Below are 72,089 nucleotides of genomic sequence, written 5' to 3' on the forward strand. Positions count from 1 at the left end.
TTTAGACCCATGTACTGTATAACTAATCCACTTAAAAGCGTATGTCCTAATAAAAAAATTATTTATACCCCACAAATTCAAAACCAAAGGAACAAATATAATTTGTAATATAAAAAATAAGTTAATTTAGTCTCCAGATATTAATAAATCTAATTAATTTTTATTAATTTTTATTAATTAAATATTAATATATTTTTTCCTTTTTCTTTTTTATTAATTAATCAACTTTTTATTTTTATTTATTTTTATAATTTTTTTATTCTTATATAAGTATTTATTATTAATTATTTTAATTTTAAAATATATATATATATATTCATCATTAATTATTTTATTTTATATTTATGTTTTTATGTTTTTTTTCTTATATTAATATTTCTTATTAATTATTTTTAAAATTGTTTAGTCACAATAGTTAGATATAACTGTGACTTATTCTTTCAACAACAAAAATTCTTACACACAAAAAATAAAAAAATTAAATAATAATAACTCATTCATCCAACAACAAAAATACAACAATTAAATATTAAACAAAATAATTTTCATACCATAACAAATCAAAAATTAAATAAAAATTTATTAATTACATTTTTGTTCTATTAAATTAAATAAGAAAAAAATTATTCACAAAAATATTAAAATATTATAGTAGAACAAAATTAATAAATACGTTCATAAAATCTCTTAAAAATAAGAATTTAAGAATTAAAATAAATAGAAACGAATAAAAAAAGAAAATAGAATAAAAGAAAAAAAAACTAATATAAAATTAATAAAAATTTAATAATACGTTAAATTTAAATGATTTAATTAATGAAAATAAAGAAGAAAAAATATATATTAATATTTAATTAATAAATATATAAATTAAAAAATAAAAATTAACTTAACAAAAAGATATGAGTTTTCTTTTCATTCTCCCATGTAGGCACATTTTAAGGGAAATTTGATTAAATAACCTCAAAGATGAGGTTATTTGATCGGGTGATGATTTACTAATTAAATTGCGTTCGTGGTATTTTTATTTTTTTTTGACGAAATTACCCTTGTAGCGAAACGCTAAGGGATTTAGCGTTTCGCTAAGTGAATTAAGTTTAGTATAATTACTCTAATTTTTTATATTTTTTTCATTTTCTTTCTCTCTCTTCCCTTGTTCTCTCTTTCACGGCGACGGAGGCGACGAAGGCAGAGGCGGCGGGGCGGCGGTCTAACCTAAATCGATTTGCACGATCTTCATTTCTTTCAAACCCTAAACCTAAATCGATTTACACTATCTTCATTTCTTTCAAACCCTAACCCTAAACCTATTTTGCATGCAGGTCAGGTGAATGATGATTCTAAGGTGTCGAAGAAGTTGTTCATTTCAAACCTAATTCGATTTATGTTCATGTTTCCATGGTATTCTCAAACCCTTCTGTTCTTATTTGGTTCATATTGTTTCATATTTGTTATTTGGTTCGTTCATATCATATTGGTTCATATTTCTGGTTCATATTTCTGTTTCAGGGAAGTTTCGCTAAGTGCTTAGCGTTTCGCTAAGTGTTTAGCGTTTCGCTAAGTGCTTATCGTTTTGCTAAGTGCTTATTTATGAGAATGAGTCAAAATATAATGTTATAGTTGGAGAAATTTCCAACCCATTGAATGAGAATTCAAGAAAAACTCGTGCATCAAATACAACAACTTTTGACTCGAAACTAAGCAACTTTTGACTCGAAAAGAGGAAGACGACTTCTTTGATCAAATACAGGTATTCAAGTTTCAATCCTAACTGCACATTGTTCCCAATAATCAGATAATTTCTCAAGTCATGCATGTTTCATTCATAACCGCACTTGTTTCTAATAAAAATATGTATTAATGCGGTATTGTTTGTTGAATTTTGGCAGAATCTAATGAAACTAGAAGAAGTGAAAACTAGACTCCACACACAGTTCGGCCGCGAACCAACACTTGTTGAATGGGCGGAGGCTGTTGGTAATATTATCTCGTAAAAAATTACACGTAAATAATATATGAATACAATAAAAGGATAATACAACAGATACAATAGATTATGTAAAAATGTCTTCTCGTTTGCTCCGAGGCCTGTGAAACACAGTTCCCTTAAAACAGTTTCACCGTCTCCCGTTTGTGCTGGAGAGTTTCGTCGGTGGCTGCTTCCCAGGGTACAACGGAACCTGCAATGATTTAGCACAGAAAAACCACTACAACAGCGAACTAGACAAAAGTACCTGAATCACAATCACCGGGTTTCGCACAGAAATGATCGAGGCAAGAAACTCGAAGAACGCTCACAAGAACACTCACAAGAAAACTCACAAGAAAACTCACAAGAACAAGGAAAGACTTTAGAATTCTAGAGAGAGAAGTGATAAGATAATGTGTAGAGAAGAATACAATGTGAAGGGATATTTATAGTTGAAAATTAAACTCATAATCAATTCTTTAATCCAACGGTCACTAATCCATCATCCATTCATCCAACGGTTATCGTTGCTTGCCTTTTCATTATCTTTGCAAGTTACATCCTACAATAAATATTTTGTAGTTACAATGGCAATTAACATAATTTGTTAATTGCCTCATTCAAGACATTTATGTTAATTGTAACAATTAACAAATTTAATTCACAATGAATTTGATGTGAATTTCATTTGGATGAAATTTCACCTTAATTCACATTTGAATTTCATGTGAATTTCATTTGGATTAATTTCACTTTAATTCACATTTGAATTTCATGTGAATTTCATTTGGATTAATTTCACTTTAATTCACATTTGAATTTCATGTGAATTTCATTTGGATTAATTTCACTTTAATTCACATTTGAATTTCATGTGAATTTCATTTGGATTAATTTCAAACTTAATTCACATTTGAATTTGGTGTGAATTTTATTAGCCCAAATATCATTTCCATTTAATTAATGGAATTAGTTTAATTCCAACAGAGGCCACATCTAGGGAATTGAAGTCGCGGCTTAATTTCTGTAACAGAAGTAGGGAGAGCCTAATATCTGCCAATCTACGGATGATGGTTCACATCGCTAAATAGTATCAGAATCATGGTCTCAAACTTCATGATTTGTTACAGGTACAAGCAAAACTTGAATAAATTTTTTAGCCTATTTGAAAACTATTATTTTGTCAATTTAAACTGAGTCTTTTGTTGCATGAAGGGAGCATGGGTCTTCTGAAAAGTGTTGAGAAATTCAAGCCTCAAGCTGGTTGCAGGTTTGCTACTTATGCATACTGGTGGATAAGGCAATCCATTAGGAAGGCGATTTTCCAGCACTCTAGAACGATCCACCTTCCAGTAAAATATTATTCCTTTCAAGAAGCTAAAGCAAAATGGGAGCAGCCAAGGACCTGATGCCTATGCTAACTTGGTCATATAGGAAAGGATTTTAGACTAATTGGAGAGGCTATTTTTTACTTATTCTCATTTCAATTACTGGGAAAAAAATATAGTAATCTCTTCAAAAGTTTGTTTTTTAATTGGTAATAGATTTTGTATATATGAAAACATATAATATGTAGTTCACAGTTGTAATTGTAATTTTTTAGTTTATGAAATAAAAAAGAATAATATGTTTGATAAGACTATTTGTTCTTGGTACAATTTCATTTATGCAGAGCTCTTTTATTCATTGATAAAAGTGAAGTTCTAGTTCTTTATACTGTTAAGATAAAAACAAGATCTAAAGAGGCATTTCAAGATTAAAATTTATGTAAGTGAACCCCATATTTGAAATAATGTTCTTATAAAAACTATTCAAAAAAGGTGTAATTTTTTTCAGATTTCGATTATACTCCATCATGAATGTCTTAAATATGGAATCGAATCCAAGCCATCACTGACTTGAACCAAATGATCAAAAGTTCAATTCAGATTGGATAGTTAGATAGCTCGGATCGGTTTGTATTCTTACCCAACCAAGGTCCATTCATCATAATTCATAAGACGTGTTACCAATATTTTGTTATAAAAATTGATTGAAAGTTTAAAATTTGGTTCTCTACAATAGTTGAAAGATTAAACAACACAAATAAGAAGAACCTCTCTATTCTATTCAACTAACAAACTAATAATGAACAACATCATTAGCATGAAGATTCAACCATTCAAATAAAAATCTAATCACCCCATGAAGACTTCCCACAAGTGAAGAATACACAGTATCATCAGGAACATAACCAACTTATTTCATCTCATCAAACAATTCAAATGCCTCATCCGATCTTCCCACCTTCAACAAACCCGAAATCATCGCAGTATAACTCACCAAACTCATATCAACACCTTTGCACAATCAGAGACAGTTTGCTTTGAAGATAATTGAAAAAGGTTAAGTAGGAACGAGTTGGGACATTAGGGTTTGAAAGAACAAGGTGGGTTACTTGGGGATTGAGACTTGAAACAAGATATTGTCTAATCTGGAGAGGTGTTGAAGGAATGGAATTTACAAGGATCTTGGAGATGAGATTCACAATCTCTTCTGGGTTGTAAGTAGGGTTTGTGGGAAAGAGATTCTTTACAGTTGGGAAGAATTTTTGAGTCACCATTTTTGACAAATGAAGAATTCGTTCCAGTTACAGGATTAAAGATACATGATTCAAAAGAACATGAATCCAGGTGGAGTAAATTGGATTGATTCACTTCTCTAATGGCGATTACTTTCACTGTCATAGAGTTTCAGATTCATAGAAAGTACCTTTTAGCCTCTCTACTTTCTTGACGAAACGCTAAGCACTTAGCGAAACACTAAGCACTTAGCGAAACGATAAGCACTTAGCGAAACGCTAAGCACTTAGCGAAACTTCCCTGAAACAGAAATATGAACCAGAAATATGAACCAATATGATATGAACGAACCAAATAATAAATATGAAACAATATAAACCAAATAAGAACAGAAGGGTTTGAGAATATCATGGAAACATCCTTAGAATCGACACCTTAGAATCATCCTTCACCTGACCTGCATGCAAAATAGGTTTAGGGTTTGAGTTTGAAAGAAATGAAGATAGTGTAAATCGATTTAGGTTTAGGGTTTGAAAGAAATGAAGATCGTGCAAATCGATTTAGGTTAGACCGCCGCCCCGCCGCCTCTGCCTCTGTCGCCGCCGCCGTGAAAGAGAGAACAAGGGAAGAGAGAGAAAGAAAATGAAAAAAATGAAAAAATTAGAGTATTTATACTAAACCTAATTCACTTAGCGAAACGCTAAGTCCCTTAGCGTTTCGCTACAAGGGTAATTTCGTAAAATAAAAATAAAAATATCACGAACGCAATTTAATTAGTAAATCACCACCAAATCAAATAACCTCGTCTTTGAGGTTATTTAATCAAATTTCCCTCAAACCCCCGTTTTAACGTATGTATGTAATCTATAAGAAATTTATATTAGTTACTAAATACTCAATTAAATTTGTTGATATGTAATTAATTCATATATATATATATATTTATCATTTATCCACTGAATTATTTTAATAAAGATTATCTTTTCATTAATTAGGCACTAAATCAAATTTGTTAATATATCATGTATAATTATTTTTATTTTAAAATAATAAATATAAAATGAACCATAAATAAGATCAAATCAAATCACACTATCTTATTTTATTCTTCTATATAAGATAATAATGAAAATATATAAATGGTTCAAACCTCACGCCTTCTTTTCAGTAAAGATAATATATATATATATATAAATTGTAGTAATCTTATATTTATTTATTTCTTAATTTATTATATAAATTGGAATGATGTAACACATTTATAATTCATTCATTCAAAAAATAATACATTCATCCCTTCTTCCATTATCTTGTTCTCCTTTAGAGACGAAAACCCACAACTATGCATTCACTAGTCCTTTGACGATTGGTTAACGTTCATTCTCCCAGTTTTTTTGGTACTTAATTTTTCCTTTATGAAATTTAGGCTCTAACTTATATGCGAGCAAAAATAATTAAATTACTCACATTACTCAAATAATATAAAACTCAATTTAAATTTATCCCATTCATATTATTCGTGAATATGGTTAAGTTGAGTATAAATTGAGTAATTCAAATTAAATTTTGTTTTTTAGATAAATTATAATATTTATCTAATTTATTTTGTGTCTATAAATCTTAATACATTTGTGATTCATCTAACATGATTTTTAGCACGTTTTGTTTGACTTAACCCATATTTCACTTGCTAAATTTGTTTTGTTTTTTTTTTATATATATTTAACATGTTTATAAATAGATTAACACATTTTTTTTATTACATATGAATATAAAATCTAAAAATATATATTTATATATAATCAAAATAGTAGTTTAATGGTTTTTAATTTTATATAATATAACTAATGATTACAATTTATTAATTAATATTATTTTATAAATTATAAAATAATTTAAGTTAAATATATATTTTTTGGAATTAAAGAAGAACTAACATGACACCCACCACTATACTTTTACTAGGAAATTTGATCAAATGACTCTCAAAATGACCTTAAATGCGAAAAGTGTCAGCACAATAATTTTAATGCGCTGGTGACACTCAAATATTTTTTGAACAATTTTATCCTTTCGCGAGTTGCGTCTCGCAACTAGAACCCTATAAAATCTTATTTCCACCTCTCATTTTTGGCTTCATTTTCTCTCTTTCTCTTCTCCGTTTTCTCTACTCTAAACCCTAATAACGGAGAAGACTTTCACTTCTTTTCCAAAGAAAGAGACATGCGTTTGACTCATTATTTTGTTGACACATTGTTTTTTAAACATTCATGGTGTACCTTATTTATTAATGATTCAGCATTGTAACCAAGTTGATGTATTATATATATGTATCTGTATCACCGAATTCAAAGGAATAATTTTAGAATTTATTGTACGATATTTATTTTAAAATTTGATATAAATGCATTTATTTAAATTAATAATAGAAGTCAAAAATATTTAAAAATCAATAAAGTATTTTAAATGAAAAAAGTGGTTCCTAAAAAATTAAATGTCACGAATCGATTCACATTTAGAACCTTAAATAAGATGGAAATCATGATTGCTTAGTCATTCTAACTTAGCTTACTACATTAAATAACAATTACCAATAAGGAAGAAGTAAACTTTGAATATTTAGACTATTTGTTTACTTGCAATTGAAACCTATTCTCATCTATAAATGATAATGTTCTTCAAATAGAGGCCAGAATACAAGTTTCCTCCAACATCTTGTCATATTTATTTATGGTCATTTTCACAAGAATCACCCCAAATTTGTTTACCAATACTTGAACAATTAGGATCGATCCTAATTGTATTCCTGAATTCTTTCAACTTATTTTTGGTTTGTTCTACCATATGTTTGAAAAACTAAATGTGTTCGTGAATGTACTAAAAAATCATTTTCAGAAATTTGAATATTAGAAATCTCGTATGATCATCGTAGCCTTTAAATGTTGTGTATAGACTTGAAGAAAGAAATGTGTATGGAGGAGGATGTGGATAAAAATAAGAACTATTGCTTAAATTTAATACATCATTCTTAATTCAAACTTGACTAAAAAATATAAGTATTATAATAATTTTAAAAAGAAAAACACATCTAAAAGCTTTACGAAGAAGTAAACTTTAACGGAAAGAAAAAGAAAAAAAAGTAGAAGGGCAAAATCCTCGCAAAATTTTTCCATAGATAAGGTATACATCGATTCATTGGTAAAGAAGATGTCAAATTCATAACTTGTTTTGAATCCTCCCAACAAAAATCAATTTTCTTCATTAATTTTCTTTTTTCAAAACACATTAAATAAATCCCATTTAAAAAAAAATGGAACAAACCATCAAATATAGTCCAATTAAAAAATAAAATACTTTCATCAATATCTTTTCTTAATCAATATTCTAATACATGCAAGATAATTGTTTCTCGTATATTTTATTGTTTATCTCTTTGTAAATGTTACTTTCTTCTAATTTTACTTTGTATAATAATTTCTTGATATTTTTTCAAATATTTATCACATTTCTAATTTTCTTCCCAAATAATTTGCATTTTTCTCTTTCCACACTTTGTAAACTTCACTAGCAATGACACATTTAATTAAAAAGAAAATAATTTTACCTTTGAACTTTTCATTGCATTCACAATTTGATTATACTCCATTCTTTAGGATTAAAATCTAAAAAAGAAAAGAATTAATTAACATAATCAATATTTATTGCTCTTACACTTAACCAAAGATTTTATTTTAATATAAAAAGTTAGCATAATTTCACTAAGTCATTACTTTTACTTTCATTTAAGCTCAAACTCGAACTTTATGAACTAAACAAATTTTCGCACACACCTAGGGAAGCAACCTGGCTCGAAAGTCAAATTTTGAAATTAAATGTTGCTTACAATAAATATACATGTCAAAGAAAAAGAGCCATGCAGAATTTGGGCAATTTTCTTTTGTCAAAATATTTATGAAAAAATGTCAAGAGCTTATTTGATCTTTGGTGTTTTTATTATTATTACTTTTTTTTTTAATTCTCATTTCAATATATTATTATCATTTTAACTATCAAAATCACTTAATTTATCAACTAAAATATCATTACGTTACTTCTATTAAATATATTTTATAAATAATACTAAAAAAAAGTAATTTTATTTACAAAATATTATGGTGCATAATTCAATAAGATTTTGATAATAAGAGCATCAAAATACATTAAATTATGTATATAAAAATTAATTTTGGAATGATATTATACAAATATATCTACTAATTTTAATAACATTGTGTTAATATAATAGCATTTATAATATATATTGCTATATATATTAACAATTGAAATGTCCTTAAATGAGGCAAATATTAAAATTGACAAACAAATTGCATGCATAAAAATATATAAAGTATAAGATATGGATACAAAATCCAGTATAGAATAATTTTATTTACTTTGTAAATATAAATTAATTTTATTTCTATAAAATTTGTAAAATCTTAATATATTACTATATTATGAAAGAGTAATGATATTTTAAGCATAAATTCAATATTTTAATAATTTGATTGAAAATGTCACTAATAAATAGTTTTTTTTTGGAATGTAGAACTATTTATTTAAAATAGTCAAGACTAGTTTAGTTAACTCATTTAAAATAGTCAGAGAGTTTAGTCAACTCATTTTAGAGTTTACCAATTTATCTTAATTAGCATTATGTTTAAAGAATCAATTAAAGATTTTATTGATTTGTTACTATTTAACTTATTTTCTCTACTTATTTAAGACACCTTGTAATTAGTAAAAGACACTTCATTTATAAAAGAAATAAAAGAACACCAATAATGTGCTAAAAAAGATGACAGGAGGATCAATGTTCAAGACATTGTTGCTACTAATATTTGTACAAGGTAAGCCAAATTCATATGGTTTATAATTTTTTTTTTATTTTAATTAAAAACTAACATGATTCTACAGTCATGCTTATTTCAACTTATGACGTTTTTAATGGAAATTGTTGATCTATTAGACACGACTCTTATCAGTTGAACTATCTTAATGGATTTCAAATATTTTATAATTCAAAATTCATGAACAATCTATAAAACATGTTTGTTATTTTCTTTCAGTGTTTTTTGTTACTTGTTGGGCTACAACTCATACAAGTAGAAGCAAAATCTATGTTGCAAAAGATGGGACTGGAGATTTCTACACTATTGGAGAAGCTGTTGCTGCAGCTCCAAACTATAGTAAAACACCCATTTATATTATGATAAAGAAGGGAGTTTACTTTGAATATATTATAATTGAAATCGAGAAGACAAATATAGCTTTCATCGGGGATGGTATGTACAAAACCGTTATATCTGGAAACAGAAGCAGTGCTAGTGGTCTTCAAATGGATCACACAGCAACAGTTGGTAAGCCACTAAAGAAATTTAATCAAATATTTGTAATAATTTTATTCGCAAACTAATTCATTTTTGTTTTATTGTTTCTTAAAAGCAATTTTTGGAGTTGGTTTCATTGCAAAGGGAATATCCTTCAAAAATACAGCCGGTCTAGGGTACCAAGCTGTTGCCCTTAAAAGTAAAGTTCAATCTGCCTTTTATAAGTGCAGTTTTCATGGATATCAAGACACTCTATACACTAAACATGGAAGACAATTCTATAGAGATTGTGTAATCTATGGGAAAACCGATTTCATATTTGGGAATGCTGCAGTCGTTTTTCAGAATTGTTTTATTATTGCGCTTAATAGGGGAGGGACTATAATAACGGCTCAAGGAAGGGAAGGTCCTAATGACAAAGGAGGAACAATACTACATAATTGCACAATAACATATGATCATCATCGTAGATCATCATCCTTTAATACATACTTGGGGAGACCATGGCAGTTATATTCCAGGGTTGTTGTGATGCAAAGTTTTATAGATGATTTTATTGATCCTAAGGGATGGCTTAATATCAAAGAGACAAATCTCGATAAATTATTTTACGCAGAATATAAAAACCGAGGTCCTGGTGCTAACACTACAGGTAGAGTTAAATGGCCGGGATACAAAGTGTTTACTAAGCCAAACCAAGTGTTACGATTTACCGTTAATAACTTCATTCAGGGGAATGAGTGGATACCCTCTACTGGTATTCCATTTATTCCAGGTTTATTATAATTTTGTAATCATATTAAATTATTAGTAAAAATATAATTATTATATCTCACTTGTCTTGTATTTATTTAGGAGAGAAAACAATTTCATTGGAATTAACTTTGATATATTATGAACTTATGAGACATTGAAAAGTTGTTTTGAACCAAAGGCTAACATCACATATATAAATTGAAATATATATATATATATATATATATATATATTTGATAAGAAAGTGTAGAGAAATAATGTGGCATATTTTAAATTCGTTAAAAGTCTGATAATTTTATCAAATATTAAATTAATTATCAATTAATTAAAAAATGGCACGTCATTTTCCAATACTTTCTTTTCTTGTCATATATTTTCCTCCTTCCTCAAATTATATATTAGCTTGACATAATATATCATTATTTGAAAGGTATTCATAAATTAAGCTGAAACCCATGTTTTCCTTTTATATGAGTCTAGTTCAAAACTATTATTTTGCTACAATATTTATTAACTTTGGAATCTACTTTTTTTAATATAAAAATAGCTAAAGTTAAAATTTATTTGTATTTACTTTTGTATAAGAACTTTTATTTTGAATAATGAATTGTCTTAGTTCATGAATCATGTTTTAAATTATAATATACATATATTTTTTTTGTTTTATTGATAAGAGATAATTATTATTACTTTTTAAAAATAATTTATGTATATTAAAAATGATAAAAAATCGTTTAAATATAACGATAAAATATTACATAAAAAAAGAAAGAAAAAAATTCTTAATAAGTTATCGAGCTCGTAAATTCTCGAGAAGAACGATTAACTCTCCGACAAACTCTACCGGCTTTCTGAAACGAATATTAGAAAACGTCATAATAATAACATTATGAATGATATGCATCAGACAACTACGATCATTGAAAGTTTGATAATTTTTCTTCAACCAGATAGTCTACCAAAAAATAATTTGGATAGTAACACAAATATTTAGGCATGTCATATCAGTTGCAATAATCCAAACTTTCCAGCAACTACCTAAAGACTCGAACATTACTCAATGAATCTCAATAATACTTCACAAAAATCTCTAGATACTAGTCACCCATCGACAATACAAAAGAAGTGAGTTGTTGTTTCAACTTTCTCGTGACACATGCGACCAACAATAATACAACATTTTTTTAATGCACATATCAATAATAAGGATTTTACGGTGAATAACACTTCATTCGAAGAACAATATCTTTGATGAAATCTTTAACTCCCAAAGTTTCTCCCAACAAAAATTACATGGAATCACCTTAACGAAAAAATTATAACAATGTCTCACATGAAAATTATCCCTGTCTTGTTAGTGCATAACATCATGTTTAGACGTGGACACTTGATTGCATCCTACTAAAAGTAAAAACACTATTATGGGACAAACACTCCATAATATTTAATCTACTTTTATATCTAATTCGTCTATCGAAACCACTAGACCGAGGATTAAACATGTTTTTAACTATGACATTTCTACATACAACAATGAAAACAAGCTCATGATATGCCGTAGCTAGACTTTTGACAAAACACCAAATGCCGTCCAAAAAACTTATTAAAAACAATCTCCCCCAATGAATATAGATTGCTCACGAAAATATTTCGACATAGAATAATTTTTCTTCCAATGCTACATCCGGTTTGATAATTATATATTATTATGAACCAACTATACCAATTTTGACCATACTTAAATCTGTCCGTCAATGCCTAAATATTATTCGGCTTCGTTTCAAATCTACTACACCATTTTGATAGAAGAGACTAATTAAAATAATTAAGATTTCGAATATTCTGACCTCCTTGATTTGTAAAACATTTAACCTTATCTCAACTAATTTGATGACAAAACATTGAGTTAAAAGATCCAGATAGAAATTTATACATTATTCTCTTCATTTTTCAGGCACACTCTTGGGGGAATGAATAAAGACATAAAATATGTGGGCATAAATGACATTACACTCTTAATGAGGATTAATCGACCCCCATTTGAGATTATTTTGCTTTTCCATCTAGATAATTTATATTAAATTTTAGTGATAATCGAGTCCTAAAAGACCTTGGATCGTAATAGGGTATCAATAACAGTTCTAAAAAAAGTTGTTACTAATACCCTAGTTTGTCGACCCGGCAATCCCGACACTTTCAAAATTAAGCATCATTATATATATATATGATGCTTAATTTAGTTAAAAAATGTTCCGCGTTCATCAAATTTGGTGTTGAATTTAAAATATAATGTGTTATTAGCCTAGTTGGTTAAAGAGTTACTTGTTTTGTTAGGTTGCGAGTTTGAAACATATCTATAACATTTTTTATTTTATTTTTAACCGTTTTATGTTTATGGGCGGGTCAACTCAAAATTTGACCAAAGTATCCATTTACTCTCACATATATATCCACATGAACCACAGTTCTCGACACGACAATTCAGAGACTTTCAAAATTAAGCATCATTATATATATAGATTTAATTTAATTCTCTATTATTAATTCAATATAAACTTATTATCTTCCAACTTCAAGTCGAACACGATTTTGACATGTTTAACACGTTTTTCACACACACAACACGTTTTTCACACGTTTAACATGTTTTCACGCTTTTTTGCATTGTTTAACACGTTTTTGACATGTTAACACGTTTAATACGTTTTCACACTAATAACACATTTAACATATTTTTCACTTTTAACTAGTTTTTGACAAGTTTAATACGTTTAACACGTTTAACACGTTTTTGACAAGTTTAACACTTTCTTCACGTTTTTTGCACGTTTAATACATTTTGGCATGTTTAACACGTTTTTAACAAGTTTAACACGGTTTTAATGTTTTTGGCACATTTAACATGTTTTTGACATTCTAACACGTTTAACACGTTTTTGATATATTTAACACATTTTCACACGTTTAACATGTTTTTGGTCATGTTTAACACATTTTTGACATGTTTAACACGTTTTCACAACCTTACATATTTTCACACGTTTACACGTTTTTCATATTATTGGCATGTTTAACACGTTTTTGACATGTTGAACACGTTTAACATGTTTTTGGCTCATTTAACACATTTTTAACATATTTAACACGTTTTGGTACGTTTTTTTACATTTTTGGCATGTTTTTCATGTTTTTAGCACGTTTAACATGTTTTTGACATTTTAACACGTTTAACACGTTTTGACATTTTAACACGTTTTTGCACATTCCACATATTTTTGACATGTTTAACATATTTTTACACGTTTAACATGTTCTGACAAATTTTAACACGTTTTTGGCACGTTTAATATTTTTTGGCATGTTTAATATATTTTCACGTTTTTGGCATGTTTAACACATTTTTGGCATGTTTTACAAGGTTTACATGTTTTTGGCACATTAAACATGTGAAAAACGTATTAAACGTGTTAAAAATGTCAAAACGTGTTAAACGTGTCAAAATATGCCAAAAACATGGAAACATGTTAAACATGTCAAAACGTGTTAAACGTGCCAAAAACGTGAAATACGTATGAAAAACGTGTGAAATCGTGTTAAACATGTTAAAAACGTGTTAAACATTTCAAAAACGTAAAAAACGTATTAAACGTGTCAAAACTTGTTAAATGTGTCAAAACGTGAAAAACGTGTCAAAATGTGTTAAATGTGCCATAATCGTGAAAAATGTGTCAAATGTGTCAAACGTGTCAAAAACGTATTAAATGTGTTAAAAACGTGTTAAACATGCCAAAAATATGAAAATCTTGTTCAACATGTCAAAAATGTGTTAAACGTGTCAAAAACGTGTTAAACGTGTCGAAAACGTGTTAAACGTGTCAAAATGTGTCAAAAACGTGAAAAACATGTTTTGTTAAACATGTTAAAAACGTGTTAAATGGATAAAAATGTGTTAAATGAGTCAAAAACATGTTCAATGAAAAAATAAAAAATTAATTTGGGTTACCAACCCATATTCATAAATACTATGTGTTGAGTTATGGGATGAGTAAATTTAATTTGGATTGAATATGGGTTGGGTTTACCCGTTTGCTCACCCTAGTTATTTTTAGAATGAAAAATGTTGGAATTGTACCAGATGTCTTTACCTATACCACATTGATGACTTGTGCGACCACTCAAAGCTTGTTTGAGACAACTGTTAAATTGTTCGATGAAATGGTCACGAGAAATATCAGACCAAATGTTTGGTCTTACAACAACTTGATTCATTGTTATTTCAAATCAGGAAATCCAAAGGAAGCCGTCAAAGTATTTGATGACATTTTTAATCTTTGTCCAACAACTTTTAATACAATGATTAACGGATTATTCAACAGCGGTTACCCAACCAAAGTATTCATTTTCTTTAGGAATTTACAAAGTCGTGGATTTGTCCCACAATTACCTACTTTCAACATTCTTAGTAACGGTCTTTGCAAGTCACACAGGATAGATTCCGCATCAAGAATTTTAAATGAGCTTGGAGAATCGGGTCATAAGCCAAATGAGATAACATGAAATATTGTTTTAAGTCTGGAAAGTATGAAAAAGGGCTTGAGATATTGTACGAGATGAGAGACTTAGGGTACACATTCGACCACCACAACAAAACATACTTTCAGCGACCCTTATATGCCAACCCATATTAAGCGTGAGTAAAAATTAAAAGGAAAAAACTTTTACCAATCTTTATATCTAATACCACCACCTTTATTTTTTTTATATATCAACTTTGTAACTTTGTTAAAACCTTATAATTTAAATATTCTAAATTTTAATAATTTTTATGTTTTATTTTTAAACTTTGTAAATATTTTAATTTTTTAATTTTTTTAAAATTAAATTTGACTTAAAATTTTGTTAACATTAAAATTTAATTAATATTTTTTATATAACATTATTTTAAAATTTTTATAGTATTATTAATATATGTCTTTTATTTAATTATTATTTAAATTTAATTAAATTAAAAGTATAATATGAGAGAGTTCATTAGTTTTTGAAATGTTAATATGACATTTATCCCAAATCGGAGAAAAAGAAGAAGTTTTTGGTATATAAAATATGAAAGAGTTCATTAGTTTCTGAAGTGTTTTTAAGGTTATAATGTACTGGAATATAGGTTCACCCTAAAGGTTTAGGGTTATGTTCCTCAGGTACTTGAGAGATGAAGGGCAAATGTGATAATAGTAGAGATAAAAAAATAACATCTAAAATGAAAATAGAAAAAAACAAATTTTAAAAAAATAGTTTAAATATAAAATAGACTTTTAGCGACGTTTTTTAATTTTGCCAACGCTTAAATAAGCGTTGTTAAAACTTTCGTCTTTCGGCAACGCTTGTACCGACGCTTAAATAAGCGTGGTAAAAACTTGCGCCCACCCTGCTTCTGGCGACGCAAGAATAAGTGTCGGTAATGTTTTTGGCGACGCTTTTAAAGGTTGGCAGAAGTCTTTTTAAACGTCGCCGAAAGTCATTTTTGTTGTAGTGGACTCGTTTGAATATTGCACGATTATTGGTGCTTTGGTTAGGATTGGTAGATTAAACGAGGCTAATAAATATGTTGAAGAGATGTTAAGAAATGAGGTTGATCTGGATTTAGGTGTTACAACACGTTGATTAATCTCTCATTTAAAGGAGGGAAATTTGACAAAGTTGATAAATTATAAAAATACCTTGAGAAGGCCGGTTTTGCACCTGATAAGCTGTACACCGATGCGATAATAATCGATGGATTTCTCAATTTGGGTGATTTTGATAAGGCTAAGAAGCTTTTGGATAAGGGTTAAATTGATTTAGATTTCAGCATTGTGGCTTTCAATAGTTACCTAAACGCTTTGGCTAAAAATGGAGATCTTAATGGTGCGTTGATGACTTTAATTCAAGGGGCTTTAGAGATTCATATATGTTTTCTTCTTTGGTGCATCATCTCTGTAAGTTTAGAAGATATACTAAAGCATCTACGTTACTTCAAGCTTATGTAGGATTCGGGGAAGAAATTCTTTTGTCAGCTCAAAGAGCCGTTTTTAATGGACTTCGAGATTTAGGGTTAATGAACGAAGCGAATGAAGTTTATAAGATAATTCAATCGACGAAATCGGATGGCATGGACGTATATGAGTGTGAAGGTGTCAACCCATTCAATCAAGTTAATAGGTAACTTTTGATCAATTATACACATGTTTAATTTAATTGAATTAGTGAAAGTTCTAGTAATGACTTTTGTAGTTTTCTTTTATCTTTCTTTACTTCAAATATTCATTAATTTAGAAGTGTTACATGGTTTATTGATCAATTTTAAATTAGTGTTACATGGTTTATTGATCAATTTTAGGTTTTGAAAATTTATTGACAATAGTCTAAACTTAGATGAAAAAAAGTTAAACTTAAATGTTTGAAAAATAATTTGTGGCATTGATTAAGTTCATGGCAGGTGCAAAGTATGGACACATCACAAAAGGGTCGACACTTTCAAAGTCTCTAATTCCATAAAAAAAAAGCATACAAGTTCTTCAATGAAATTAAATTAATTATTATGATTGTTTATTTGAATGTTGATTAATTAAATTGTTTTAATTAATTATTTTATTATTGCTCACTATTAATAGTGAAATTCATGGTTAGACTCCAATGACAATTTTTAATAAAGACTAAGGTTGTGTTTGATAACTTGACTTATCTATTAATTGAATATATTAATGACTTATTTAAAACCATTAGGTGTGATAACACATATTTATATATTTATGATCATTTATTACTATAAACTTTAAGTAAAAACACGTTAAAAATAATAAGCTCAAATATGAAGTTTATTTTAAAAGAGGAAAAAAGTTTAACACACTACTTTAAAATAAAATCATCAAAAACCAATATATTCTTTTAAATTTAATAAAATTACTGTTATTTATTATAAATTCTTATTACTTCTCTATTTTTTTCTCTCTTTTTTTTTTTTTTATCATAATTCATTTAATTATTTTTTAAGAGAGTATATTTTCAAACATTATCAAATAAAAATATAATTATATCTAAATTATTTATAAAATAAAAAAAATAAAAATATATATATATTATCTCTCATATTTATTTATATATATAACTATAAAATTGTATTAATTTTTCAATTTTTCTCATTAGTAAACAAACTTCTTACTTATTCTAGATAAATATATATTTTTTATTATCTCTTATATACATATATTACGTTAACAAATTATAATTTAATATATACTAGTTAAATAAAACATAATATATATATATATATATTTATTTAATATATTAAATTATATATTTCAATATATTATATTAAGTTTATTAACTAATATGAGTAATATAAGGGTATAATAGTTGAATTTGTTCAGATATTAGTTTTAGATATTATTAAACTAACTGAAATATTGAATAATTTAAATTTCTGATATTCTTGTTTGTTAATTTAATTTTTTATCTCTTGATATTTAAGTCATTAAGTACTTAAAATTCAGTATTCAATATTATTCGGATCGTAATTTTAAGTTTTATCAAATACAGTTTAAGTGAAATTCTAAGTGTACCTTATTTATTAACGATTCAGCATTGTAACAGCAAGTTGATGTATATGTATCTGTATCACCGAATTCAAAGGAATAATTTTAGAATTTATCGTAGATATTTATTTTAAAATTTGATATAAATGCATTTATTTAAATTAATAATAGAAGTCGAAAATATTTAAAAATCAATAAAGTATTTTAAATGACAAAAGTGGTTCTTAAAAAATTAAATGTCACAGATCGATTCACATTTAGAACGTTATAAAAAATTGTACCATTTTAATTAATAAAACATTATTCCCTCTTTAGTGACTTGTTTAACAACAATTTATTTGAAGCTTTTAATTTTTTTTTTTATCAACAATCAATTAATGTAAAAAATGTTACAATATTTCCACTATTTAGAATTTATGTTATAATTTAAGTTACATGTTCTAAAAAAATGTATTAGTTATTGGACCATTTTTTTTTGTAGTCAACGTTAAACAAGATGGAAATCATGATTGCGGAGTCATTCTAACTTAGCTTACTACATTAAATAACAATTACCAATAAGGAAGAAGTAAACTTTGAATATTTAGATTATTTGTTTACTTGCAATTGAAACCTATTCTCATCTATAAATGATAATGTTCTTCAAATAGAGGCCAGAATACATCTTCCGAATTTGCAATTTATTCATGAGAAACTTCTCATTATCTTCTTCGGCTATATTTACCAACCTTTCTAGAATAAGGAAGAAGTTTCCTCCAACATCTTGTCATATTTATTTATGGTCATTTTCACAAGAATCACCCCAAATTTGTTTACCAATACTTGAACAATTAGGATCGATCCTAATTGTATTCCTGAATTCTTTCAACTTATTTTTGGTTTGTTCTACCATATGTTTGAAAAACTAAATGTGTTCGTGAATGTACTAAAAAATCATTTTCAGAAATTTGAATATTAGAAATCTCTTATGATCATCGTAGCCTTTAAATGTTGTGTGTAGACTTGAAGAAAGAAATGTGTATGGAGGAGGATGTGGATAAAAATAAGAACTATTGTTTAATTTTAATACATCATTCTTAATTCAAACTTGACTAAAAAATATAAGTTATAATAATTTTAAAAAGAAAAACACATCTAAGAGCTTTACGAAGAAGTAAACTTTAACGAAAAAAAAAAGAAAATAAAAGTGGAAGGGCAAAATCCTCGCAAAACTTTTCCATAGATAAGGTATACATCGATTCATTGGTCAAGAAGATGTCAAATTCATAACTTGTTTTGAATCCTCCCAACAAAAATCAATTTTGTTCATTAATTTTCTTTTTTCAAAACACATTAAATAAATCCCATTTTACAAAATGGAACAAACCATCAAATATAGTCCAATTAAAAAATAAAATACTTTCATCAATATCTTTTCTTAATCAATATTCTAATACATGCAAGATAATTGTTTCTCATATATTTTATTGTTTATCTCTTTGTAAATGTTACTTTCTTCTAATTTTACTTTGTATAATAATTTCTTGATATTTTTTCAAATATTTATCACATTTCTAATTTTCTTCCCAAATAATTTGCATTTTTCTCTTTCCACACTTTGTAAACTTCACTAGCAATGACACATTTAATTAAAAAGAAAATAATTTTACCTTTGAACTTTTCATTGCATTCACAATTTGATTATACTCCATTCTTTAGGATTAAAATCTAAAAAAGAAAAGAATTAATTAACATAATCAATATTTATTGCTCTTACACTTAACCAAAGATTTTATTTTAATATAAAAAGTTAGCATAATTTCACTAAGTCATTACTTTTACTTTCATTTAAGCTCAAACTCGAACTTTATGAACTAAACAAATTTTCGCACACACCTAGGGAAGCAACCTGGCTCGAAAGTCAAATTTTGAAATTAAATGTTGCTTACAATAAATATACATGTCAAAGAAAAAGAGCCATGCAGAATTTGGGCAATTTTCTTTTGTCAAAATATTTATGAAAAAATGTCAAGAGCTTATTTGATCTTTGGTGTTTTTATTATTATTACTTTTTTTTTTTAATTCTCATTTCAATATATTATTATCATTTTAACTATCAAAATCACTTAATTTATCAACTAAAATATCATTACGTTACTTCTATTAAATATATTTTATAAATAATACTAAAAAAAATTAATTTTATTTACAAAATATTATGGTGCATAATTCAATAAGATTTTGATAATAAGAGCATCAAAATACATTAAATTATGTATATAAAAATTAATTTTGGAATGATATTATACAAATATATCTACTAATTTTAATAACATTGTGTTAATATAATAGCATTTATAATATATATTGCTATATATATTAACAATTGAAATGTCCTTAAATGAGGCAAATATTAAAATTGACAAACAAATTGCATGCATAAAAATATATAAAGTATAAGATATGGATACAAAATCCAGTATAGAATAATTTTATTTACTTTGTAAATATAAATTAATTTTATTTCTATAAAATTTGTAAAATCTTAATATATTACTATATTATGAAAGAGTAATGATATTTTAAGCATAAATTCAATATTTTAATAATTTGATTGAAAATGTCACTAATAAATAGTTTTTTTTTGGAATGTAGAACTATTTATTTAAAATAGTCAAGACTAGTTTAGTTAACTCATTTAAAATAGTCAGAGAGTTTAGTCAACTCATTTTAGAGTTTACCAATTTATCTTAATTAGCATTATGTTTAAAGAATCAATTAAAGATTTTATTGATTTGTAACTATTTAACTTATTTTCTCTACTTATTTAAGACACCTTGTAATTAGTAAAAGACACTTCATTTATAAAAGAAATAAAAGAACACCAATAATGTGCTAAAAAAGATGACAGGAGGATCAATGTTCAAGACATTGTTGCTACTAATATTTGTACAAGGTAAGCCAAATTCATATGGTTTATAATTTTTTTTTTATTTTAATTAAAAACTAACATGATTCTACAGTCATGCTTATTTCAACTTATGACGTTTTTAATGGAAATTGTTGATCTATTAGACACGACTCTTATCAGTTGAACTATCTTAATGGATTTCAAATATTTTATAATTCAAAATTCATGAACAATCTATAAAACATGTTTGTTATTTTCTTTCAGTGTTTTTTGTTACTTGTTGGGCTACAACTCATACAAGTAGAAGCAAAATCTATGTTGCAAAAGATGGGACTGGAGATTTCTACACTATTGGAGAAGCTGTTGCTGCAGCTCCAAACTATAGTAAAACACCCATTTATATTATGATAAAGAAGGGAGTTTACTTTGAATATATTATAATTGAAATCGAGAAGACAAATATAGCTTTCATCGGGGATGGTATGTACAAAACCGTTATATCTGGAAACAGAAGCAGTGCTAGTGGTCTTCAAATGGATCACACAGCAACAGTTGGTAAGCCACTAAAGAAATTTAATCAAATATTTGTAATAATTTTATTCGCAAACTAATTCATTTTTGTTTTATTGTTTCTTAAAAGCAATTTTTGGAGTTGGTTTCATTGCAAAGGGAATATCCTTCAAAAATACAGCCGGTCTAGGGTACCAAGCTGTTGCCCTTAAAAGTAAAGTTCAATCTGCCTTTTATAAGTGCAGTTTTCATGGATATCAAGACACTCTATACACTAAACATGGAAGACAATTCTATAGAGATTGTGTAATCTATGGGAAAACCGATTTCATATTTGGGAATGCTGCAGTCGTTTTTCAGAATTGTTTTATTATTGCGCTTAATAGGGGAGGGACTATAATAACGGCTCAAGGAAGGGAAGGTCCTAATGACAAAGGAGGAACAATACTACATAATTGCACAATAACATATGATCATCATCGTAGATCATCATCCTTTAATACATACTTGGGGAGACCATGGCAGTTATATTCCAGGGTTGTTGTGATGCAAAGTTTTATAGATGATTTTATTGATCCTAAGGGATGGCTTAATATCAAAGAGACAAATCTCGATAAATTATTTTACGCAGAATATAAAAACCGAGGTCCTGGTGCTAACACTACAGGTAGAGTTAAATGGCCGGGATACAAAGTGTTTACTAAGCCAAACCAAGTGTTACGATTTACCGTTAATAACTTCATTCAGGGGAATGAGTGGATACCCTCTACTGGTATTCCATTTATTCCAGGTTTATTATAATTTTGTAATCATATTAAATTATTAGTAAAAATATAATTATTATATCTCACTTGTCTTGTATTTATTTAGGAGAGAAAACAATTTCATTGGAATTAACTTTGATATATTATGAACTTATGAGACATTGAAAAGTTGTTTTGAACCAAAGGCTAACATCACATATATAAATTGAAATATATATATATATATATATATATTTGATAAGAAAGTGTAGAGAAATAATGTGGCATATTTTAAATTCGTTAAAAGTCTGATAATTTTATCAAATATTAAATTAATTATCAATTAATTAAAAAATGGCACGTCATTTTCCAATACTTTCTTTTCTTGTCATATATTTCCTCCTTCCTCAAATTATATATTAGCTTGACATAATATATCATTATTTGAAAGGTATTCATAAATTAAGCTGAAACCCATGTTTTCCTTTTATATGAGTCTAGTTCAAAACTATTATTTTGCTACAATATTTATTAACTTTGGAATCTACTTTTTTTAATATAAAAATAGCTAAAGTTAAAATTTATTTGTATTTACTTTTGTATAAGAACTTTTATTTTGAATAATGAATTGTCTTAGTTCATGAATCATGTTTTAAATTATAATATACATATATTTTTTTTGTTTTATTGATAAGAGATAATTATTATTACTTTTTAAAAATAATTTATGTATATTAAAAATGATAAAAAATCGTTTAAATATAACGATAAAATATTACATAAAAAAAGAAAGAAAAAAATTCTTAATAAGTTATCGAGCTCGTAAATTCTCGAGAAGAACGATTAACTCTCCGACAAACTCTACGGGCTTTCTGAAACGAATATTAGAAAACGTCATAATAATAACATTATGAATGATATGCATCAGACAACTACGATCATTGAAAGTTTGATAATTTTTCTTCAACCAGATAGTCTACCAAAAAATAATTTGGATAGTAACACAAATATTTAGGCATGTCATATCAGTTGCAATAATCCAAACTTTCCAGCAACTACCTAAAGACTCGAACATTACTCAATGAATCTCAATAATACTTCACAAAAATCTCTAGATACTAGTCACCCATCGACAATACAAAAGAAGTGAGTTGTCGTTTCAACTTTCTCGTGACACATGCGACCAACAATAATACAACATTTTTTTTAATGCACATATCAATAATAAGGATTATACGGTGAATAACACTTCATTCGAAGAACAATATCTTTGATGAAATCTTTAACTCCCAAAGTTTCTCCCAACAAAAATTACATGGAATCACCTTAACGAAAAAATTATAACAATGTCTCACATGAAAATTATCCCTGTCTTGTTAGTGCATAACATCATGTTTAGACGTGGACACTTGATTGCATCCTACTAAAAGTAAAAACACTATTATGGGACAAACACTCCATAATATTTAATCTACTTTTATATCTAATTCGTCTATCGAAACCACTAGACCGAGGATTAAACATGTTTTTAACTATGAAATTTCTACACACAACAATGAAAATAAGCTCATGATATGCCGTAGCTAGACTTTTGACAAAACACCAAATGCCGTCCAAAAAACTTATTAAAAACAATCTCCCCCAATGAATATAGATTGCTCACGAAAATATTTCGACATAGAATAAATTTTCTTCCAATGCTACATCCGGTTTGATAATTATATATTATTATGAACCAACTATACCAATTTTGACCATACTTAAATCTGTCCGTCAATGCCTAAATATTATTCGGCTTCGTTTCAAATCTACTACACTATTTTGATAGAAGAGACTAATTAAAATAATTAAGATCTCGAATATTCTGACCTCCTTGATTTGTAAAACATTTAACCTTATCTCAACTAATTTGATGACAAAACATTGAGTTAAAAGATCCAGATAGAAATTTATACATTATTCTCTTCATTTTTCAGGCACACTCTTGGGGAATGAATAAAGACATAAAATATGTGGGCATAAATGACATTACACTCTTAATGAGGATTAATCGACCCCCATTTGAGATTATTTTGCTTTTCCATCTAGATAATTTATATTAAATTTTAGTGATAATCGAGTCCTAAAAGACCTTGGATCGTAATAGGGTATCAATAACAGTTCTAAAAAAAGTTGTTACTAATACCCTAGTTTGTCGACCCGGCAATCCCGACACTTTCAAAATTAAGCATCATTATATATATATATGATGCTTAATTTAGTTAAAAAATGTTCCGCGTTCATCAAATTTGGTGTTGAATTTAAAATATAATGTGTTATTAGCCTAGTTGGTTAAAGAGTTAGACTTGTTTTGTTAGGTTGCGAGTTTGAAACATATCTATAACATTTTTTATTTTATTTTTAACCGTTTTATGTTTATGGGCGGGTCAACTCAAAATTTGACCAAAGTATCCATTTACTCTCACATATATATCCACATGAACCACAGTTCTCGACACGACAATTCAGAGACTTTCAAAATTAAGCATCATTATATATATAGATTTAATTTAATTCTCTATTATTAATTCAATATAAACTTATTATCTTCCAACTTCAAGTCGAACACGATTTTGACATGTTTAACACGTTTTTCACACACACAACACGCTTTTCACACGTTTAACATGTTTTCACGCTTTTTTGCATTGTTTAACACGTTTTTGACATGTTAACACGTTTAATAGGTTTTCACACTAATAACACATTTAACATATTTTTCACTTTTAACTAGTTTTTGACAAGTTTAATACGTTTAACACGTTTAACACGTTTTTGACAAGTTTAACACTTTCTTCACGTTTTTTGCACGTTTAATACATTTTGGCATGTTTAACACGTTTTTAACAAGTTTAACACGGTTTTAATGTTTTTGGCACATTTAACATGTTTTTGACATTCTAACACGTTTAACACGTTTTTGATATATTTAACACATTTTCACACGTTTAACATGTTTTTGGTCATGTTTAACACATTTTTGACATGTTTAACACGTTTTCACAACCTTACATATTTTCACACGTTTACACGTTTTTCATATTATTGGCATGTTTAACACGTTTTTGACATGTTGAACACGTTTAACATGTTTTTGGCTCATTTAACACATTTTTAACACATTTAACACGTTTTGGTACGTTTTTTTTACATTTTTGGCATGTTTTTCATGTTTTTAGCACGTTTAACATGTTTTTGACATTTTAACACGTTTAACACGTTTTGACATTTTAACACGTTTAACACGTTTTTGCACATTCCACATATTTTTGACATGTTTAACATATTTTTACACGTTTAACATGTTCTGACAAATTTTAACACGTTTTTGGCACGTTTAATATTTTTTGGCATGTTTAATATATTTTCACGTTTTTGGCATGTTTAACACATTTTTGGCATGTTTTACAAGGTTTACATGTTTTTGGCACATTAAACATGTGAAAAACGTATTAAACGTGTTAAAAATGTCAAAACGTGTTAAACGTGTCAAAATATGCCAAAAACATGGAAACATGTTAAACATGTCAAACGTGTTAAACGTGCCAAAAACGTGAAATACGTATGAAAAACGTGTGAAATCGTGTTAAACATGTTAAAAACGTGTTAAACATTTCAAAAACGTAAAAAACGTATTAAACGTGTCAAAACTTGTTAAATGTGTCAAAACGTGAAAAACGTGTCAAAATGTGTTAAATGTGCCATAATCGTGAAAAATGTGTCAAATGTGTCAAACGTGTCAAAAACGTATTAAATGTGTTAAAAACGTGTTAAACATGCCAAAAATATGAAAATCTTGTTCAACATGTCAAAAATGTGTTAAACGTGTCAAAAACGTGTTAAACGTGTCGAAAACGTGTTAAACGTGTCAAAATGTGTCAAAAACGTGAAAAACATGTTTTGTTAAACATGTTAAAAACGTGTTAAATGGATAAAAATGTGTTAAATGAGTCAAAAACATGTTCAATGAAAAAATAAAAAATTAATTTGGGTTACCAACCCATATTCATAAATACTATGTGTTGAGTTATGGGATGAGTAAATTTAATTTGGATTGAATATGGGTTGGGTTTACCCGTTTGCTCACCCTAGGTATTTTTAGAATGAAAAATGTTGGAATTGTACCAGATGTCTTTACCTATACCACATTGATGACTTGTGCGACCACTCAAAGCTTGTTTGAGACAACTGTTAAATTGTTCGATGAAATGGTCACGAGAAATATCAGACCAAATGTTTGGTCTTACAACAACTTGATTCATTGTTATTTCAAATCAGGAAATCCAAAGGAAGCCGTCAAAGTATTTGATGACATTTTTAATCTTTGTCCAACAACTTTTAATACAATGATTAACGGATTATTCAACAGCGGTTACCCAACCAAAGTATTCATTTTCTTTAGGAATTTACAAAGTCGTGGATTTGTCCCACAATTACCTACTTTCAACATTCTTAGTAACGGTCTTTGCAAGTCACACAGGATAGATTCCGCATCAAGAATTTTAAATGAGCTTGGAGAATCGGGTCATAAGCCAAATGAGATAACATGAAATATTGTTTTAAGTCTGGAAAGTATGAAAAAGGGCTTGAGATATTGTACGAGATGAGAGACTTAGGGTACACATTCGACCACCACAACAAAACATACTTTCAGCGACCCTTATATGCCAACCCATATTAAGCGTGAGTAAAAATTAAAAGGAAAAAACTTTTACCAATCTTTATATCTAATACCACCACCTTTATTTTTTTTATATATCAACTTTGTAACTTTGTTAAAACCTTATAATTTAAATATTCTAAATTTTAATAATTTTTATGTTTTATTTTTAAACTTTGTAAATATTTTAATTTTTTAATTTTTTTAAAATTAAATTTGACTTAAAATTTTGTTAACATTAAAATTTAATTAATATTTTTTATATAACATTATTTTAAAATTTTTATAGTATTATTAATATATGTCTTTTATTTAATTATTATTTAAATTTAATTAAATTAAAAGTATAATATGAGAGAGTTCATTAGTTTTTGAAGTGTTAATATGACATTTATCCCAAATCGGAGAAAAAGAAGAAGTTTTTGGTATATAAAATATGAAAGAGTTCATTAGTTTCTGAAGTGTTTTTAAGGTTATAATGTGCTGGAATATAGGTTCACCCTAAAGGTTTAGGGTTATGTTCCTCAGGTACTTGAGAGATGAAGGGCAAATGTGATAATAGTAGAGATAAAAAAATAACATCTAAAATGAAAATAGAAAAAAACAAATTTTAAAAAAATAGTTTAAATATAAAATAGACTTTTAGCGACGTTTTTTAATTTTGCCAACGCTTAAATAAGCGTTGTTAAAACTTTCGTCTTTCGGCAACGCTTGTACCGACGCTTAAATAAGCGTGGTAAAAACTTGCGCCCACCCTGCTTCTGGCGACGCAAGAATAAGTGTCGGTAATGTTTTTGGCGACGCTTTTAAAGGTTGGCAGAAGTCTTTTTAAACGTCGCCGAAAGTCATTTTTGTTGTAGTGGACTCGTTTGAATATTGCACGATTATTGGTGCTTTGGTTAGGATTGGTAGATTAAACGAGGCTAATAAATATGTTGAAGAGATGTTAAGAAATGAGGTTGATCTGGATTTAGGTGTTACAACACGTTGATTAATCTCTCATTTAAAGGAGGGAAATTTGACAAAGTTGATAAATTATAAAAATACCTTGAGAAGGCCGGTTTTGCACCTGATAAGCTGTACACCGATGCGATAATAATCGATGGATTTCTCAATTTGGGTGATTTTGATAAGGCTAAGAAGCTTTTGGATAAGGGTTAAATTGATTTAGATTTCAGCATTGTGGCTTTCAATAGTTACCTAAACGCTTTGGCTAAAAATGGAGATCTTAATGGTGCGTTGATGACTTTAATTCAAGGGGCTTTAGAGATTCATATATGTTTTCTTCTTTGGTGCATCATCTCTGTAAGTTTAGAAGATATACTAAAGCATCTACGTTACTTCAAGCTTATGTAGGATTCGGGGAAGAAATTCTTTTGTCAGCTCAAAGAGCCGTTTTTAATGGACTTCGAGATTTAGGGTTAATGAACGAAGCGAATGAAGTTTATAAGATAATTCAATCGACGAAATCGGATGGCATGGACGTATATGAGTGTGAAGGTGTCAACCCATTCAATCAAGTTAATAGGTAACTTTTGATCAATTATACACATGTTTAATTTAATTGAATTAGTGAAAGTTCTAGTAATGACTTTTGTAGTTTTCTTTTATCTTTCTTTACTTCAAATATTCATTAATTTAGAAGTGTTACATGGTTTATTGATCAATTTTAAATTAGTGTTACATGGTTTATTGATCAATTTTAGGTTTTGAAAATTTATTGACAATAGTCTAAACTTAGATGAAAAAAAGTTAAACTTAAATGTTTGAAAAATAATTTGTGGCATTGATTAAGTTCATGGCAGGTGCAAAGTATGGACACATCACAAAAGGGTCGACACTTTCAAAGTCTCTAATTCCATAAAAAAAAAGCATACAAGTTCTTCAATGAAATTAAATTAATTATTATGATTGTTTATTTGAATGTTGATTAATTAAATTGTTTTAATTAATTATTTTATTATTGCTCACTATTAATAGTGAAATTCATGGTTAGACTCCAATGACAATTTTTAATAAAGACTAAGGTTGTGTTTGATAACTTGACTTATCTATTAATTGAATATATTAATGACTTATTTAAAACCATTAGGTGTGATAACACATATTTATATATTTATGATCATTTATTACTATAAACTTTAAGTAAAAACACGTTAAAAATAATAAGCTCAAATATGAAGTTTATTTTAAAAGAGGAAAAAAGTTTAACACACTACTTTAAAATAAAATCATCAAAAACCAATATATTCTTTTAAATTTAATAAAATTACTGTTATTTATTATAAATTCTTATTACTTCTCTATTTTTTTCTCTCTTTTTTTTTTTTATCATAATTCATTTAATTATTTTTTAAGAGAGTATATTTTCAAACATTATCAAATAAAAATATAATTATATCTAAATTATTTATAAAATAAAAAAAATAAAAATATATATATATATTATCTCTCATATTTATTTATATATATAACTATAAAATTGTATTAATTTTTCAATTTTTCTCATTAGTAAACAAACTTCTTACTTATTCTAGATAAATATATATTTTTTATTATCTCTTATATACATATATTACGTTAACAAATTATAATTTAATATATACTAGTTAAATAAAACATAATATATATATATATATTTATTTAATATATTAAATTATATATTTCAATATATTATATTAAGTTTATTAACTAATATGAGTAATATAAGGGTATAATAGTTGAATTTGTTCAGATATTAGTTTTAGATATTATTAAACTAACTGAAATATTGAATAATTTAAATTTCTGATATTCTTGTTTGTTAATTTAATTTTTTATCTCTTGATATTTAAGTCATTAAGTACTTAAAATTCAGTATTCAATATTATTCGGATCGTAATTTTAAGTTTTATCAAATACAGTTTAAGTGAAATTCTAAGTGTACCTTATTTATTAACGATTCAGCATTGTAACAGCAAGTTGATGTATATGTATCTGTATCACCGAATTCAAAGGAATAATTTTAGAATTTATCGTAGATATTTATTTTAAAATTTGATATAAATGCATTTATTTAAATTAATAATAGAAGTCGAAAATATTTAAAAATCAATAAAGTATTTTAAATGACAAAAGTGGTTCTTAAAAAATTAAATGTCACAGATCGATTCACATTTAGAACGTTATAAAAAATTGTACCATTTTAATTAATAAAACATTATTCCCTCTTTAGTGACTTGTTTAACAACAATTTATTTGAAGCTTTTAATTTTTTTTTTTATCAACAATCAATTAATGTAAAAAATGTTACAATATTTCCACTATTTAGAATTTATGTTATAATTTAAGTTACATGTTCTAAAAAAATGTATTAGTTATTGGACCATTTTTTTTTTGTAGTCAACGTTAAACAAGATAGAAATCATGATTGCGGAGTCATTCTAACTTAGCTTACTACATTAAATAACAATTACCAATAAGGAAGAAGTAAACTTTGAATATTTAGATTATTTGTTTACTTGCAATTGAAACCTATTCTCATCTATAAATGATAATGTTCTTCAAATAGAGGCCAGAATACATCTTCCGAATTTGCAATTTATTCATGAGAAACTTCTCATTATCTTCTTCGGCTATATTTACCAACCTTTCTAGAATAAGGAAGAAGTTTCCTCCAACATCTTGTCATATTTATTTATGGTCATTTTCACAAGAATCACCCCAAATTTGTTTACCAATACTTGAACAATTAGGATCGATCCTAATTGTATTCCTGAATTCTTTCAACTTATTTTTGGTTTGTTCTACCATATGTTTGAAAAACTAAATGTGTTCGTGAATGTACTAAAAAATCATTTTCAGAAATTTGAATATTAGAAATCTCTTATGATCATCGTAGCCTTTAAATGTTGTGTGTAGACTTGAAGAAAGAAATGTGTATGGAGGAGGATGTGGATAAAATAAGAACTATTGTTTAATTTTAATACATCATTCTTAATTCAAACTTGACTAAAAAATATAAGTTATAATAATTTTAAAAAGAAAAACACATCTAAGAGCTTTACGAAGAAGTAAACTTTAACGAAAAAAAAAGAAAATAAAAGTGGAAGGGCAAAATCCTCGCAAAACTTTTCCATAGATAAGGTATACATCGATTCATTGGTCAAGAAGATGTCAAATTCATAACTTGTTTTGAATCCTCCCAACAAAAATCAATTTTGTTCATTAATTTTCTTTTTTCAAAACACATTAAATAAATCCCATTTTACAAAATGGAACAAACCATCAAATATAGTCCAATTAAAAAATAAAATACTTTCATCAATATCTTTTCTTAATCAATATTCTAATACATGCAAGATAATTGTTTCTCATATATTTTATTGTTTATCTCTTTGTAAATGTTACTTTCTTCTAATTTTACTTTGTATAATAATTTCTTGATATTTTTTCAAATATTTATCACATTTCTAATTTTCTTCCCAAATAATTTGCATTTTTCTCTTTCCACACTTTGTAAACTTCACTAGCAATGGACACATTTAATTAAAAAGAAATAATTTTACCTTTGAACTTTTCATTGCATTCACAATTTGATTATACTCCATTCTTTAGGATTAAAATCTAAAAAAGAAAAGAATTAATTAACATAATCAATATTTATTGCTCTTACACTTAACCAAAGATTTTATTTTAATATAAAAAGTTAGCATAATTTCACTAAGTCATTACTTTTACTTTCATTTAAGCTCAAACTCGAACTTTATGAACTAAACAAATTTTCGCACACACCTAGGGAAGCAACCTGGCTCGAAAGTCAAATTTTGAAATTAAATGTTGCTTACAATAAATATACATGTCAAAGAAAAAGAGCCATGCAGAATTTGGGCAATTTTCTTTTGTCAAAATATTTATGAAAAAATGTCAAGAGCTTATTTGATCTTTGGTGTTTTTATTATTATTACTTTTTTTTTTAATTCTCATTTCAATATATTATTATCATTTTAACTATCAAAATCACTTAATTTATCAACTAAAATATCATTACGTTACTTCTATTAAATATATTTTATAAATAATACTAAAAAAAATTAATTTTATTTACAAAATATTATGGTGCATAATTCAATAAGATTTTGATAATAAGAGCATCAAAATACATTAAATTATGTATATAAAAATTAATTTTGGAATGATATTATACAAATATATCTACTAATTTTAATAACATTGTGTTAATATAATAGCATTTATAATATATATTGCTATATATATTAACAATTGAAATGTCCTTAAATGAGGCAAATATTAAAATTGACAAACAAATTGCATGCATAAAAATATATAAAGTATAAGATATGGATACAAAATCCAGTATAGAATAATTTTATTTACTTTGTAAATATAAATTAATTTTATTTCTATAAAATTTGTAAAATCTTAATATATTACTATATTATGAAAGAGTAATGATATTTTAAGCATAAATTCAATATTTTAATAATTTGATTGAAAATGTCACTAATAAATAGTTTTTTTTTGGAATGTAGAACTATTTATTTAAAATAGTCAAGACTAGTTTAGTTAACTCATTTAAAATAGTCAGAGAGTTTAGTCAACTCATTTTAGAGTTTACCAATTTATCTTAATTAGCATTATGTTTAAAGAATCAATTAAAGATTTTATTGATTTGTTACTATTTAACTTATTTTCTCTACTTATTTAAGAAACCTTGTAATTAGTACAAGACACTTCATTTATAAAAGAAATAAAAGAACACCAATAGTGTGCTAAAAAAGATGACAGGAGGATCAATGTTCAAGACATTGTTGCTACTAATATTTGTACAAGGTAAGCCAAATTCATATGGTTTATAATTTTTTTTTTTATTTTAATTAAAAACTAACATGATTCTACAGTCATGCTTATTTCAACTTATGACGTTTTTAGTGGAAATTGTTGATCTATTAGACACACTATTATCAGTTGAACTATCTTAATGGATTTCAAATATTTTATAATTCAAAATTCATGAACAATCTATAAAACATGTTTGTTATTTTCTTTCAGTGTTTTTTGTTACTTGTTGGGCTACCACTCATACAAGTAGAAGCAAAATCTATGTTGCAAAAGATGGGACTGGAGATTTCTACACTATTGGAGAAGCTGTTGCTGCAGCTCCAAACTATAGTAAAACACCCATTTATATTATGATAAAGAAGGGAGTTTACTATGAATATATTATAATTGAAATCGAGAAGACAAATATAGCTTTCATCGGGGATGGTATGTACAAAACCGTTATATCTGGAAACAGAAGCAGTGCTAGTGGTCTTCAAATGGATCACACAGCAACAGTTGGTAAGCCACTAAAGAAATTTAATCAAATATTTGTAATAGTTTTATTCGCAAACTAATTCATTTTTGTTTTATTGTTTCTCAAAAGCAATTTTTGGAGTTGGTTTCATTGCAAAGGGAATATCCTTCAAAAATACAGCCGGTCTAGGGTACCAAGCTGTTGCCCTTAAAAGTAAAGTTCAATCTGCCTTTTATAAGTGCAGTTTTCATGGATATCAAGACACTCTATACACTAAACATGGAAGACAATTCTATAGAGATTGTGTAATCTATGGGAAAACCGATTTCATATTTGGGAATGCTGCAGTCGTTTTTCAGAATTGTTTTATTATTGCGCTTAATAGGGGAGGGACTATAATAACCGCTCAAGGAAGGGAAGGTCCTTATGACAAAGGAGGAACAATACTACATAATTGCACAATAACATATGATCATCATCATAGATCATCATCCTTTAAGACATACTTGGGGAGACCATGGCAGTTATATTCCAGGGTTGTTGTGATGCAAAGTTTTATAGATGATTTTATTGATCCTAAGGGATGGCTTAATATCAAAGATACAAATCTCGATAAATTATTTTATGCAGAATATCAAAACCGAGGTCCTGGTGCTAACACTACAGGTAGAGTTAAATGGCCGGGATATAAAGTGTTTACTAAGCCAAACGAAGTTTTACGATTTACCGTTAATAACTTCATTCAGGGGAATGAGTGGATACCCTCTACTGGTATTCCATTTATTCCAGGTTTATTATAATTTTGTAATCATATTAAATTATTAGTAAAAATATAATTATTATATCTCACTTGTCTTGTATTTATTTAGGAGAGAAAACAATTTCATTGGAATTAACTTTGATATATTATGAACTTATGAGAGTTTTGAACCAAAGGCTAACATCATATTTATATTTATATTTATATTTATATTTATATATATATATATATATATATATATATAGAAATAATGTGTTCGTTAAAAGGATAATTTTATCTCCTATTAAATTAATTATCAATTCAATTAAAAAATAACACATCATTTTCCAATACTTTTTTTTCTTGTCATATATTTTCCTCCTTCCTCAAATTATATATTAGCTTGACAAAATATATCATTATTTGAAAGGTATTCATAAATTAAGCTGAAACCCATGTTTTCCTTTTATATGAGTCCAGTTCAAAACTATTATTTTGCTACAATATTTATTAACTTTGGAATCTACTTTTTTTAATATAAAAATAGCTAAAGTTAAAATTTATTTGTATTTACTTTTGTATAAGAACTTTTATTTTGAATAGTGAATTATCTTAGTTTATGAATCATGTTTTAAATTATAATATACATATATATATATATATATATATATATATATATATATATATATATATATATATATATATATATATATTTTATTGATATGAGATAATTATTATTACTTTTTAAAAATAGTTTATGTATATTAAAAATGATAAAAAAACGTTTAAATATAACAATAAAATATTAAATAAGAAAAAGAAAGAAAAAAATTCTTAATAAGTTATCGAGCTCGTAAATTCTCGAGAAGAACGATAACTCTCCGACGTCATAATAATAACATTATGAATGATATGCATCAGACAACTACGATCATTGAAAATTTGATAATTTTTCTCCAAACAGATAGTTTACCAAAAAATAATTTGGATAGTAACACAAATATTTAGGTATGTCATATCAGTTGCAACAATCCAAACTTTCCAGCAACTACCCAAAGACTCGAACATTACTCAATGAATCTCAATAATACTTCACAAAAAACTCTAAATACTAGTCACCCCTCGACAATACAAAAGAAGTGAGTTGTCGTTTCAACTTTCTTGTGACACATGCGACCAACCATAATACGACATTTTTTTAATGCACATATCATCTATAAGGATTTTATGGTGAATAACACTTCATCCAAAGAACAATATCTTTGATGAAATCTTTAACTCCCAAAGTTTCTCCCAACAAAAATTACATGGAATCACCTTAACGAAAAAATTATAACAATGTCTCACATGAAAAATATCTCTGTCTTGTTAGTGCATAACATCATGTTTAGACGGGGACACTTGATTGCGTCCTACTAAAAGTAAAAACTCTATTATGGGACAAATGCTCCATAATATTTAATCTACTTTTATATCTAATTCGTCTATCGAAACCACTAGACCGAGGATCAAACATGTTTTTAACTATGACATTTCTATATATAACAATGAAAACAAGCTCATGATATGCCGTAGCTAGACTTTTGACAAAACACCAAATGTCGTCCAAAAAACTTATAAAAAAACAATCTCCCCCAATGAATATAGATTTCTCACGAAAATATTTCGACATAGAATAAATTTTCTTCCAATGCTATATCCGGTTGGACAATTAGATATTATTGTGAACCAACTATACCAATCTTGACCATACTTAAATCTGACCGTCAATGCCTAAAGATTATTCGGCTTCGTTTCAAATCTACTACACCATTTTGATAGAAGAGAATTATTAAAATAAATAAGATCTCGAATATTCTGACCTCCTTGATTTGTAAAACATTTAACCTTATTTCAACTAATTTGATGACAAAACATTGAGTTAAAAGATTCTCATAGAAATTTATACAATATTTTCTTCATTTTCACTGCACACTCTTGGGGGAATGAATAAAGACATAAAATATTTGGGCATAAATGACATTACACTCTTAATGAGGATTAATCGACCCCCATTTGAGATACTTTTGTTTTTCCATCTAGATAGTTTATATTAAATTTTTGTGATAATCGGGTCCTAAAAGACCTTGGATCGTAATAGGATATCAGTAACAGTTCTAAAAAAAGTTGTTACTAATACCCTAGTTTGTCGGTTCGATTTCCGCAACAGGGGTATCTGTAACGACTCTAGAGAGACATTATAGAAATAACAACAATATCAGTAACGCCATTGTCATAGAGTCGTTACTAATAGATATATCAATTATGACTGTATGACAGTCGTTACAGATGTTGTTCCCGTTTCTGTAATGGCTAAGTATATTACCGTTACTGATACTCATTAAATAAACATTTGTAACGACTCACGATAGAGCTGTTACTGATACCCTTATATGTAATTAACTATGTCTTTCTTCTTTATTTCAAGGATCTTGCAATTGTCGTTAGTTATAGTGGGTAGGAATAGTTTATCCGGGGAGCTTAAATCCAGCTTGATCTCTCGGACAATAATCTAAGCACATCAATTCCTCAAGACTTTGGTGAGCTTAGATATCTAACAAGAACTCTCAATCTGTCATTCAATCATTTCTTCGACACTCTTCTTACTTCCTTGGGTGATTTGCTGATGACTGTCAATTTCGATCTCCATGACAACAATGTCAACAGTGAATTCCTCAGTCATGTTCATTTACTAACCAATGCCCAACCGCGTTTCTTAACAATCCTTTCCTATGTGACTTTCCATTAAAGAAAACTTGTTTGAACAATTCACAGACCATCAACGACACTGAAAACCCGCCTTTGAAAAGGGGGCTTAATCCAGGCAAGTAGACTGTTTCATTTATATATATATATATATATATATAATGCATCAGTCATAATAATTCCCATCAATAGTTGTTTCCTATTCAATGTTTAACATCACGTGTCTTTCAAATAGATACAATAGTTGTTTCCTATTAAATGTTTAACCTAATAGTTGCTGCAATAGTTGTAAAAATGGCATTTAACATTTAGCAAAAGCTGCTACTAGCTTTTTCTTCTTAAAAAGTTTGAGCTATTGAGCTTGCAGCAGTAAGCATGATAAGGAATGTCTCAAGTGGGGGAATTTTGAGCTCTATTTGTGACTAAAAGATATATAGCTTATTTCAGTGTTTAATTAAAATTAAGAAATTGAAAAGAATGTTGTCTGATTTCCTCAACTGTGTTTTCTTCTGGAAGATTGAATCTTGTTTAAACCCAATTGCATGCATGATAACACTAAATGAATACCTTCAACTCAAATTTCTTCTGTAGAAAGGGAAGTATTGATTTTAGGTTTATTTTAGGTATATCAGATTGTGCGAAACTTTTAATCCAATATTTATTGTGTTAGAGACGTTATAGTAGAGAATGGAAATTCCAGACAAAGTTGGATGCTTTTACATTGAGATCATCCACAATATATGTAAGGTGTTGAACAATTCCTAAACTTTGCTCAATGTGCTACTAGATGGGAAAAGATTGTGTGTCATTGCGTTAAATGTGTAAATCGACACTATGAGAGTTTTAATATTAGAAACTGGAAAGACTAATCTTATTATACATGGTATAAGAATAAACTTCGTTTTTTGTTTTTTTATACGGTGAAAGGTGGTCCAAAAATGATATTGTTGATGACGACGTTGATAATGTTGGTAGTGATGATGATGACGAATCAAATAACGACGATGATGTTAACGAGAGTATTATAAAAGAAGAGAATACAATGTTTATCGAAGAAACTGTTAATTGTGGTGATGAATAGTATATGGAAGATATTCTCAATGATTCGTATCCCAACATTCAACACTCTGGTTCAAAAGATTCAATTGACGATGATAAAACATTATACAAATTGTTGGATGATTCAAAACATCCTTTTATGAAGGTTCTCGAATTTCAAAGCTTCGACATTGTTGAAGTTGCTTCATATTAAAAATGTTGGTCATTGGACAAATACATTTTTCGATCTATTGCTAAATTTTCTCAAAGATGAGATTTTACCAGTCAATTCTCATTTACCTAATTCTTATTATGAGTGTAAAAAAATTATTATAGATATCGGTCTTACATATTAAAAGATCAATGTTTGTAATAATAATTGTATGCTTTACCGTAAAAGGATAATGATCTATAACGTTGCAAGGTGTGTGACATCTTGAGATGAAAGATGGATAAGTCAAGTGGAACAGTTCGAAATAAACAGAATGGAAACACATTTCAGCTAAGGTGCAACGTTAATTTCCATTGACACTAAGGCTGCAAAAGTTATACATGTCTTCAAAAATGGCTCTACTAATGAGATGGCACAAAGATAGTAGAGTAGACGAAGAAGTCTTGATGAATCCCATAAATTTCATGACATGGAAGTCGTTTTATGAACACTACACTGATTTCTCTTTAGAGACCCGAAACGTAAGACTTTGTTTGGCTAGTGATGGGTTTCAACCATTTATTAATGGAAAACAATCGTACAACATTTGGTCGGTTGTTATAATACCTTATAATGTACCACCAATGATATGCATGGACTCAAGTAACTTCATGTTATCCATGTTGATTCCTGACCCTAAGAGTCCTAGTGATGCGATTGATATTTCTTTATCATCGTTGATTGAGGAATTGTAGGCCTTATGGCATACAATGCTCAAACTTTTGATGCATCCACTTCCGAGTCTTTTAACATGCATGATGCATTGTTATGAACTATTAACGACTTCCCTGCATATGCAAATCTATCTAGTTAGAGTACTAAAGGAAAATTTGCTTGTTCGTGTTGTAATAATGGTACCGCTTCAATGAGATTGATAAATTGGCAAAAATAGTGTTATATGTGTCACATGCGTTTTCTTCCTCCTATCCACAAATTCTAGAAATAATATGAAACCTTTGATGGTGATACAAAATATCGAATGAACCCTCCACTATTGTCAGGTACGGAAGCCTGTATGCAAGCTCCAAATTTAAAAGACGTTGTTTTAAATAAACATCATTCAAAAAGAACGAAAATCCGTCATGATGTGCGAGGAGATAATTGAAACAAATTATCTATATTCTTTACTTTATCATATTGTAAAACTCTATTGTTGAGACAAAATCTAGATGTCATGCATATTGAAAAAAAATTTGCGATAATATTGTCAGAACAATGATGGATGTGAAAGTGAAGGCGAAAGATGGATAGAAGGCTTGGAAAAATTTACAATTGATGGGCATAAGACACTTATTACACTTCGTTGTGTTCAATAGAGTTCTCCAATGTTCCGTTGCCCCATACGCACTTTCTCCTAGTCAAAAGAAAAAATCTATAAATTTTTGAAAAGATTAAAGATGTCTGAAGGATTTTGTTCTAACATTGCGGGCTGTGTTGACTTGGATGAAAATAAGATTTGGGGTTTAAAGAGTCACAATTATCATATCATATTAGAATATCTTCTTCCTCTAGCGACATGTGGCTTAATTCCAGAAGATGTATACGATGCAGTTGTTAATCTATCAAAGTTTTCTAGGTTATTATGTTGTAAGTCATTGAATAAACGTAACTTGGACCAACTTCAATTTGATATTGTTATAACGCTATGCAAGCTTAAACAAATATTTTTCCGTAATCTTTTTTTCGACATAATAGTTCATTTTCCCGTACATCTAGCGTTCGAGGCTTTTCTTGGAGGACCCGTACACTATTAATGGATGTACCCTATTGAGAAGTACATGGGTACACATTGAAGAATTATATTAGAAATAAAAATTTTCCCAAGGGTTCAATTAGTAAGAGTTATCTAGTGAATAAAAGTATTAGCTTATGTGCGAGATATTTGGAAGATCAAGATCCCCGCATACTTTGGTGCGAGATTCAACCCTATCTGTATTTATATGTTTGGAAGAGTTATCAAAGGAAATTAGTTACATGTACGAACCGGGTGATCGAAAGAGGGCTCATTCATACATATTAAAGAACTATCCGTAGGCAGAATCTATTTACAAGTAAATGCGCAATTACATGTACATTTATCTTCTAATTACATGCATGGACTCAATGTTTTCATTAAAATTGTATGTAGTAAGTTCAAACGAGAATATGATATTCATTTCATAGCAATTGATGAGCGTGATTGACGTTACGTAGCCTATTTCAAGACAAAAATGAGTTACAATTATTGTATAATTTTATTGCATTACTTTATTGGGGCTAATCTTACTAATCTCTTATTAGGTTGATATGACGACGATATCATCCTCTCAGCCTGCAGGTGTATATTATAAATTTTTGAATACATAATAATTTAACTACTTATGTTGTCTAATACTTTTGTAGTATCTATATCAAAGAGAAAATGTCGGGGGGAAAATAAAAAACACTACCCTCTCGAAGTTGACCATGGGTTGGAAAATAAAATAGAATTATCTCCAAGTGGGAAGGTGTGTCACAACAATGGAACAACATGGTCTAGACATATTGGGATCGTGGTTCGGGACCCATTGTGATATCACATCGTCTACTGCATTGGTCAAACTTGAGCTCCACCAACATAGAGCATCTTTGGAAGTCGGTAATGGTAAGTTTTTAATATCTTAATTTATTAACATTCATTCCCTGATACATAATAATAATTAATGAATAACTTAATCTTGTGTCTTTGTATAATTGTTTTGAGACAGTGCCGGAACCTATTGAGAATTATTAAAAAAAAACATATAATAGAACATGTTAAGGTTGCTTTGGATATGTTTCGATGTAATATCTGTTAGGATTTGTATCTCCCAAATCCGAGCAGCTTGAAACAATCTTTAAAAAACACAAGAAAGAAGAACACAAGAATACACAGATTTATAGTGGTTCACTCAAATTGAGCTACATCCACTTCAGCCACCACCAGATTTCACTAAGAAGAAGAAGAAGGAATACAGAGTTTTTGCCTCACACTTTATCTCTCTAGAATTCTGTCTATCAAATGTAAACCCTTAATAATTACATATTTATAAGGTAAACATTCAGGTAATAAACCTAAATAACTTTGGTCAGGCCCAAGCCCAAAACCAAAAAAAGAAAACCCAATAAACTCTAATTAACAATGTAGAGTTTATTATAAGTGTAGGTTCCATAACTCAACAATCTCCCACTTGGAGACTCACTTCATCATCTCTCGATCGGTAGTGGCTTTCCATTCGGTGTCTTAACGAAGAAGACCAAATAAAGTTGCACACAACTTCAGTTTCTCATTTGTCACAGCTTTCGTCAACATATCAGCTAGATTCTCACTCCCGGGAATCTTCTCAAGAGCTAATACTCCATCTTCTAAAGCTGACCGGATGAAATGATAACGAACCTGTATATGCTTCGTCCTGCCATGATAAACATGATTCTTTGCCAAATGAATGGCACTCTAACTGTCGCATCTCAACACACTTCCCTCGTAGTCTTGACCAAATTCTCGCAAAAAGGGTTGTAACCACATTATCTCCTTAGCAGCTTCTGTCACAACAACATACTTTACCTCACAACTAGAAAGAGCAACAATCTTCTGCAATTTTGAAACCCAACTGATTGTAGTACCTCCCAGAGTATAAATGTATCATGTTGTGTTCTTCCTACTATCAACATCACCACCATTGTCAGCATCAACATATCCTTCTAAACCCATATTAGACTTTCGAAAACACAAAGCAAGACCCGTACTTCCTCTTAAGTATCGTAGTATCCACTTTACTGCTTCCCAATGTTGTCTACCCGGATTGCTCATGAATCTGCTAACAACTCCCACTGCATGTGCTATGTCTAGTCTTGTGCAAATCATTGCATACATAATACAACCAATGGCAGAGGCATACGGAACAGTTGCCATGTAATTTTTCTCCTCCTCTGTTGAAGGCGACTGATCTTTAGATAGTCTGAAGTGACTAGCTAAGGGAGTAGTAATTGGTTTTGCATCATACAAGTTAAACCTGCTAAGAACTTTCTTCACATATTCTTCTTGTCAAAGCTTGAGAACTTTTTCATCCCTGAAAATTCTCATCCCAAGGATTTGTTTAGCAGCACCCAAATCCTTCATTGCAAACTTTTCAGACAACTCTTTCTTGAGTTTGTTAATCTCATACAAGCTTGCTCCAGCAATCAACATGTCATCAACGTAGAGAAGAAGAATAATGTACGATTTATCAAACCTCTTGATATAGCAACAATGATCAGCTTCACACCTCAAAAAATTGTTACTTTTCATGAAGCTATCAAACTTCTTATACCATTGCCTTGGAGCCTATTTCAAACCATACAGACTCTTCTGAAGCTTACACACAAGCTCATCTTTTCCTTTGATTTCAAATCCTTCTGGTTGTCGCATGTAAATTTCTTCATCTAGATCACCATGAAGAAAAGCAGTTTTGACATCCATTTATTGAAGATGTAGGTCTTCTTTCACAACCAAACTCAAAATAGTTCTAATTGTCATCAATTTAACTACTGGAGAGAAGATTTCGTTGTAGTCAATACCTTCTTTCTGTTGAAATCCTTTCACAACCAACCTTGTCTTGTACCTCATGGTTTTATCATGTTCTTCTTTAATCCTGAAGATCCATTTGTTGTGAAGTGCTTTCTTTCCCTTTGGTAGCTCAGTGAGCTCCCAAGTCTGATTCAACATCAAAGAGTCCATCTCATCTTTCATCGCAGACTCCCACTTAACCGATTCATTAGATTGTATTGCTTCCTCATAGCATTCAGGTTCACCTCTATCTGTCAACAAGATATAGTTCAGAGATGGAGACCACCTCTCAACTGGTTTTCGATTTCTTGACGATCTTCTCAACTGTATAACCGGTGTTTGCTGATTTACCTCTGGAGCCACGTTCTCAACGATTTCATCTTCAACAACACATTGTTCTTCTTCGACAGTCGGTATATATTCAGCTGAAAAATCTCTTAAATCGATTATACTAGTCTCTTTCAACTTGGAATCACCATCTGATGTATTCCCAACACAATCTTTGTAGAGAACCTATTCATTGAAGATAACATTTCTGCTACGAATGATCTTCCGATTTTGATTATCCCAGAAACGATAACCAAACTCGATATCACCATAACCAATGAAAAAACATTTATTAGACTTTGGATCAAGCTTGCTCCTATCACATTCATTAATATGAACATATGATAAACAATCAAACACTTTCAAATAAGAAAGGTTTACCTTTTTATTGCTCCAGGCTTCTTCAGGAATTCTGAATTCAAGAGGAACAGAGGGTCCCCTGTTTATCAAATAGGCAGCAGTATTAATAGCTTCTTCCCAGAAGGTTTTAGGCAGCCCTGAATGCAATCTCATGCTTCTAGCACGCTCGTTCATTGTTCGATTCATTCGTTCAGCTACTCCATTCTCTTGAGGCGTTCGGGGAACAGTCTTCACCATACTGATCCCATTCTCAACACAATACTCTTTGAAATCTGAATTGATATATTCACCTCCGTTGTCGGATCTCAAGCACTTAACTTTCTGATTTGTTTCATTTTCAACCAAAGCCTTTCACTTCTTGAAAATAGCAAATACTTCAGACTTGTGCTTCATAAAATAAACCCATACTTTTCTTGTTGAATCATCTATAAAAGTCACATTGTAGTATGATCCGCCAATAGAAGAAACAGGTGTAGGTCCCCACACATCAGTGTGTACCAACTCTAGTCTTTCTTTCTTGAGCTCCTTCCTAGTTTTTAAGAAACTCACTCGTTTCTGTTTTCCAAGAATGCAGGTTTCACATAACTGATGTTCAACAGACTTCAGTTCTGGAATCTGCCCATTCTTCAAAAGAATTTTCATCCCTTGCTCATATGGCCCAACATGCAATGCCACAACTCATTGTTCTTCGACTCATCAACTACAGCAACAACTGATTCTCTACAAGTTGAAGTCGTGTATAACGTTCCAGTTTTGTGACCTCGAGCAACCACTATTGCTCCTTTAGTCACCTTCCACGCACCATTTCCACAACTGAAATTGTGACATTCTTCATCAAGTTGTGTAACAGAGATCAAATTGCGCATTAAACTTGGAATGTGTCTCACCTTATTAATCTTCCAAACAGAACCATTTGCCATCTTCAATTTGACGTCCCCCATGCCAACAATATCTAGTGGCTCACCATCTGCGAGATAAACTTTCCCACAGTTTCCAGTCACATAATTCTCCATTAATTCTTTGTGGGTAGTGGTGTGGAAAGACGCTCCCGAGTCCAAAACCCATGAATCTATCGGGCTATCAACAGACAGAAGTAACGCATCAGTGACAGATTCTGTAACAACGTTGGCTGTATTATTTTTATCTTCACCATTTTTCTTCGGTGCTTTGCAGTTCCTCTTTAAATGACCCTGTTTACCGCAATTCCAACACTCAAATGTCCGCCCAGACTTGGACTGACTCCTCCTGCTCATTGACATAGATTTGCTCTTACCTCGGTTCAAATTTCTATCATTACCTCTTCCCCTGTTTTCCACATTTAGAGCAGAACATTTGAATGTTTCACCAGAATCAATTTTACGAACCTCTTCAGCAAAAATACGATCTCTAACTTCAACAAATTTCAGTTTAGCATTTCCAACTGAATTACTAATTGCTGCCCTCATAGGTTCCCAGCTATTTGGTAGAGATGCTAACAAAATCAGATCACTAATTTCATCCCCAAAATCAATCTCAACAGATAGCAATTGATTCACAATTGTATTGAATTCATTCAAATGAGTAGTGACAGAAGTACCATCAACCATTCTTAAGTAAAAGAGTCTTTTCATTAAGTGTACCTTGTTGTTAGCAGATGGTTTCTCATACATATTAGAAAGAGCTTTCATCAGACCCATGGTGGTCTTCTCCTTTGCTACATTGTGAGCAACTGTCTTGGCTAGCGTCAATCGGACAACTCCCAAAACCTGTCTATCAAGGAGTTTCCATTCAGCTTCATCCATCTTCTCTGGTTTCTCACTCAAAGGAACATGAAGCTTCTTTCCATAGAGATAATCTTCAATCTGCATTCTCCAGAAGCCATAATCTGTCCCATCAAATCTTCCAATTCCATGTCCTATACTGTTCTCACATGCCATTGTTTCCAATGCACAGATCTAGACATAGCTGCTCTGATACCGGTTGTTAGGATTTGTATCTCCCAAATCCGACCAGCTTGAAACAATCTGTAAAAAAACACAAGAAAGAAGAACACAAGAACACACAGATTTAAAGTGGTTCACTCAAATTGAGCTACATCCACTTCAGCCACCACCAGATTTCACTATGAAGAAGAAGAAGGAATACAGAGTTTTTGCCTCACACTTTATCTCTCTATAATTATGTCTATCAAATGTAAACCCTTAATAATTATATATTTATAGGGTAAACATTCAGGTAATAAACCTAAATAACTTTGGTCAGGCTCAAGCCCAAAACTAAAAAAAGAAAACCCAATAAACTCTAATTAACAATGTAGAGTTTATTATAAGTGTAGGATCCATAACTCAACAATATCAACCAGAATCATGTTAAAGCTCATAATGGGGATATAGTAGCTATTAGAGCACACATCCTGGATGAATATACAGAAGATGATTGTAATTATATTTTGGATCGCTACTTTCTCCGAGATGATTTCCAGGTGAATCTCTAAATTCTAAACTTTATACATCTCTGTTTACAATATAACTAAGTATTAATTGATGTTTTCAAAAATAGGTAAAAAATGAGCGAAATTCTAAAAATATTAAGAATGTTCGATTGACACATCATGCAGGGAGTGTGTCATTCTCTTAGGTGACAACAAAAATGGTAAGTGTATTTATTCGAGAGTCAATAATATGTTAACTATATTTTGATAATTAACATTAACATTTAATCTTCACATAAGAGGACTAGGGGTAATGCGCCATCACACATTGACCTTTTCTACGAGACACACAATAGAAAAGGAATAGGTGATGACTCTACTCGTGTGGTGGATCCCCATGTACATGAGAAAATTGTAAACATACTTCATATTTCACTTACTTATTGATGTTATAATTAACTTATCAACTTTTGTTTCATTTTGTAGGATGTGATGCGCCAGATGCTTGAGAGAAATCCCGATATATCCAAATATGAGCTGACCGAGAGCGATTTTTGACGAGAAGGGGATGGGACGGTCATTGGAATGGGATCTGGGGTGAGGCCCACTCAATTTCTAGGATATTTGCGGGGTAGAAGCCAATCACAGCGGAAGGAGCAAGAGCTCGAGCTGTTGCGCACTGAATTGCAAGTTGAGTCTTCAAGGAAAATAGAACATCCGGAGTCTCTATGACATGAACAAGCAAATGTGATACATGAGAAAACACTTGAGACACAAAGATAACTAGAAAGACAAAGAGAAGAATTCCAGAACCAACTAGCGGCGTTTATGGCGAGATTTTCTCCATCTCTAGATCAGTCTAGTATATGATATATTATTTAGACTAGTTTTTATCTTTTAGAACTTTGACCGGTATATTGGATGATTGTATTTTTAGATGAATTGAAATTTTTTTTATTGGATGATTGTATTTTTGGATGAATTGGAATTTTGGTTTATTGGTATATGAAATTTTGTATTTTTAATTTGTGTATGATTTATGTCTGAAGTTATTTTGGTTTAAATAGGTAAAAATCAATTTACAATAGTTTTGCTTAAAAAAGTTCATAATCATCGAGAGCAATAGATGTATGCTCTCGGTAATTATTTAAGGTCTTCACTGAGAGTCTTTCTTTAGCTCTCGATAACTATTTAAGACCTTCGCCGAGAGCAGAGGCAATGCTATCGGTAAAAAGAAATGCATTTTCGCCGAGAGCACTCATCGCTCTCGGTGATAATTTTATCTCTGAGGGCAACAAATGCTCTCGGAGAAACTATTTTTTTCTTCATCGACATTCGTATCACCGACACCTTGCGAGAGCATTTATCGCCATCGGTGAACAATATCACCGAAGGTATATTTTCTTTCTCCAATGGTCTTTTCTCTCCTTAAAAATGGCTTTTGACTTTCATAGTAGTGCCCTGATCTGTATTTTCTATAATGAAAAGAGGTTTGATAATTCTAATTTCCATAGCGGATGAAGTTGGAATATCGATTCATAGGTCAAGAAGACGTCACCACATCCACAATTTGATTATACTCCATTCTTTAGAATTACAATCTAAAAACAAAGAAGAGATAATAACACAATCAATATTTATTGCTCTTTCACTCAATCAAAGATTTTATTTTAATGTAGAAAATTAACGTAATGTCCACAAGTCATATTTTTACTTTCATTTAAACTTTTCTTGAACAAGTCACCTCATATATATTTTTATAAATAATATGAGTGGAAACTCAAACTCAAAACCTTATGAACTAAACAATTTTTTGCACCCAGGGAAGAAACCTAGGCTAGAAAGTCAATTCTTGAAATCAAAGGTTACTTACGAGAAATATGCTTGTTAAAGAAAAAGAGCAATGTAGAATTTTGGGCAAAATTTTTTTTTTTCAATATTTATGAAAAATGACAAGAGCTTATTTGATATTTGAGTTATTATTATTATTATTATTATTTTAATATATTACTCTCATTTTAATTATCAAGATCACTTAATTTATCAATTAAAATATCATTACCTTACTTTTATTAAATATATATATTTTAAACACACAAAAAAAACATTTTAGTAATTGTAAAAATAAAATAAATAACTCATATTTTTATCAAAAATATTTTTGATAAAACCCTAAAAAATACCAAATCAAACGAGCTAAAATTGGAGAAAATTTAATATCTCATATATATGTGTAGTCAGTGGTGGTGGGGAAACAAAGCCTTAAGCAAATTTATAAAAACAAAATGGTAAAAAATTAAAAAAAAAATAATTATTTTGATAAGAGAAATTATTTGAAAACAATTCAACATAATTTATAAATTTGATAAAAAAAAAATTATCCTTTTTATATTTCTATATTAATCATATTTGTTATACCAAATATAAATATAATTAATTTTACTTTTAATATTTTTAAATATATAATTAAAGAGTCAAGAATGGTATATAAAATACTAAAGGGTACGCAATTTGATTCTCATTAATAACGTTTTAATTAAGTTGAGGTAGTCTAGTTTCTTAAATAAATAAAAATTATTTAAATAGTTACCAAAAAAATGTCACTTCTAACAAAAAAAATAAATAAATAAATAAATAAAAAAAAAATAAAAAAAAAATCCTTCCTTATCTTTCTTGCAAATCAACATTTTTTCCTTAGTTAAGGATAACTTATCAATCCTATCATAAACTAATAAAAAAAAGTAACTTTTTTTTCTTCTGAATTTACATCAAAAGATAAGGAAAGTTGTAACTGAATAAATATCTTGATATATATTTTTTAAAATAAAATATCTTAGTAAAAGATTAATATTTAAAAATATGATTTAATGACTTATAAGAATTGAATACATTATAAAATATTTTGAGTCATTTTTAACAAAGAAAAAACAAGTTCGATACATATTACAAAACAATCCTCGTACAAATCAAGAAGTTAAATGAAATTCTACTTATGTGATGTAATAATAAATAATTGTTAAAATTTAATATGAAAATGAGCCGGCAAACATATATATATATATATATATATATATAACAATGTTTAATTTTTAAAGTGTTCGGATTGCCGGGTCGAGAGTTGTGGTTAATTTGGATATATATGTGAGAGTAATGGATACTTGGTTCGGATTATGGGTTGACCTACCTATAAACTTAAAACGGTTAAAAATAAAATAAAAAAATGCAATAAGTATGGTTTGAAATTTCAACCTAACAAAAATAAGTACCACCCTTTAACCAACTAAGCTAATAACAGTTTATATTTTAAATTCAACAACAAATTTGATAAATGCGCGTCATTTTAACAATATATGTTCAACTTTTTAACTAACTAATCTATATATAGATAATGATGCTTAATTTTTTAAAGTGTCCGAATTGTCGGGTCGAGAGTTGTGGTTAATTTGGATATATGTGAGAGTAAATTGATATTTGGGTCGGATTGTGGGTTGACCCGTCCATAAACATTTTTACCTTAATATTTTTTCACGATTTTTTATATTATTACTCGTGCAAGTGCACGGGATACATGCTAATTGAAATAATTTTGAATTTGAAATTCAGACAATTATGTTTTAAGAGTCATAATTTTATTTGATTTTCAAAATAATACTAAAAAATATTAAATTTATTTACAAAATATTATGATGCATAATTCAATAAGATTTTAATAATAAGAGCATCAAAATACATTAAATTATGTATATAAAAATTAATTTAGGAATAATATTATACAATATATCTACTAATTTTAATAACATTGTGTTAATATAAATATTTCTTTCACGATTTTTTATATTATTACTAATGCAAATGCATATGTTACATGTTAGTTGAAATAATTTTGAATTTGGAATTCAGACCGTATTAAATTTATTTACAAAATATTATGGTGCATAATTCAATAAGATTTTGATAATAAGAGCATCAAAATAAATTAAATTATGATATCAAAATGAGCAAACAAATTGAAATAATTTTAAATTTGGAATTCAGACTCTTATGTTTTAAGAGTCATAATTTTAATTAATATTCAAAATAATACTAAAAAATATTAAATTTGTTTACAAAATATTATGGTGCATAATTCAATAAGATTTTGATAATAAGAGCATCAAAATACATTAAATTATGATAACAAAATGAGCAAACAAATTGAAATAATTTTGAATTTGGAATTCAGACTCTTATGTTTTAAGAGTCATAAATTTATTTAATTTTCAAAATAATACTAAAAAATATTAAATTTATTTACAAAATATTATGGTGCATAATTCAATAAGATTTTGATAATAAGAGCATCAAAATACATTAAATTATGTATATAAAAATTAATTTAGGAATGATATTATACAATATATCTACAAATTTTAATAACAATGTGTTAATATAATAACATTTATAATATATATTTTTCTATATATTAACAATTGAAATGTCCTTAAATGAGGCAATATTAAAAACTCACAAACAAATTGCATGCATAGAAATATATAAAGTATAAGATATGGATACAAAATCCATTATATATTTATTTTATTTATTTTTTAAATATAAATTAATTTTATTTCTATAAAATTTGTAAAAAATTAATATTAGCCTATTTTATGAAAGAGTAATGATATTTTAAGCATCAATTCAATATTTTAATAATTTGATTGAAAATGTCACTAATAAATACTAATTTTGGAATGTAGATCTATTTATTTAAAATAGTCAAGACTAGTTAATTTAGTTAACTCATTTAAAATAGTCAGAGAGTTTATTCAACTCATTTTAGAGTTTACCAATTTATCTTAATTAGCATTTATGTTTAAAGAATCAATTAAAGATTTTATTGATTTGTTACTATTTAACTTATTTTCTCTACTTATTTAAGACACCTTGTAATTAGTACAAGACACTTCATTTATAAAAGAACACCAACATTGTGCTAAAAAAACATGATAGGAGGATCAATGTTCAAGACATTGTTGCTACTAATATTTGTCCAAGGTAAGTCAAATTCATAAGTTTTATAATTTTTTTATTTTTATTTTAATTAAAAACTAACACGATTCTACAGTCATGCTCTCATTTCAACTTATGACGTTTTTAGTGGAAATTGTTGATCTATTAGACACGACTCTTATCCGTTGAACTATCTTAATGGATTTCAAATATTTTATAATTCAAAATTCATGAACAATCTATAAAACATGTTTGTTATTTTTTTCAGTGTTTTTTGTTACTTGTTGGGCTACCACTCATACAAGTAGAAGCAAAATCTACGTTGCAAAAGATGGAACTGGAGATTTCTACACTATTGGAGAAGCTGTTGCTGCAGCTCCAAACTATAGTAAAACACCCACTGATATTATGATAAAGAAGGGAGTTTACCTTGAATATATTATAATTGAAACCGAGAAGACAAATATAGCTTTCATCGGGGATGGTATGCACAAAACCGTTATATCTGGAAATAGAAGCAGTGCTAGTGGTCTTCAAATGGATCAGACAGCAACCGTTGGTAAGCCACTACAGAAATTTAATCAAATATTTGTAATAATTTTATTCGCAAACTAATTCATTTTTGTTTTATTGTTTCTTAAAAAGCAATTTTTGGAGTTGGTTTCATTGCAAAGGGAATATCATTCAAAAATACAGCCGGTTTAGGGCACCAAGCTGTTGCCCTTAAAAGTAATGTTCAATCTGCCTTTTATAAGTGCAGTTTTCATGGATATCAAGACACTCTATACACTAAACATGGAAGACAATTCTATAGAGATTGTGTAATCTATGGGAAAACCGATTTCATTTATGGGAATGCTGCAGTCGTTTTTCAGAATTGTTTTATTATTGCGCGTAATAGGGGAGGGACTATAATAACCGCTCAAGGAAGGGAAGGTCCTTATGAAAAAGGAGGAACAATACTACATAATTGCACAATAACATATGATCATCATTATAGATCATCATCCATTAAGACATACTTGGGGAGACCATGGCAGTTATATTCTAGGGTTGTTGTGATGCAAAGTTTTATAGATGATTTTATTGATCCTAAGGGATGGCTTAATATCAAAGAGACAAATCTCGATAAATTATTTTACGCGGAATATAAAAACCGAGGTCGTGGTGCTAACACTACAGGTAGAGTTAAATGGCCGGGATACAAAGTGTTTACTGAGCCAAACGAAGTGTTACAATTTACAGTGAATAATTTCATTCAGGGGAATGAGTGGATACCCTCTACTGGTATTCCATTTATTCCAGGTTTATTATAATTTTGTAATGATATTAAATTATTAGTAAAATTAAAATTATTATATCTCATTTGTCTTGTATTTATTTAAGAGAGAAAACAATTTCATTGGAATCAACTTTGATATATTATGAACTTATGAGACATTGAAAATTTGTTTTGAACCAAAGGCTAACATCACATATATAAATTGAAAGGCATACTTTTTTAGTGATTTTTTTTTTTAAATAAGATAATGCTATTACTAAATGAACATTATTTTAAGTTATATATAATTGGAAGGGTTAATAATATCTTTCAAAAAAAGAAAATATATTTATTTAGTGCTGATTTTAAATATATGATTGGAAGGACTACTAACTCTATCAGTAAAATGAGAAAATAAATCCAACATTTTTTTTTTGTCTTCAAATACATCTAAAATATAAATTTTAGTTTATTTTAATGGTACTATTATATTTATCTAAAATATTATAATATTAAAGGATGAAGGGAAATTTAATTAGGAGTAAAATAATAACTAATTAATTTAGGTAAATTGTACAAGATAATTAATAAGACATTTTAATTAAGGCGATAATAAATTTATTTATTACTTTAATTAAAGCAAGATATAAATTTATGCGATGGTACTCATAAGATATGTTTATTATTTTTATACCATAAATATTTCTTTTAGCGACATTTTAAATTTCATTTATGTTATACTTAATTTAATTTTTAAATAAGAGAAAAATGAAAAATGATATAAATTTTGCTAATTAACTATTAATTGAATTGTTTTTATCAAACATAAACCATAAACCCACCCAACTCTAAATCATAAATATGTCCCTACTATTTATTAAAAACAATTATTAGAAGAGCTTATTGTATGTACAATGTTAATAGTTTTTAAATGTTATTTATAGTGATAAAACGATAAATGGATGATAGTTAAACACATTGAATTTATTTAATAAATGGAACATAAAAGGAGAAAACCAATTGCAAAAAAACAGATGCATAGTCATTTGTAATTATTAATATGCATATACTTAGCAAGATTAATAGGAAATCACATCTGAAAAAAAAGAATGATATATAATATCTTACCAAACTTTCAAACATGTCAACTACAAATAGAAAGAAGGGCAGAACAAAACCTAATTGCTAAATTAGATGTTTGTAAACTACAAAAGGAAAATAGGCGAAAACATATTTTGAATTCAAAATATATAGTCTAGAATTAAATCCCAATATAAATATTTGAGAGTATTATAAACTAATAATTTTTCAATATTGTCTTAATTTAGTAAACTAGTCCAACCCAAGCTTATTTGTGACACTTTAACTAATAACATTTTTTTTTTTTAGATATTATGTTAAATAAAGTTCAAAATTTCATTTTTATGAATATTATTCCTGTTGTTGGTTGCTTGGGAAGGTTGTTGACTGTCCGCTTGACTATTGAGCAGATATTTCAAGGCTGGAGTCATGCACCCCTCTTAACTTGAGAATGTAGGTATTGATTGTCCTATTGGTCAGAATCCTGGATGAATGGATGTTCACTCCCTTACCTGCGTCTACCTTGAAGTGCTTGAGCAGCCTGCTGATCTGCACAACAAATCCAATATGTTGCTTCTTCGGAAGCGTCACCATGGTTATTATGGTTATGAAGAGAACTGATGACCAGTTGATGGCCATTCCTTTTGTGATTCCCTATCTTTGTTGATCATGTATGCGTCGAAGGACCCTATCTTTGCTCGAAGGGATTTTGCTACAATATCGTTGAGCACACAATATTCTTATTTCACCAACTTCTTCTTTCCATGAGTAGGAATTGGTTGAGAGAACTCCGAGAAAGTCGTCTGCATCTCCTTAATCGCGTCTGTCGATATCTGGTCGAAAGTGATGAGCCTTTTTGTCGGAAGCTCAAAGTATTCGGCGAACGCCTCCTTTGAGACAGTGATCTCAATGAATTTCACCATGCACTGGATGGTGTCCCTGACGACCTTCTTTGTCGAGAAGAACTGGCGTACCTCTTCTTCGTGTACGCTGTTAGTTCCCCCAAAGAACTTCTTCAAGCCGGTTGCCTCCAAGGATCGGAACATCTCCACCATCTTGGGAATCGCAAGAGTGTAGATGAACTCGAAGTCTATTTGTAGAATGTTTTGAAAGAAAGAAGCCATTTCAGATGCTTAGGGTTTTAGAGATATGATGAAGAAAGTTAGGGTTAGGGTTTAGATCGCAAGAATATGAATCTCTTTAAAGAGTGTGAGTCGTTTAGAAATGTTGGTCACATATTTATATAACATGACAGTCCACGTGTCTTCATGTTATTGGTATCATTTAAAAATAAAGGGAGTATTTATTTTTAAAACTTTATTTTATAAATGTGACCGTTCATTATCCTAAGGGAGATAATGCGACATCGTATTGATAAGGTCGAAGTGTTGTTCCATTCAGCTGACGATTGGTCGTCTGATACGCACTAAGATAGCTGATGCACCGTGTTGTCCGCATGCCTTATATTTCAGTTGAGTGTCACTACTCTGCTGAAGGCATTCTGCTGACAGTAACAGCTGATATACTATGTTTGGCACCTTACCTTGCTCATCAGCTGAGTTGAAGTACTCAGTTGATAGCGCGTAGTATTCAGCTGATGTACAATGTCGATAGCAGAGACTTTGTCTATGAGTTGAGTGTCATTAATTTGCTGAAATTATAAGTTGCTTATGCACAGTCTCGTCTGATGTACAGTGTCATCAACTGACTCTTCTTTCAGCTGAGTTAGAAATAGTTGTTTCAACATGTCTGGCTTATCAGTTGACTATCAGATTCTCCATAATTTTATGCATGATTAATTAATTTAAATTTAAAAGACCTAAAATATTTCTAAAGTAAGAAAACTTAGTCTCGGGGAGTGCCTTCGTGAAGATATCAGTCACTTGTTGATTGGTTGGCACATATTCCAACCGGACATACTTTTGCACTACATGATCTTGGATAAGGTGGTGCAAATGTCGATATGCTTTATCCTTGAGTGCAACACCGAATTATATGTGATTGCTATGGAATTGGTGTTGTCATAGAAGATTGGAGACACATCTGTCCTAATGTCAAAATCTCTCAGCTGTTGTTGTGCTCAAAACAGTTGAGCACAGTAGCTACCAACAGCAAGGTACTCTACTTTTGCTGTTGAAGTGACAATAGACGTTTGTTTCTTACTGAATCACAAAATCATCACCAAGGAACTAACACGTTCCACTGGTGCTTTTCCTGTCAATCTTACATCTTGCATAGTCTGTATCAGAGTAACTAATTAAGTTGAATCTGGAATCATTTGGATACCACAGTCTAACACATTGAGTTCCCTTAAGATATTTCAAAATACGTTTAGCAATTATGTAATGAGATTGTTTAGGATTAGCCTGAAATCTTTCACACACGTCGACAACAAACATGATGTTTGGTCGACTGGATGTCAGATAGAGCAAGGAGTCAATGATCCCTCGATAGGCTGTGATATCAACATCTTGACCGCCTTCATCTTTGTCTAGTTTGCTCGATGAGTTCATGGGAGTTGAGGAAGTTGAGCAGTTCTCCATACCAAATTTTTTTAGGTAATTCCTTGGTGTACTTAACTTGATCTATGAATATTTCAAGTTTCCTAACTTGAAGTCCAAGGAAAAACGTCAACTCATCCATCATTCTCATCTCAAATTTGTCATGCATCAACTTAAAGAACTTTTCACATAATTTGGGGTTAGTTGACCCAAAGATGATGTCATCCACATAAATTTGTACAAGTAAAATATGTGAGTCTTTGATAAATTTGAAGAGTGTTTTATCTACTATGCCAATAACAAAATTATGCTCAAATAAGAATTTTGACAATGTGTCGTAACAAGCTGTAGGAGAAAACTTAATTTCTCATATATGTGTACTCAGTGGTGGTGGGAAACAAAGGCTTAAGCAAAATTATAAAAACAAAATGGTAAAAATTTACAAACAAAAAAAACAAAATTAATTTGATAAAAGCAATTCATTTAAAAACAAATAAACATAATTTATAAATTTGATAAAAAAAAATTATCTACTTTTATATTTCTATATTAATCATATTTGTTATACCAAATATGAAAATAATTAATTTTTCTTTTAACATTTTATAATAAATAATTAAATACTAAAGGTTACGCAATTTGATTCTCACTAATAACATTTTAGAATATATAATTAAAGTGTCAAGAATTATATTAAATACTAAAGGTTACACAATTTGATTCTCACTAATAACGTTTTAATTGTTTTAATTAAGTTGAGGTAGTCTTCAAAGAATTGTACTAGTTACTTAAATATATAAAAATTATTAAACTAGTTACCAAAAAATATCACTTCTAAGTTCTAACCAAAAAAAATCTTTCCTTATCTTTCTTGCAAATCAAAATGTTCTCCTTAGTTAAGGATTAACTTATCAATCCTATCATAAACTAAAAAAAAATAACTTTTTTTTTTCTGAATTTACATCAAAAGGTAGTTATAATTTCAATTATTATTTTTAATGAAAGAAATTAACATTAAAATTAGTTGTAATTGAATTAATATCTTGATATATATATTTTTTTAAATATCTTAGTAAAAGATTAATATTTAAAAATATGATTTAATGACCTATAAGAGATAACAAAGAACTGAATATATAAAATATTTTGAGTCATTTTTAACAAAGAAAAAGCAAGTTCGATACATATTACAAAACAATCCTCATACAAATTCAAGAAGTTAAATGAAATTCTACTTATGTGATGTAAATAATAAATAATTGTTAAAATGTAATATCAAAATGAGCAAACAAATTGAAATAATTTGGAATTTGGAATTCAGACAGTTTTGTTTTAAGAGTCATAATTTTATTTAATTTTCAAAATAATAATAAAAAATATTAAATTTATTTACAAAATATTATGGTGCATAATTCAATAAGATTTTGATAATAAGAGCATCAAAATACATTAAATTATGTATATAAAAATTAATTTAGGAATGATATTGTACAATATATCTACTAATTTTAATAACATTGTGTTAATATAATAACATTTATAATACATATTGTTATATATATTAACAATTGAAATGTCCTTAAATGAGGCAATATTAAAACTTACAAACAAATTGCATGCATAAAAATATATAAAGTATAAGATATGGATACAAAATCCAGTGTAGATTAATTTTATTTATTTTGTAAATATAAATTAATTTTATTTCTATAAAATTTGTAAAATCTTAATATTCGCCTATTTTATGAAAGAGTAATGATATTAAGCATCAATTCAATGTTTTAATAATTTGATTGAAAATGTCATTAATAAATAGTTTTTTTGGAATGTAGAACTATTTATTTAAAATAGTCAAGACTAGTTTAGTTAACTCATTTAAAATAGTCAGAGGAGTTTAGTCAACTCATTTTAGAGTTTACCAATTTATTTTAATTAGCATTATGTTTAAAGAATCATTTAAAGATTTTATTGATTTGATACTATTTAACTTATTTTTCTCTACTTATTTAAGACACCTTGTAAATTAGTACAAGAAACTTCATTTATAAAAGAAATAAAAGAGCACCAATAATGTGCTAAAAGAGATGATGGGAGGATCAATGTTCAAGACATTGTTACTACTAATATTTGTCCAAGGTAATGCCAAATTCATATGTTTTATAATTTTATTTTTTTATTTTTTTTAAATTAAAAACTAACACGATTATACAGCCATGTCTTCATTTTAACTTAAGACGTTTTTAGTGGGAATGGTATATATGATCTTTGATCTCTTAAACACTCTTTTCAGTTGAACTTTCTTAATGAATTTCAAATGTTTTATAATTTAAAATTCATGAACAATCTATAAAACATGTTTGTTATTTTTTTTCAGTGTTTTTTGTTACTTGTTGGGCTACCACTCATACAAGTAGAAGCAAAATCTATGTTGCAAAAGATGGGACTGGAGATTTCTACACTATTGAAGAAGCTGTTGCTGCAGCTCCAAACTATAGTAAAACTCCCATTTTTATTATGATAAAGAAGGGAGTTTACTTTGAATATATTATAATTGACATCGAGAAGACAAATATAGTTTTCATCGGGGATGGTATGTACAAAACCGTTATATCTGGAAACAGAAGCAGTGCTAGTGGTCTTCAAATGGATCACACAGCAACAGTTGGTAAGCCACTAAAGAAATTTAATCAAATATTTGTAATAATTTTATTCGCAAACTAATTCATTTTTGTTTTATTGTTTCTTAAAAGCAATTTTTGGAATTGGTTTCATTGCAAAGGGAATATCCTTCAAAAATACAGCCGGTCTAGGGTACCAAGCTGTTGCCCTTAAAAGTAAAGTTCAATCTGCCTTTTATAAGTGCAGTTTTCATGGATATCAAGACACTCTATACACTAAACATGGAAGACAATTCTATAGAGATTGTGTAATCTATGGGAAAACCGATTTCATTTTTGGGAATGCTGCAGTCGTTTTTCAGAATTGTTTTATTATTGCGCTTAATAGGGGAGGGACTATAATAACCGCTCAAGGAAGGGAAGGTCCTAATGACAAAGGAGGAACAATACTACATAATTGCACAATAACATATGACCATCGTTATAGATCATCATCCTTTAATACGTACTTGGGGAGACCATGGCAGTTATATTCCAGGGTTGTTGTGATGCAAAGTTTTATAGATGATTTTATTGATCCTAAGGGATGGCTTAATATCAAAGAGACAAATCTCGATAAATTATTTTACGCAGAATATAAAAACCGAGGTCCTGGTGCTAACACTACAGGTAGAGTTAAATGGCCGGGATACAAAGTGTTTACTAAGCCAAACGAAGTGTTACAATTTACCGTGAATAATTTCATTCAGGGGAATGAGTGGATACCCTCTACTGGTATTCCATTTATTCCAGGTTTATTATAATTTTGTAATGATATTAAATTATTAGTAAAATTAAAATTATTATATCTCATTTGTCTTGTATTTATTTAAGAGAGAAAACAAATTCATTGGAATCAACTTTGATATATTATGAACTTATGAGACATTGAAAATTTGTTTTGAACCAAAGGCTAACATCACATATATAAATTGAAAGGCATACTTTTTTGGTGATTTTTTTTTTTAAATAAGATAATGCTATTACTAAATGAACATTATTTTAAGTTATATATAATTGGAAGGGTTAATAATATCTTTCAAAAAAAGAAAAATATATTTATTTAGTGCTGATTTTAAATATATGATTGGAAGGACTACTAACTCTATCAGTAAAATGAGAGAAAATAAATCCAACATTTTTTTTTGTCTTCAAATACATCTAAAATATAAATTTTAGTTTATTTTAATGGTACTATTATATTTATCTAAAATATTATAATATTAAAGGATGAAGGGAAATTTAATTAGGAGTAAAATAATAACTAATTAATTTAGGTAAATTGTACAAGATAATTAATAAGACATTTTAATTAAGGCGATAATAAATTTATTTATTACTTTAATTAAAGCAAGATATAAATTTATGCGATGGTACTCATAAGATATGTTTATTATTTTTATACCATAAATATTTCTTTTAGCGACATTTTAAATTTCATTTATGTTATACTTAATTTAATTTTTAAATAAGAGAAAAATGATATAAATTTCGCTAATTAACTATTAATTGAATTGTTTTTATCAAACATAAACCATAAACCCACCCCAACTCTAAATCATAAATATGTCCCTACTATTTATTAAAAACAATTATAAGAAGAGCTTATTATACAATGTTAATAGTTTTTAAATGTTATTTATAGTGATAAAACGATAAATGGATGATAGTTAAACGCATTGAATTTATTTAATAAATGAAACATAAAAGGAGAAAACCAATTGCAAAAAAACAGATGCATAGTCATTTGTAATTATTAATATGCATATACTTAGCAAGATTAATAGGAAATCACATCTGCAAAAAAAGAATGATATATAATATCCTTACCAAACTTTCAAACATGTCAACTACAAATAGAAAGAACTACAAATAGAAAGAAGGGCAGAACAAAACCTAATTGCTAAATTAGATGTTTGTAAACTACAAAAAGAAAATAGGCGAAAACATATCTTGAATTCAAAATATATAGTCTAGAATTAAATCCCAATATAAATATTTGAGAGTATTATAAACTAATAATTTTTCAATATTGTCTTAATTTAGTAAACTAGTCCAACCCAAGTTTATTTGTGACACTTTAACTAATAACATTTTTTTAGATATTATGCTAAATAAAGTTCAAAATTTCATTTTTATGAATATTATTCCGGTTGTTGGTTGCTTGGGAAGGTTGTTGACTGTCCGCTTGACTATTGAGCAGATATGTAGGTATTGATTGTCCTATTGGTCAGAATCCTGGATGAATGGATGTTCACTCCCTTACCTGCGTCTACCTTGAAGTGCTTGAGCAGCCTGCTGATCTGCACAACAAATCCAATATGTTGCTTCTTCGGAAGCGTCACCATGGTTGTTATGGTTATGAAGAGAACTGATGACCAGTTGATGGCCATTCCTTTTGTGATTCCCTATCTTTGTTGATCATGTATGCGTCGAAGGACCCTATCTTTGCTCGAAGGGATTTTGCTACAATATCGTTGAGCACACAATATTCTTTTTTCACCAACTTCTTCTTTCCATGAGTAGGAATTGGTTGAGAGAACTCCGAGAAAGTCGTCTGCATCTCCTTAATCACGTCTGTCGATATCTGGTCGAAAGTGATGAGCCTTTTTGTCGGAAGCTCAAAGTATTCGGCGAACGCCTCCTTTGAGACAGTGATCTCAATGAATTTCACCATGCACTAGATGGTGTCCCCGACGACCTTCTTTGTCCTGAAGAACTAGCGTACCTCTTCTTCGTGTACGCTGTTAGTTCCCCCAAAGAACTTCTTCAAGCCGGTTGCCTCCAAGGATCGGAACATCTCCACCATCTTGGGAATCGTAAGAGTGTAGATGAACTCGAAGTCTATTTGTAGAATGTTTTGAAAGAAAGAAGCCATTTCAGATGCTCAGGGTTTTAGAGATATGATGAAGAAAGTTAGGGTTAGGGTTTAGATTGCAAGAATATGAATCTCTTTAAAGAGTGTGAGTCGTTTAGAAATGTTGGTCACATATTTATATAACATGACAGTCCACGTGTCTTCATGTTATTGGTATCATTTAAAAATAAATGGAGTATTTATTTTTAAAACTTTATTTTATAAATGTGACCGTTCATTATCCTAAGGGAGATAATGCGACATCGTATTGATAAGGTCGAAGTGTTGTTCCATTCAGCTGACGATTGGTCGTCTGATACGCACTGAGATAGCTGATGCACCGTGTTGTCCGCATGCCTTATATTTCAGTTGAGTGTCACTACTCTGCTGAAGGCATTTTACTGACGCACAGTAACAACTGATATACTATGCTTGTCACCTTACCTTGCTCATCAGCTGAGTTGAAGCACTCAGTTGATAGCGCGTAGTATTCAGCTGATGTACAATGTCGATAGCAGAGACTTTGTCTATCAGCTGAGTGTCATTACTTTGCTGAAATTATAAGTTGCTTATGCACAGTCTCGTCTGATGTACAGTGTCATCAACTGACTCTTCTTTCAGCTGAGTTAGAAATAGTTATTTCAACATGTTTGGCTTATCAGTTGACTATCAGATTCTCCATAATTTTATGCATGATTAGTTAATTAATTTAAATTTAAAACACCTAAAATATTTCTAAAGTAAGAAAACTTAGTCTCGGGGAGTGTCTTCGTGAAGATATTAGTCACTTGTTGATTGGTTGGCACATATTCCAGCCGGACATACTTTTGCACTACATGATCTTGGATAAGGTGGTGTCAAATGTCGATATGCTTTATCCTTGAGTGCAACACCGAATTATATGTGATTGCTATGGAATTGGTGTTGTCATAGAAGATTGGAGACACATCTGTCCTAATGTCAAAATCTCTCAGCTGTTGTTGAATCCAAAATAGTTGAGCACAGTAGCTACCAACAGCAAGGTACTCTACTTTTGTTGTTGAAGTGACAATAGACGTTTGTTTCTTGTTTAATCACAAAATCATCACCAAGGAACTAACACGTTCCACTGGTGCTTTTCCTATCAATCTTACATCTTGTATAGTCTGTATCAGAGTAACTAATTAAGTTGAATCTGGAATCATTTGGATACCACAGTCTAACACATTGAGTTCCCTTAAGATATTTCAAAATACGTTTAGCAATTATGTAATGAGATTGTTTAGGATTAGCCTGAAATCTTCCACACACGCCGACAACAAACATGATGTTTGGTCGGCTGGATGTCAGATAGAGCAAGGAGTCAATGATCCCTCGATAGGCTGTGATATCAACATCTTGACCGCCTTCATCTTTGTCTAGTTTGCTCAATGAGTTCATGGGAGTTGAGGCAGTTGAGCAGTTCTCCATACCAAATTTTTTTCAGTAATTCCTTGGTGTACTTAACTTGATCTATGAATATTTCAAGTTTCCTAACTTGAAGTCCAAGGAAGAACGTCAGCTCACCCATCATTTTCATCTCAAATTTGTCATGCATCAACTTAGAGAACTTTTCACATAATTTGGGGTTAGTTGACCCAAAGATGATGTCATCCACATAAATTTGTACAAGTAAAATATGTGAGTCTTTGATAAATTTGAAGAGTGTTTTATCTACTATGCCAATAACAAAATTATGCTCAAATAAGAATTTTGACAATGTGTCATACCAAGCTCTAGGAGTTTTCTTAAGTCCATATAATGCTTTATCTAATTTGAAAACATGATGAGGAAAAGTATGATTTTGAAAACCAAGAGGTTGTTCAACATAAACATCCTCATTGAGTATTCCGTTAAGAAAGGCCCTCTTAACATCCATTCGATATATATTTTAAAATTTTTGAAAGCAGCATATGCTAAGAAGATTCTAATAGTTTCTAACCTAGCTACAGGAGCAAATGACTCCTCGAAGTCAATTTCTTCATCTTGTTTGTATCCTTGACCTACTAGCCTTGCTTTGTTTCTCATATATAGTTTATCTTCATTTAGTTTGCTTCTAAATACCCATATAGTTCCAATAACGGATTGATTATCTAGTCTGAGAATTAAATGTCAAACTTTGTTTCTTTCAAATTGGTTTAGTTCTTATTGCATGACATTGATCTAATCTGGATCAAGCAATGCTTCATCTAATTTCTTAGGTTCTATTTGAGATATGAAAGTAGAGTTTGCATATTCATCAATCAGTTGGTTTCTGGTCCTAAGAGGTTCAGAAGGAATTCCTATGGTGGATGGTTTTTGTTCTATCTGAAGTTCGGTCCTAGAGGGTCAACTATCTGATCAATTGTTCTAGCAACATTCAGATTGTCAGTTGCATACTGACTTTCAGTCTGGCTATCTAGTTGAACATCAACTGTGTCAGCTAGCTAATCAAATGAATATTTTTGTTGACTTGAACTTCATCGTCACTATCATATTGGAGATTAGTTTCTTCCAATCTGTTAAATACTTCATTAATTTCATTAGAATTATTTTCAATAGATTCATCAAATAAAATATGGGTTGATTCTTCAACATTTAGAGTTTGTTTATTGAAAACTCTATAGACTTTGCTGACTAAAGAATAACCTAGCATGATGCCAATATCTCCTTTGGCATCAAAGGCAGACAAATGATTTTTACTATTGTTGTGAATAAAACACTTACAACCGAATATCCTAAAGTATGATATTTTAGGACTTTGCCATACCAAATTTCATAAAGTGTTTTATTAAATCGTTTATTAATCATCGACCTGTTTTGAGTATAGCATGCTGTATTGATAGCTTCTGTCCAAAGTTTTTGAGACACACCAGAATCAACTAGCATTGATCTAGCTTCTTCTTTCAGTGTTTTGTTTCTCCTTTCAGCAACACCGTTTTGCTGTGGAGTTCTGGAACTAAACAACTCGTGTCTAATACCAAAACGAGTCTTTATTAAATTTCCGTTTATGACTTCCAATTACAAGATCTTTTATACAAATATTATTAATTGTTTTAAAGTTTAGGTGATTAAGTCTTTTATGCAATAATCAGTTTTAGTCGTTTTTGGCAATCATGCATACGTGATCGGATAATTTATTCTTCCAATTCATTTTATAGGAATTTCCTACTATACTTTCTGTCAGCAGGGCGTTCCCCTACTGATCTCTAACAAGACATGCATGTTTGTGAAATTCTACTATGTACCAATTATCGCACATTTGACTTTTGCTAATTAAATTATAATATAAGTTTTCTACCAATAACACATTATTAACAGTAAAGTTATCATGGACAATCTTACTCTTACCCACGGTTTTACCTTTCGAGTTATCATTGAAAGTAGTTTTTGGTCCAGTACACTTTGATATGTCTGTCAGCAGCCGTTTGTTGCCTGTCATATGCCTAGAGCAATCGTTGTCCAAATACCACATTGAATCTTCCAATCTGTTGTCTTGTTTAACTACATATATGTACATTGATACATATATTGATTTGGGTCCATGGTTAATTAGTCCCTTGGGGATCCATACTTGAGTTATTTTTATGGATCTCCCATTTTGTGTTTTTCATAATGTGTATATTTTAGAGTTGACAGATGTCTTTCTGCCTACTGATGATCCGTTAATTTTAGAAACTGCTTTTTTGATAAAAACTTCATGGCTTTCTGTCAGGTTTGAGCTTATCAGACCAACTGGCTGCCCTATTTTGGGGCTTAAGCGAGCTTGACTTTTGGTTAATTAGATTAACATATTTAATTTCATTTTTAAGAGTTAAATCATTACAGTTTTGATTAGTTCGAATGTCAGTTGAATTTTCCTTGACTAAATTTATGAAATTAAGTTTGCCTTTTATTGGGTTCAACTTGTTGTAGGACTCAGTTGGATTGCCCTCAACAAATCTCAGACCGGATTTGCATCTGACATGCCTTTGCTGCTCATGCAGTTGCTTGAGGGCATTTCAGACTTAGTCCATGAACTAACCACATAGTTTATTCTTTGATTTTCAACGGATAAACTTTGAATTGTTTCTTTGATGTTCTCATTCCCAGCTGATAGCTCATTCATTTTATTTTTCAAAACTTCCGGTTCATTGTTTTGAGTTGTGAAACTTGTATTGTTAAATTTTTTTTCAAATTTATTTCTTTAAAAAAATCTGACAGTTTCTTGTACTCAATGACCATGTCATTGAGTGTAGTAATTAAATCGATTCTTGTGAATTCATCAGAGGTGAAATCAAATACCTCATTGTCATCTGTCATGAAGCATTTGACAATTTCTTCTTCACTTTCACTTGAGGATCTCTCATCAGAATCACTTTCAGCCCATTTTCTTTTGATTTCCTCAGCAAGTAGAGCCTTCTATTCCTTCTTGTTCTTGGAAGATCTGTTATCCTCCTTGTACTTTCTCTCGAATGGCTTCTTGTCATCTCTTCTGGGTTTCCTACAGTCATACATGAAATGACCTGGTCTGTTACAATTAAAATATTTTAAATTAGCATTATACTTATTTTTATAGTTATTTCTGTTAAGATTAGAGTTAGAATGATTCTTCCTCATGAATTTGCTAAAACTTTTTGACAAATAATGACATCGTGTTGTCCCTGATCTGTTCAGCAGACTTGGCAGATATCGAAGCAGGTGACTCTTCAGTAGTCACCAATGCTTGAGTTGTGATAGAGGTGGACGGCTCCTCCTCATTCCTTGAGTTTATCTCAAACTTATAGGCCTTCAGATCTGTAAAGAGATCATACAGCTCGATCTTGTTGAGGTCATTGGATTCCATCATAGCCATCGTTTTGATATCCCATTCTCTGGGTAAAGCGCTCATAGCTTTGATAACAACTTTCCTGTTGCTATATACCTTTCCCAATGTTGAGAGTTCGATGACTATGCTGCTGAATAGTTCGCCGAACTCAGTCATAGTCTCACCCAGGCGCATTCTGATGCTGTCAAACTTTTATGTGGCAACCATCAGCTTGTTTTCTTTTGTTTGGTTGTTGCCTTCACAGAGTTGAGTCAGCTTCTCCCAGATCTCTTTGGCAGAGGAACATGATTTGATCTTGTTGAACATGTTTTTGTTTAAAGTTTTATAGAGGATGTCTTGGCTACGTTGTCGAGGTTGGCCTTCTTCTTGTCTTCAGTAGTCCATTTGTATTTGGGTTTCTCCGTCATTTGAGGAGCGCCTTCTGTTGTATATTTAGCTGTGTTGATCTTTGGTATCTTCATGGGACCATCTGTGATGACATACCACATATCTTGTGTCGCCAAATGTGCTTGCATTTTGATCTTCCAGACATCATAGTCTTCTTTTGAGAATATTAGAATCTTTTTTTAGGTAAGACATGATTCAGGTATGTGTAGTAGTTTAAGAATAGAAACCTCGCTCTAATACCACTTGTTAGAATCGAAAACAATAATAGAAGGGGGATTGAATAATGTTATTTTATTTTTTCACTTAAATGTGATTTTAATCCTATTAAGGATTGAAAATATGTTTCTATTATTGGACAAATCGTAACAAACTCTTGAACAGTTTTAAGTGCGGAAAATACTTGCAAGATTTGAAGCGGCAGAAATGAGAATGAATGAAGCAATAAAAAGACAACACGAGATTTTATGGATGTTTGGAGATAACAACTCATACGTCACCCCTTCTTTTGTTTCCAGAATGATTCCACTAGAAGACTTTGATTTGTATAGCCACTACACAAACTCACTCAGATCACAGGTCTTAACACTTGCATGTCTGAACTCCTAGCTCTCACACTATCTTCTTGAACAGACGACTATCTATTCAACTTACAAAAATAAAATGTTTATCGAATGATAAAAATGATTATCGCTCAACGTATATCGTCTCGTAACGTAGTGACTTTCGAAGAATTACTAGAGATCTTAGAGAGAGAGAATCGAGAGCAAAACCAGACCAATAAGAGAGCTTCACCGTTGTTTTCTGATACCTTTTTATCCTTGATGCACGGCAACGATCGAATCCATTTTGTCGATACGTGGCAATTGGTCGTTTGTCGTATGTCTAGCGTACGAGATTTTTGTGCACGGTGGAATGGAATATTTGTTTATCATTTTGCATGTCAGAGCAAAGAGCTGGTTTTACATTTTGTCGTATTGCAGTTTATGAGTGATCTACTTGACTTAGCTGATACGCATTCAGCTGATGTGGAACTCAATTGATAGCGAGTTCTGCTGATGAACTACTCTGCTGATAACGAATTCATTTGTTGAACAGTTCTGATGATGAGTTACTCTGCTAATAGAGAACTCAGTTGTTGAACAGTTCTGCTGATGAGCTAGTCTGTTGATAGCGAACTCATTTGTTGAACAGTTCTACTGATGAGTTACTCTTCTAATAGCAAACTCAGTTGATGGAGCAGCTCAGTTAATAGTGAGTCTACTGATGGAGCAGCTCAACTAATAGCGAGTATGCTGATGGCAACTCTACTGTTAGCGAGTCTGCTGATGGCAACTCTATTGTTAGCAAGTCTGTTGATGGCAACTCTACTGCCAGCGAATCTTCAACTGATGGAAACTCTATTGTTAACGAGTCTGCTGATGGAAATTCTGCTGCCAGCGAATCTTCAGTTGTTTGAGCAACTGTACTACGAGCGAGTCTTCAGTTGTTTGAGCAACTCTGCTGCCAATAAATCTTCAGCTGTTTGAGCAACTCTGCTGTCAGCGAACTCTGTTGTTTGAATAACTCTATTGTTGGCAAGTCTTTGATTTTACATGCGCATTAATACATTGCTGAACTTAGTTTTATTCATTCATCAAAACCATGTATGTTCATTTTAATTATCCTAAGTTTATTTTAATTAATTAAAACGTTTTTCATAATTTAACTTAATTTAATGATTTCCCTTTTTAACTTAATTTAACACTTTCCCCCTTTTTGATTTAATAATTTTCCCTTTAACTTAATTTAACAAGATTCTCATAGAAATTTACACATTATTCTCTCCATTTTCACTCCCACGCTATTGGAGGAATGAATAAAGACATAAAATATGTGATCATAAATAACAATACACTCTTAAAGAGGATTAATTGACCTCTTTAAAAATTATTTTGTTTTTCCATCTAGACAATTTATATTCAATTTTAGTGATAATCGGCTCCCAAGAGACCTTGGATTGTAATTTATATACCAATGACATACCAAGATAGGTTGACAGAAGACCACAAATTCTAAATATCAAGATATGTTTAATTTCAATCTTATCATTCTTCTATTTGAAATAGAATCTAATAAAAAGATGTCTGACATATTAAGATTAACTCGAAGACTAGAGCATGCACAGAATAACCATAAAATATTCTGAAGGTGTTTATAATTATTGTTGGTAGCTTGAACCATGTAAAGTGTGTCATGAACAAAAAAATAAATGTGATATGATAAAAAAAAAGATATTTGTTTGAATCACAACTCACTCCCAGATGAGTCACGAGCTTTCTACGAAAGTCATCATTTTTTAGAGGACTTCCATAATAATAACGAAATTGTTTGATCCCTCTGGTTTGTGGAAAATCCTTGAGAACTCCCATTAACAATGACATAATACTTAACCGTCGATAGATAAAATCTAATTCAACCAATCTATTTCTACTAGTAAAAAAACTTACTTTTGTAACGAATGTCAGTAACGGTCTTATATAATCGTTACTGATATTTATTATTTGTAATGATCATATAAGGCTGTTACTGATATCTATTATTTGTAACAGTTTTATAAGGTCGTTACTGATAATACATATTAGTAAGGCTCTAAAAAAATCGTTACTAATACCTTAGTTTGTCACTTAGTTTGTCATTTTGATTTCCGCAGTAGGGTATCTATAAAGGCTCTAGAGAGCCGTTACAAAAATGACAACAATATTAGTAACGACATTGTCATAGAGCTATTACTTATAGTTATAGAACGACTGTATGACGACGGTTACTGATGTTACTTCCATTTCTGTAACGGTTAATTGTATAACCGTTATTGATTCTCATTAAATGAGCATCTATTCTCATTAAATGAGCATCTATAACGGCTCGTTAGAGCTCGTATATGTAATTAGAGAGGGGTAATAATAGTTTATCTAAGGGGATTAAATCCAACTTCATCTCTCGGAGAATAATCTAAGTAGATCAATTCCTCACGACTTTAGCGAGCTTAAATCTCTAATAGGAACTCTCAATCTGTCATTCAATAATTTCTTCGACACTCTTCCTAAATTCTTGGGGTGATTTGTCTATGATCGTCATTTTCGATCTCCGTGACAACAATGTCAGCGGAAAAATTCCCCAATCAGGTTCGTTTACTAACCAAGACCCAACCACGTTTTTTAACAATCCTTTCCTATGTGACTTTCCTTTACATAAAACTTGTCTGAACAGTTCAGAAACCGTCTAACAGAACTGAAAATCCTCCGCCTGGAACGATAACACCACTTTGAAAAAGGGGCTTAATTCAGGATATATATATATAAATCTGCAGAAGATAAACCTAGAATTGAACCCTAATATGAAGTTGCAGTTTCTATAATGAAATCTGATTTCCGTAATGGATGGTGTTGGAATGTCATTCATCAAACTGGTAATACTCTATATGTACTGGAGAAAGAAAGATTCTCATGGCTGTAGTTGTAGAGGCAAGGAAAAATTCAGTGATAATCTAATGACCATATTCTCTTCATGCCTCTGTTTCTTTGGTTTATCCACAAATGAATCGGATGTTGAATCTGAAAAGGGAGGAAATGGGACAGCTAGACGCGTTAGTGGTGGAGAAGGTGACTTAGTTGCCAATGATAAAGGGTTTAGTTTTGAGCTTGACGAACTGTTAAGAGCATCAACTTATGTATTGGGAAAGAGTGTATTTTGTATATTATTTATGAATATTATTGGGATTAGTATATTTATTTATGATTTTATTTAAAAACAAGTATTTATTATTGTTTATAGGGATAAGTAATATTATGAAACAAAAATAATCGGAAAATAATTACTATCAATAACAATTGTCCTAATCTAAAGTCGTTACTGCTTTGTTATGATTGGGATCGCCGATAGAGGACCGGGGTCCGGCTAAAGGAAACATCTTTACACACACACAACGGTTGGCGCTAATCCGGTTAGGAATTAACACCGGTCTTAACACCACACAAACTATCACAAACTCTTGAACCGAGTTTAAGGGCGGAAATGTTTGTTTTAGCCTGAAGCAACACACACGGATCAGATAGAAATAAGAATGGAGAAGAGTCGATTAGAATAAGGGGAGATCGATTCGGTTAGTTAAATGACCGAAAATGATTAACGAACACAAGACACATATTTTATGGATGTTCGGAGATGAAACTCCTACGTCACCCATTTTCTCAAACAAGCGAGAAGGATATTCACTAAGGAATATTCAACAACACAATACACCACACGATCGAGTCTTATTTACTGCTCGATGTTCAACACTCACACAGTATTGTAATACACTTTTACAAATATATAAATACCTAGAACTTAACAGTTTATTTTTATCACTCAATAGCTTTGTAAATTTCTCAAGGTATGTTCTCAAGAGTGAAAGGATCGCGCAAGGAGCCAGAATCCAGAAGATTTTCTTCAGCTCTTTAGCTTCTTTTTATAGTGGAAATATGACAACGGTCATATTTCTCTCTTTGATGTCGTGCCGGCTCAAATCAGGTAACTTGTACGTTTTGTATTTGTACACTTGGCAACTGTACATTTGACGGTTGACGGCTCCTTGGAGGTTGCTTCTAGATTTATACCAAATTAGGTAATTGTTCATATGTCAGTTGCATGCAGTCTAATCAGCAGACTTGTTTCAGAAGACAAGTGACGCAGTCTGAACCTTTGACGACCTTCCACTGCACATTCCCAAAGAATATATGTTTGTATCAACACGTCAGCTGCCAATATATCCATATCTTTGATTTTGTTTTGATTTAAACTGTCTGGTGAAAATGTATGTTGCCTTAGGATTTGATCTGACCGAACACATATCGGTTGATAACTTGACCGGTCCTGAATTTTAATCGAGTCGGACTTCCGAGAATGTAAATAAGAAGTTTCAGTTTGTGTTGTTTTAGGAAAATAGTTTTGACCGATCAAGTTGAAAGTATGTACCTGCACATAAAATTGAATTTAATTAAGTTCTTTAGATAGTTAATTACTTATTAATTATCTCTCTAATTTTTTCTAACATGATTAGTAATAACTGTGAAAATCTAGAGTTGTTATTGGTGATAGTATCAGTAATGACAATAACTTTAAAGACTCGTTACTGATATATATATATTATATATATATATATATATAAATATAAATACAGAGAGGTGTTACAGATATTAATATTAGTAATGGCGCTATAACCGTTATTGATATTAACGGCTACCAAATGGTTTTGGGGTGAGCTCAAATGGTTTTGGGCTTGACCAAAAATAAAGCCCATTAGGGCATTTCATCAATTAACACGCAAAAAAAAGATATAACTTTCTCCTCGATCTCTACTCCCTCTTCCCTGTAAACTTTATTCTCTCTAGAGAATGATTCCAATCAGCCTCCGACCAGTTGATCAGGTTAGTTCGTGTAGGCGAGAACATCATCCCTTTTGTTGTTCTTCTCTGATCAGCGGCTTTAGGCCAGTCATAGTTTTCTTTTGCCTCTATTTTTTCTAGTCATCTTTGATGATGATGATATATGTTGTAATGACAAGTTAGGATGAGGTTATTTTATGTTTCTTATTAGATTACCTCTAGGCTTATATTTGACAGCATTTATATACACATTGATATAATGGATGGTTTAAGTGGCCTAAGGGTCCCGTGGTTTTTACCTTAATTGGGTTTTACACATAAAATCTCGGTGTCTTTTTTCTTTGATTGTTTGATTGTTTGAAATCTATTTTACTCAATTGAATTGGTTGCCCATTTGATTATACAGAAGGGGAAA

At 29.6% G+C, this 72,089-nt stretch overlaps 3 protein-coding genes across 3 annotated transcripts; all 3 read left to right on the forward strand.

Annotated features, from left to right (window-relative positions):
- Window positions 1–9,367: 9,367 nt before the first annotated feature.
- On the forward strand, window positions 9,368–37,928 carry LOC124924237. The gene is made up of 11 exons (XM_047464297.1): window positions 9,368–9,419; window positions 9,639–9,929; window positions 10,015–10,674; window positions 21,378–21,668; window positions 21,754–22,413; window positions 33,117–33,407; window positions 33,493–34,152; window positions 36,422–36,447; window positions 36,633–36,824; window positions 36,917–36,969; window positions 37,775–37,928. Exons 1-11 carry the CDS (start codon window positions 9,368–9,370, stop codon window positions 37,926–37,928), a joined length of 3,330 nt encoding a protein of 1,109 aa, XP_047320253.1.
- Window positions 37,929–40,595: 2,667 nt separating this feature from the next.
- On the forward strand, window positions 40,596–52,041 carry LOC124924238 (pectinesterase-like). Its single transcript, XM_047464298.1, has 3 exons — window positions 40,596–40,719; window positions 50,994–51,284; window positions 51,371–52,041. Exons 1-3 carry the CDS (start codon window positions 40,596–40,598, stop codon window positions 52,039–52,041), a joined length of 1,086 nt encoding a protein of 361 aa, XP_047320254.1.
- A 5,610-nt stretch (window positions 52,042–57,651) lies between these two features.
- On the forward strand, window positions 57,652–58,988 carry LOC124924239 (pectinesterase-like). The gene is made up of 3 exons (XM_047464299.1): window positions 57,652–57,703; window positions 57,942–58,232; window positions 58,318–58,988. Exons 1-3 carry the CDS (start codon window positions 57,652–57,654, stop codon window positions 58,986–58,988), a joined length of 1,014 nt encoding a protein of 337 aa, XP_047320255.1.
- The last annotated feature ends 13,101 nt before the right edge of the window (window positions 58,989–72,089 follow it).

The sequence above is a fragment of the Impatiens glandulifera genome, chromosome 2, assembly GCF_907164915.1.
Source record: "Impatiens glandulifera chromosome 2, dImpGla2.1, whole genome shotgun sequence".
In the NCBI taxonomy this organism is placed as follows: domain Eukaryota; kingdom Viridiplantae; phylum Streptophyta; class Magnoliopsida; order Ericales; family Balsaminaceae; genus Impatiens; species Impatiens glandulifera.

Bases quoted from the DNA above. Each gene is read 5' to 3' on its own strand.
- LOC124924237 (XM_047464297.1), top strand. From the start codon at position 9,368: ATGACAGGAGGATCAATGTTCAAGACATTGTTGCTACTAATATTTGTA. The intron at 9,930-10,014 runs GTAAGCCACTAA...GTTTCTTAAAAG, and splicing joins GGATCACACAGCAACAGTTG to CAATTTTTGGAGTTGGTTTC. The intron at 36,825-36,916 runs GTTCATTTACTA...AACAATTCACAG, and splicing joins ACAGTGAATTCCTCAGTCAT to ACCATCAACGACACTGAAAA.
- LOC124924238 (XM_047464298.1), top strand. From the start codon at position 40,596: ATGGAACAACATGGTCTAGACATATTGGGATCGTGGTTCGGGACCCAT. The intron at 40,720-50,993 runs GTAAGTTTTTAA...TATTTTTTTCAG, and splicing joins ATCTTTGGAAGTCGGTAATG to TGTTTTTTGTTACTTGTTGG. The intron at 51,285-51,370 runs GTAAGCCACTAC...TTTCTTAAAAAG, and splicing joins GGATCAGACAGCAACCGTTG to CAATTTTTGGAGTTGGTTTC.
- LOC124924239 (XM_047464299.1), top strand. From the start codon at position 57,652: ATGATGGGAGGATCAATGTTCAAGACATTGTTACTACTAATATTTGTC. The intron at 57,704-57,941 runs GTAATGCCAAAT...ATTTTTTTTCAG, and splicing joins ACTACTAATATTTGTCCAAG to TGTTTTTTGTTACTTGTTGG. The intron at 58,233-58,317 runs GTAAGCCACTAA...GTTTCTTAAAAG, and splicing joins GGATCACACAGCAACAGTTG to CAATTTTTGGAATTGGTTTC.